This window comes from Lepidochelys kempii, chromosome 5 (genome assembly GCF_965140285.1).
Source record: "Lepidochelys kempii isolate rLepKem1 chromosome 5, rLepKem1.hap1, whole genome shotgun sequence".
In the NCBI taxonomy this organism is placed as follows: domain Eukaryota; kingdom Metazoa; phylum Chordata; order Testudines; family Cheloniidae; genus Lepidochelys; species Lepidochelys kempii.
The window spans coordinates 103,273,919-103,346,007 of NC_136384.1; the positions used below are offsets into that span (position 1 = coordinate 103,273,919).

The 72,089-nt window shown below is 42.3% G+C and overlaps 2 protein-coding genes and 1 pseudogene across 3 annotated transcripts in view; 1 reads left to right on the forward strand and 2 right to left on the reverse strand.

Annotated features, from left to right (window-relative positions):
* Window positions 1–419: 419 nt before the first annotated feature.
* SPATA6L (spermatogenesis associated 6 like) lies at window positions 420–34,846 on the reverse strand. Of its 2 annotated transcripts, none has more exons than XM_073345250.2 (13): window positions 34,619–34,846; window positions 33,298–33,435; window positions 30,916–30,964; window positions 30,700–30,741; window positions 26,453–26,577; window positions 20,214–20,291; window positions 18,805–19,080; window positions 16,948–17,059; window positions 14,181–14,224; window positions 10,425–10,618; window positions 4,038–4,131; window positions 1,458–1,574; window positions 420–448 (listed from the first exon to the last, which is right to left on the reverse strand). In XM_073345250.2, exons 1-12 carry the CDS (start codon window positions 34,808–34,810, stop codon window positions 1,476–1,478), a joined length of 1,443 nt encoding a protein of 480 aa, XP_073201351.1. In that variant the 5' UTR covers window positions 34,811–34,846; the 3' UTR covers window positions 420–448; window positions 1,458–1,475. The 2 variants fall into 2 exon arrangements, with proteins under 2 accessions (XP_073201351.1, XP_078708800.1); XM_078852674.1 differs by having other exon boundaries at window positions 18,805–19,077; window positions 34,619–34,835.
* Window positions 34,847–35,076: 230 nt separating this feature from the next.
* On the reverse strand, window positions 35,077–35,709 carry LOC140911953 (interferon beta-like; annotated as a pseudogene).
* A 28,480-nt stretch (window positions 35,710–64,189) lies between these two features.
* Window positions 64,190–72,089, forward strand: part of CDC37L1 (cell division cycle 37 like 1, HSP90 cochaperone) — a 14,598-nt gene continuing 6,698 nt past the window's right edge. The window contains exons 1-5 of the mRNA XM_073345252.1: window positions 64,190–64,390; window positions 65,977–66,258; window positions 66,968–67,061; window positions 70,352–70,467; window positions 70,791–70,913. Of these exons, the coding sequence (XP_073201353.1) occupies window positions 64,298–64,390; window positions 65,977–66,258; window positions 66,968–67,061; window positions 70,352–70,467; window positions 70,791–70,913 (708 nt within the window). The 5' untranslated portion in view covers window positions 64,190–64,297. The remainder of the gene's footprint in view (window positions 64,391–65,976; window positions 66,259–66,967; window positions 67,062–70,351; window positions 70,468–70,790; window positions 70,914–72,089) is intronic.

Consider the following 72,089-nt stretch of genomic DNA (forward strand, 5'->3'; position numbering starts at 1 on the left):
AAATTAAAGTGTGGTTATGGTCAGAAAAGGGGCTGTGTAAAATTGCCACCTTCTTATTCATCAAATCTGCTCCCTGTATGTATCTTGAGCCATGACACCATACACTAGAGACCTCAGTAATTTTTCCTAATTTTAATAATTGACCAGTTTTTTACTCCTGCTAATAATATAGAGGTAACACATCTAGGGGAGACTGAGCTGGATTCTGTTCTCTCTTATAACAGTGTCTGAGATTCGCAAAAGAGCCTAAAAGAATTAGGCACCCAAATCCCACTGAAATTCAGTGGAAGTTGGGCACCTTAACTTGCCTAGACCCATTTGAAAAACCTAACGAGAACTGTTAAACAAAGTTCCAGCTACAGAATCTTTGCTGCCAGTACTGATGGACTAACCAGAAAGAACCTATCATGACTTTCAGATCCCATTATGATGTTTGCAGCGCTGGCAGCTGGGAAAAGACAGAGAGAGAGAGAAATGTTTTTCATGTAAACTAATGAAATTTGATATGGTATCCTAGAGAGACGACAAACAAGGAAACCCAAAATGCCACTTTTAGAGTCACTGTTTTGGGTATAATGATTCTTAAAGTGACTGGGTAGTTTAAGAACACAAAAAATACAGCTTGCTTTGGCAATTACAAGTAAATTACAGTTGTATAGTCAGGAAATAGGGCTGTTTAGCATACTGTGACAAAGTTCCTCCTCTACCTTGGTGGGTCTTGCACTTATTGGCAGATTCGCTCACCGTGGAGCTTCACAGCAGCCCTCAGCTTGGCTGTTTTTCTGAACCCACAGTCCAGGTCGACTCCTCCTGTGAAGGAGTTGGGAGGATTTGTGGGGAACCCGGGCCCGCCCTCTACTCCAGGTTCCAGGCCAGGGCCCTGTGGAATGCAGCTGTCTAGAGGGCCTCCTGGAACAGCTGTGCGACAGCTACAACTCCCTGGGCTACTTCCCCATGGCCTCCTCCCAACACCTTCTTTATCCTCACCATAGGACCTTCCTCCTGGTGTCTGATAATGCTTGTACACCTCAGTCCTCCAACAGTCCACGTTCTCACTCTCAGCTCCTAGTGCCTCTTGCTCCCAGCTCCTCACACGTGCACCACAAACTGAAGTGAGCTCCTTTTTAAACCCAGGTGCCCTGATTAGCCTGCCTTAATTGATTCTAGCAGCTTCTTGATTGGCTGCAGGTGTTCTAATCAGCCTGTCTTAATTGTCTCCAGAAGGTTCCTGATTGTTCTGGAACCTTCCCTGTTACCTTATCCAGGGAAAAGGGACCTACTTAGCCTGGGGCTAATATATCTGCCTTCTGTTACTCTCCTGTAGCCATCTGGCCCAACCCTGTCACAATACTTTTACAACAGATTCTACTGCAGAAATACTAGAAATTTATAAATTTCCTGGATCCGAAATAATTCCAATAAATCTAAAGGTGAAGAGAAGCATTTAAGCAGCTTACCTTTCTGATGACAACTACTTAGTAATATCTTTGCTCCAATGAGTCATCCTGAGGGGAACTCCTCAAAGAGATGGACCTTCTTTCAAGGACATCATCAATTTCAGAATCAGTGGCTCCCTGAAAAAACCTGTCCGATTAATTTCATTGTTCATCTTCATAAGCACTGCTAATGTACCTAGCCAAAAGCAAACCTATCAGCTGTTTCCAGGGGAGTTAAAACTACTTATTACTATAAGTTCAGGGCAATAAATCTAGGAGATTGTCCTCTATACTTCCCAGCGTTATTGGCTGGAATCATGTCAGTGAGATAGTAGCAAGTAACACCAGCTTCAGTAAACTCACTGGAAATATGTCTCCATATGGAAGTTTTTGAAATTATGCAACAAGAACAGTTCCTGATTGATACAAGGTATAAACTGAAAATAATGGGAAGAGCAGAGACAAAATGACTACAAAAGTTTTATGAGCAGAAAAGAGCTGTAGGTACATGAGTACTTTGAATGTAGGGTTCCAAAGAGGCAGTGTGGCTCAGTGGACTGAAAGGGAAGCTCTATTGCGTTCTACTCCAAGCTCTGTCATTGATTTATTGTGTGGCAAGTCACTTAAACGTTCGGCTCAAAGTCATCTCTGGTGTAACTAAACTAAAGTATATGGAGTTATAGCAGGGATTAATGTGGCCCTGGGAAGTGGATTTGCTCACTAGAGAGTATAAATGTTGGCTCTGTTTGACTTCATGATAAACATTTTTCTAAGTGGAGTCAAGGTCAGTTACACCGGATGGCACTATAGCTATGTCTACACTACACACCGTTTTGCGCGGCATGTGGTGTACATGTAGCTATACTCCACAGTGAAAAGAACACCACGTCCACACTCTGATGTGTAGCTCCATGTGTCAGTGAAAGGCTCTGGCAGAGGCAAGGCAGTGGGGCAGCAGCAGGACGCTACTCTGCTAAAAACAGCAAGTGTAGAAGGAGAGGCACAGCTTGGACATGGAGAGAGCCATGTAGAGTATGTAACTCACATGCACACCCACATCCTTCAGGTGCACCTTTCCTCTACTCACCTAAGCCATGCCTCACTGTTTACATTGCTACTTATAACTATGCTGTAGTGTACATGGGATGTATGCTACAGGCCGCCAAAAGAAGCATGTAGGGCCGATGCACCCTTTGTGACATCAGGGTGTGACAGCAACTGTTTGAATTTTAAGATCCAGAGTTCTTAAATATCCCAGTGAAATGAAAAGCTTGATCCTGCAACCCTTATTCATGCAAGTTCTCCTGTTGACTTCTATCATCCTGTTATGAGTTTGGTATTTATTATTAATCCCATTTTACAGGTGGGTAAAGGGAGACTGAGACAACCAATTTCACCCCTTGTGTAACTTCAGTGGGGATATTGCTATCAGTAAGGATCATATAGTTGGCCTGGGGAGAGGGCATCATGGCTCAGATATACATCCTTTCTCTTTTAGCATCAATGAAATGTATTATGTGCATTTGTTACATTAGAAATAGGCCAAACAGTGTGGAATGCTTTGAGTACCTCTGAACGGGTAGGTATTTGCGCAAGGCAGCCACGGTAAAGCAGGGCTGTGAAGTGCCAATTTATTTATTTAAAATTGCCATGGGATACTAGGCTAGATCCAGGAATGTTGGATCCCCATATTAGCAAAGAGATACCTGTCAATAATGGCATCCAGCTGGCCACTGTGCAGGTTAGGCTCATACACGAACACAAGTACAGTGGCTCACACCTCAAGATAGTTCAGAGTGCTATTCATATGGACTCGCTGCAGAAGAGGTATCAAAAAAGCCTTTGTGCTTCAGCAATTGTACTGAAACCATTTCCTTTTGTTAATTCATCTCTCCATGCATTACGGAGTGTGGGTTCCAACATTATTACACCTCTTTTTATCCTAACTCATCCTTACATTCTCAATCCCTTCTCTGTTACAGCCATGGACACCACTGCTGCATTTGTGTAGTGTACAGAAGTGGTGCTGAAGACAGGGGTGAAAGTAACTTAAAGGACTTATCGGTACTCCGGAGTCCTGAGCAGGGCGCGTGGCCTCAACTGGAAGAGGCGGGCCGGGCCCTTTAAATCAAGATTTAAAGGCCCCAGGCTCCGGCTGCAGCTGGGAGCCCCGGGGCCTTTAAATCACTCCCAGAGCTACCAGCTGCAGAGGTGGCTGGGAGCCCCGGGGCTCTGGGGCACTTTAAAGAGCCTGGGGCTCCGGCCGCTGCGGGGAGCCCCAGGCCCTTTAAAGCACCAGCCTGGGGAAGCTGGTCCGGTCCGGCACGGCGTACTAGCTCTTGCCGGTACACCGGACCGAACCGGACAGTCTTACTTTCACCTCTGGGTGAATACCAATGAGACAATATTTAGTCCAGACCTAGCCAGACATCTTTGGGTGAATACTCTGGATGCTGAAAACCCGGCTGTAACATTTATAAGTCACCGGGGGCAGTGGGAGGTTGAGTGGACAGAGAAACCTATAACCTGGGAAGTGCAGATAATTAGGTGACACTGTCACATCGGCACCAGCAGCTCTCAAGTTGTAATATTAATACTCACAAAGGAAAGTCTCTGCTTTGCCTGGTTTGAGGTTAGGAGATTCTGCACTCTCTTGTGGATCTTTTCCCAACTGAAATGAGGATTGGAATATAACCTGCAAAAATGTATCAAAACAGTCACATCCCAAATTCTCCTCTGTCATAAAGACATTTTATTTTTTCCGCCAAGTACCTTATTCATAATTCATAAAGAGGGTGTTTGGCCCTCTTGAAACACAAAATATGTCATGTCATTGAGAATATGACCCACGATTTAAAGGATCCACTTAAGATGGGACTCAGCAATCTTTTGGCTGTGTTTTTCTTAAGTAGATGTGTTAATACTGTACAAATGAAGAAGAGAGGAGAAACTGACATATTCTAATAACGTATCTTAACGGATATTAGTGGCCAAGGCCACAGTTCAGTAAGGCATGTGAGTAGTTCTATTGACTTCAACTCACATATTTAAAGTTAGACACATATTTACATGCCCTGCTGATCAAAGCCCAATAGGTATTTTCTTCCTTCTTCTCATTCTTTCCCGTTTCTGATCTTTCACCCCATCTTTGCCCTTCTGTATCTTTATGAACATTTTCCTCTCTCATTTTCATTTTTGTCTCCCTCACACTTATTATTTTCAAACGTGCAATCGTTTTACCGGCAGCTGGTTTCTCACAGACCACCCACTTACCCCTTCAAGCTATTTTTCTTTTTTTCTGCCATTTCCTTCAGCTTTTTATTATCTCCATTCATCTCTCGCTCACTCACCCTCTCTCCCTGCTCACATTTGGTGATACTTACTGCTCATTCCCACTCCTTCCCTTTAATTATGTTCCATTTTCCTTTTGCTGGCATTTTCTCCTCTCTCCCCCACCCCAGGTTTCCCACCTCATTCTTTCTCTCACGCTCTCCCCATTTTTCCTAACCTTTCCCCCTGTCTCTTCAAATATCTTCCTTTTCCCCACCATTCTTTTTCTCTCCCCTTTGATGCTGTCTTCTGCTCTCTTGGACCATCCCTCCTCCCCTGCACTGCATACAGCAAAATAATCCAAAGAAGTCTTCCCCTCCCCTGCTGGCAGCATTCACTTCCCTGAACAAAGTGCCGTCAATCAACTATAACATCTTTAAAAGGCTGCATTATAGATGGTTCTGCCATGTAACTAAATGCATAAATTAACATTATCACTGAAGCCTCCAGGCAATTTCGACATTCAGTTTAAGTCATGCCTAGTACGGTCTGCAGTGCAGGATTTGTACTCTCTTGGGCAGGACCAGTGCATTGATAACAAGTAGGAAATGACTAAGCAAAGTAAAATTTGCAGGCAATGTCAAAAGGTTAGAACAGAAGGCCAAACCTCTGGGTTCTAGCCTGCTCTGCCACTCCGTTACTTTCAGGTGAAGATACTTAACCACTGTATGCCTCAGGTACCCACTTGGTAACATGGCCTAATGCTGTTTTCCTAACTCACAGAAGAGGTGTGAGGATTAATCAATGTGCTTTAACATTACTGAGAAGTAGCGCAGCTACACCTGCTTTGACTATTATAAGCAAAGGCCAGACTGCTCCTTTATTCCTTGGGATATAAAGTCCAGGATAAAGATGAATTTTTCTTTTGTCCAAAACCTCACGTTAAAGTAAATGAACATGAAAAGCACCACAATGATTCTTCTTATAGCCAATAAACATCAACCGCCAAGGAACAACACGTATCCGTCAGCAAAGTGCAGCTCTCAGCACCATACTTCCATTATGTGCAGCAATTCAGAGAGTAACTGTGCTTTGCAACTCCAGTAAAAGAAAACAGTATTTTACAGCGCTGATCCACAAAGTGCAGAGCCAACATAGTGTCTGCAGGGCTGCACATAATGATAATGAACAGAAAGAATCCAGTTCTTTAAGTGCAGTCCACATGATCGCCAATGTTACTCTGATACCATTGTCTCAGTTTAGCCCTGCAGTATATAGCACCACAAAACTATCTCCCCAAGCTGCCATTTCATAAGTTGCCAGAAAATCACAACTTTCCAACAACAACAAAAAACACCCTTAGATTTAATGAGTTAAACTTTTCAAAATCCTATTCTGAAAAAGCTGCCTAATTCGTTTGTTTGCTCACAGAGATAACCAATCTCAGGCACAAACCATGCATGTACCAATAACGTTCACGCTGCTGCGTATAATGGGACAAGTTTTCAAAACATGGCCTCTACACACACAATTTTTTTTTTTTGCACATTGGCATCTGCAAGTGATTTCCTAATGGAAGCTCTGTCTGCATGTGCAAAATGGGCATAAAATACACTTACATTGGGTTTGAACATATAAATGATATCACTTGACACATCCAAGAGATCATGCACACACAAAAATCACATGTGCAGGCAACTGTGTGCACAAAAAGAAGCCACTTTGAAAATTTGGCCCCACAAGTTCATCTTACCCTTGTGGCCATAATCAAGAGTTTCATGCGAGATTTGGAGATTTGGACTTTGCTGAGTTGGTGAAGAAGGCTTCTTCCACAAAACAATCCCGCTACTACACTGTGAAATAAGGGGCTGTCATTTTTCTAAGTTCCCACCCAACCAGGCTGCCCTGAAGGTATCAATGATTTTAGTCAGATATTTAGGCAGTTGTCTGCCCAGAAAGAGAGGGTAGGATAGGGGCTTGAGCAGAGAACTGGTCATGCCAGAAAACCATTAGAGCAGCACGAAGGAAGGAAAGCTCTTTATTAAAGAAATAGCATGTAAAAGGATGCTTTATTCATCAAAAACACCACAGCTATTTTCGTACCTGTTGGGTTGTATAACTAAAGGGATTGGATACTTAACTTTTTGAACTTTAGGCATCTGAATATGAAAGTTTAGCCCTAATCGTCCATTTATAGTATAGTTAAAATTGTTTGAGCACCTCATCACAATCCTTTGCAATACAATTTGTCCCATCTACACAGACAAACATATTAGAGGAACCCTCTTACAACCCTGTGTTTTTCTGTTGTTGATGATCTCCTGAAGATAAAGAGTCACCAGTGCTTTATTTTCACATGGCATGCAATAGAGGGGAATTTAGCCAACTTAAACCATCCTAAGTTTGAGGCTAGTCAGCACCTCTTTTTTCACACAGAAGCACCTATTTTCCCATCCGTTACACAGACCTATAAACAGAAAGTAAATGGAACATTATCTTTCTGGACTCTTCAGCCTATATACTACATAGAACCTAGCAGTTAGAGAATCAGTGAAAACTAGACAAGGAATACTCAGCAACGAACCATTCCTGACAAAGACCCTGATCCAGCAAAGCACTGAAGCATGTGCTTAACGAAAAGCGTATGAGTATTCCCAGTGACTTTATTGTAGCAAAACTGAGACTACACACATGCTGAAAGTTAGCTACATGCTTAAGTGCTTTGCTGGATTGATGCCTAATGGGAAAATGATTTAAAAGTTATTTTGATTGATATCCAAAATATTCTGTGTACGGAGGGCTGTGGGGGAGTGGGAGGAAGGTGGTATTATCAATTATTCGGAAAGACCCAACCAGAGACACAACTGTTCCTTAGATTTTAAGATCTTGGGGCAGGGACTGTCTTTTTGTTCTGTGTTTGTACAGCACCTAACACAACAAGGGTCTGGTTCAATACAAATAAACAAACAAGAAGATATGTTCTTGACAATTTGTCTCAGAAAAAAGACCATTTTTTCTGTCCTGTTAAGTTTCCCATGTGCTCTCTGAAGTGTAGAGCTTTTTCCTTTTCTTCTCCAAAATAATACCGAACTAGCTGCAGCCTCCTCCGATGCAACATGTGGCTGCCAACAAACTGTTCTAACCTCTGACCTGCATGTTCTGCAATGCAGGACCAGTGGACACCAAAGAAATCATTCTTCTTGTACTTTTGGCAACAAATTTCCCCTTTCAGCCAAGGCAATCAACAGCCCTTAACATATTTCAGGGTGATAGGCGGACTGAACTCAGCAATGATATCAGACAACTTCTGACTATCAGGTTAAAGTAAGACTCAGACTCTATTTATAGATCGATATATTAAAGAAAGAGCAAGTTAAAGAAGTATGGATTGGATGAATGGATTATAAAGTGGTGTGACAAAGTTCCTCCTCTGCGTTGGTGGGTCCTGCGCTTATTGGCGGATTTACTCGCCTCAGAGGTTCACAGCAGCCCTCAGTTTGGCCACTTTCGTGGCTCAAATCTGCTGTTCACTCAGTTAGCCTCATCACTGGCCAGCATGGGGAAAAGGAAGAAGAACAATCCCCGCAGTCTCCGCTGATCCACTTAGTGGATCAGGGAACAGGCCAGAGACCTTCCCCTCTGGTGGAACCCACAGACCAGGTCAACTCCTCCGGTATCAAGTAGGGAGTTGGGGGGAACCCGGGCCTGCCCTCTACTTCAGGTTCCAGCCCAGGGCCCTGTGGATTGTAGCTGTCTACAGTGGCTTGATTGGCTGCAGGTGTTCTAATTAGCCTGTCTGCCTTAATTGTTTCCAGAAAGTTCCTGATTGTTCTGGAACCTTCCCTGTTACCTTACCCAGGGAAAAGGGACCTACTTAACCTGGGGCTAATATATCTGCACTCTCTTGTAGCCATCTGGCCTGACCCTTTCACAGTGGATAGAAAGCTGGCTAGATTGTCGGGCTCAATGCATAGTGATCAGTGGCTCGATGTCTAGTTGCCAGCTGGTATCAAGCAGAGTGTCCCAGGGGTCGGTCCTGGAGCCGGTTTTGTTCAACATTTTTATTAATGATCTGGATGATGGGATGAATTGCACCCTCAGCAAGTTCGCACTAAGCTGGGGGGAGAGGTAGATACGCTGGAGGGTAGGGATAGTGTCCAGAGTGACCTAGACAAATTGGAGGATTGAGCAAAAAGAAATCTGATGAGGTTCAACAAGGACAAGTGCACAGTCCTGCACTTAGGATGGAAGAATCCCATGCACTGCTACAGGCTGGGAACCGACTGGCTAAGCGGCAGTTCTGCAGAAAAGAACCTGGGGGTTACAGTGGACGAGAAGCTGGATATGAGTCAACAGTGTGCCCTTGTTGTCAAGAGGCCCAACGGCATATTGGGCTGCAGTAATAGGAGCATTGCCAGCTGATCGAGGGAAGTGATTATTCCCCTCTATTTGGCACTGGTGAGGCCACACCTGGAGTATTGCGTCCAGATTTGGGCCCCCCACTACAGAATGGATGTGGACAAATTGGACAGAGTCCAGCAGAGGGCAACAATAATGATTAGGGGGCTGAGGCATATGACTTATGAGGAGAAGCTGCGGGAACTGAGGTCATTTAGTCTGCAGAAGAGAAGAGCGAGGAGGGATTTGATAGCAGCCTTCCACTACCTGAAGGGGGGTTCCAAAGAGGATGGAGCTCAGCTGTTCTCAGTGGTGGCAGATGACAGAACAAGAAGCAATGGTCTCAAGTTGCAGTGGGAGAGGTCTAGGCTGGATATTAGGAAACACTATTTCACAAGGAGGGTGGTGAAGCACTGGAATGGGTTACCTAGGGAGGTGGTGGAATCTCCATCCTGAGAGGTTTTTAAGGGCCAGCTTGACAAAGCCCTAACTGGGATGATTTAGTTGGTGCTGGTCCTGCTTTGAGCAGGGGATTGGACTAGATGACCTCCTGAAGTCTCTTCCAACCCTAATATTCTATGATTCTATGATTGAAAAGATTGGGACTGTTCAGTTTTAAAAGTCAAATACCTTGGGCCATGACAGAGGTATAAAGACTAGTGAATGGTGCAGAGAAGATAAATCCTAGCTACTCTTTCTCACAATATAAGAACAAGGTGGGCAGTCAGTGAAACTTAAAGGCAACAAATTTAAAGCTGATGAAAGTAAATACATTTGTTGTCTGTTTGTTTTTCACACAATGGATTAGTTGTGTGTGGAACTGATTGCTACTAGATATTACTGAGGTCAAAAGTGCATTTTTAAGGCTAATAAGAACATTAGGTATGATTTAAAAGATCTTTACAGTACATAAATCTCAGGTATCAGAACATAAGCCATAACCATTAATTGACTGGGGTTAGGAAGAAACTTTTTCTATTAATGTATTTTTCCCCAATTGTTCATAATGCGGTTCTTGTACCTTCCTCTCAAGTATCTGGTATTAGTCACTGTCAGAGACAGGATATACTAGACTCGAAGAACCACTGGTTTGTTGCTGTATTGCTGTTCCTAAGTTCCCATACTTGTTCTCGCAGGTCTATATCTTTCAATAATCACTCTGAGTACTGTCAAAATGATCCACAGAAACATATCTGAGAGTCACAAACTCAACACCCTTAGAAAGTAGCTTGAATGTGAATGTTTTTGGTCATTCAACATCTCTGCTCCTACTTACAGCACCATGTCACTCAATTACAGATTTTTAGAAAGGATCAATACCTTTGTTGCAGAGGAGAGTGACTCCGAACAGGACTAGGTGATCTGTAATGTGGGGAGGTGGCAAATGATGCTGTGCGGTGAAATGTCAAATCTCCTTGAGTAGGAGAACTGCCAGGGTAATTTACAAGTTCATCTGTTTCAAGAGATGATGAATCATGTTCAGATGTGGTCTGTTCATCCGGTTCCCTGATAACCTGTGGAACAAAGAAACATTTTTCTTTAGTTAGAAAGGACACAGGGAGGAGGAGAAAGGGGGAGAGAGAGAAGGAGAGGAAGGGAGCAAACAGTGACAGTCTGCAGTATTTTGTTGCATTGAAGAGGGGGTGGGGAATATCAGGCTGAAGTTGAAAACTCATAATGCCATATGTATAAAAGGACAGTTTTAAGTATGAGCAAACCCTAGATCTGGACAGGTAAATGGGAACACTTCAAAAATCTGGACCAAACAGAAGCTCTGATTAGTTGTGAGCCACATTTTCTAATAATAAGCAGAATCTATCACGCTGTTGGACAGCTAACCATTAGTCACTAACAAAAGCTAATAAAAGTCAATATTTCAGCCAGTCAGAAACAAGTTTATTTGTGAAAATGTAGCGTAGCGTAGGATCAGATAAGCAAGCTATTTCTACCATAAAGCTCTAAACCTTAATTGTGCTGTATTAGAATGAAGCTCCTTCCCACACAGTCAGTCATCTTAACTTTTGATGTTGCAAGAGATTAAGTAGAAAAACACCACAAAGTGGGGCAGTGAAAAAGGCCTATAAACAACCCGCACCTGCCAGTTGGGAATTTGCCAGTTGGGAGTTTTTTGTAATATCGACTTCAAGGTGCTTGTGATAGGACAACAAAGAGGTCTATCTATAGAGCTTATAATTAAATACAGGGCCAGAGCTTGTGCAACAATGTCACTCCAAGCAAACAACTCCATTCTCTCAGTCCCTGAAGCAGTCCGACTTTGGATACTGCTCTTCAGTTCTCTGGCTAGAACAAAACAGAAACCTTGTAGAATCCAAACCTGTTGCAATGTGGTGTGTCAAATTCTGTCCCAATTATACCCATCCAACACACCTCACTGGAGTAATGACATTGCTGGGTAATAAGGAGAACAGAATTTGGCACACTTTCTCTAGAAGAGCCACATGGGGCACAAGTACCTCATTCAATTGTTTGCCACAAAAATGTACCTGTAAGACACTTTCCCATTTACTGTTCAAACAAGTCAGTGATGAAGCAGTGTAACACAATTCAACGACAGACAGGGTGACTTCCAAATGAGCTCACTCATCAGATATTCTGCTATGGAGAAAGACTCAGGGGCACTGTAAAAGGGCAAAACTTTTACTTCACTCATAATACAGCACAAGCACAACAGATTTTGGTCCAAACTCACCCCATCCCTGGCGTTTGCATTTATTCTTAATTAATGCAAGGGCTGAGGCAAATCTTAGCCCGAGCTCCTTCCTGAGCAGCCTAAGCTTCAGGATCCTCCCTGTAATAGCTCTGGTCAACCCATGTGACTCTCTCTTGGCTCAGAGAACTCCTCCTTAGTCTTTTACATTCCTGAAGTCAAGCTAATGAGCTCCTCCTAGCCTAGCTACCAGGTCAAGTCAGCTCAATCGTTTTGCTCCCCTGCACATGGTCCTGTGTGTTGACACCTGGTCATGGATGCTGATGGATAAGCTAGTCTCTGATCACAGTCTTTTTTATTCTATGGGTAGATTGTAGTGCTAGGAACTAACACTGATAGTGCTATTTTGATTAAGCCAGGTAAATGTGGTGCAACTTTCCATAATGCACCTCAATCCTGATCCAAAATGACCATATCTATTTCAACCCCATACATCTCTTTTGAGCCAAGACTTCTGACTGTGCAAGACAGCCTGGTGTTTTTGTTTTATGGGCAGATGGGAAGCAGGGTGAGAACAACAAACTCATTTCCTCTTGTAATCTAAAGCAGGATTTAAAGCTATCTCTCCAGAGATGAAGGACACATACAGCTAATCCCCTGGACACCTCTCCCTTCTCCCCTTTAGTACAACAGGCAAATTCTCTAAGCTAGCCAGAACACAGCAAGTAAGAGTGCAGCACACTAGTACACCTAGCTGTGGCATGACTATCCAATAGCTAAAATAATTACATTTACATCAGTCACTTGGGACAATAGAAATAAAGTCACTATAACAGAACAGTGTCATAGGATCAGCATCTCCTTTTCTGGAAATAAATAATTTTCCCATGCCTCAACATTCATCTAATAGCAGCAGATCGTTAACCTTTCACCATGTTCTATTCCATTCATATTCTCTTTCAATCATTCTATAAGAACAGGAATGGCTCTGGGTTAGGGATTTTGCAGAATCTTAATCTTCAGCTGTATTATACTCTATCTATACAACATCATTTTGGATCAACGGAGAGCAAGGAGGTGAGGAAGGGTTCTCTGATCTAATATCTGTTATACATCATGAATTATGAGATTGATATTTAGGGAGAAAAACAACCAGCATTTATTAACAATCCACACTTTATTCATATCATAGATCACTTTTCAAGAGCCATTTTATTTAGAGAAGAGTAAAAAGTGAACATTGGAGGGCACTTTTTGACTCCTAGCCTAGAACTCGTAATAGGATATGGAACTTTCCACCTCTCGGTTAATCTGGCTAGCTTGGTGATGACTGACAGTTGTCAGTATCTGATGGCTGTTTGATGGTCTGTGTGACATGATTTGGTCTGATCTTTTGTGAACTAGTGTCAAAATCAGAAAAAAATATAATCACAATGGGCAAAGTAAAATACCTACTACAGTGGCCAATGATTGAATGGGAATGGGAATGGGCAACCTTTTTCCCTCCGATGTGATCTTAGATTTTGGCACATTGGTAGGATTTAAATATTTCAAAGTGAATTTAGTACTGGTGAAAGGTGGTAGATTGGGAGCACCGGAGATGGAGATGTGTATTGCAGAACAGTAATGCAAACCCTCCGATGCTATCCTACCGACGTGCCTGAACCCAGATGTGTAGAGACCATGTAGGAATGAGATAGTTCACATTTATTTCTTGGCCTTTCTGCTAAAGTTGCTGAGAACCATATCAACCAGAGTGGCAGCGGCTTTTTTTATGTGAATACCAGTCCAAACTGAGACTATTAACTAATTTCACAGAGACATACAGTAGCTTACCAAACAGCTATCAGATAGTAATGATTTCCTGTTAATACTGCTCTGAGATTGAATTGAATTGATGACTTCAGGACAAATGGCACCATATTCCATTATTAAAACTGTATGTTTGTCTAGGCTATGACTTCTATTATAATAGATTTCCATGTCGGTTTGTCACAGCCTTGATATCTAAAGTCATGGGTCTTTGTCACCCTGGCCAGATCTCTAGTGCGGTAGATTCTTCTAAGGAGTTTTACAAATTTGGCTCTGTAGATGTCCAGTGTAATGATGTCTGGGTAACTGTCCTGATTTTTAAATAGTTTCAACCTATTTTTACGGCAAAATAAAGATTTTTTTCTGAAAACAATGTGACCTGTAACTTTTTGACATTGTATTCTATACATTTGTGAGTTTTTTTTCTCGCAATAACCAGAGCAGGGCTTTTCTCATAATTTCCCATTACAGATAACCAGACCTAGCCATTACTGTCCCCTGAGCGATCAACTCCCCTCATTTAATTCTCTTTTTAAAATATGTAGATTAAACTACTAACAGAAGAGATGTAATTTTACAGTTATTTTTTAAATTACCTTAACTGAGGCATTTGATGCTTCACAGCTATCAAAAGATAAAGCTAAAAGAAAAAAGACATTTCAATGACTGATTATTAGCAGTTACTCTTACATTACTACTTTCACTGTTCATCCACATATTAGCACTGAACTCAGAACGTAATCACAAGATGACTAAAAATGTTCCTGGTAGAGCATAAGAATATACGAGCTGCCATACTGGGTCAGACCATCTTGCCCGGTACCCTGTCTCTGACAGTAGCCAGTACCAGAGCTTCAAGGGGAATACAGAGGGGCATGGATCAGCGTTCATGTCACACTCCCCGTCAGTACCCAGCCTGGGCCAGGGAAACAAATGATCCAACCAAGCAGACCAAATTTGGTGATGAATCCTGGTCACGTGCACTTGAGGCATGTTGCACATACATTAAGAAGAAGGGGGAGTGTACACAACAGAGCAATTATGGAGTGATCCACACCTGTCTTGCACACCTGACTTCTGGTAGTAAAAGGTTTAGGGTCACACCAAGCATGGTGTTCTATCCCTGACCATCTTGGTTTAAAGCCACAGATGGACCTATCCTCCATGAACTTATCCAGTTCTTTTCTGAATCCAGTTATACTTCTGGCCATCACAACATCCCAAAGCAACGAATCCCATAGTTTAGCTGGTTGCTGTGTGAAAAAGTACTTCCTTTTATTTGCATTATACCTGCTGCCTATTAATTTAATGGGGTGACCCCTGGTTCTTGTATTGTGGTAAAGGGTAAACAAAACACTTCTCTACTGACTTTTTCCACACGCCATAATTTTATAGACCTCTATCATATTCCCCCTTAGTCATCTCTTTTCTAGGCTGAAAAGCGCTAATCTTTTTAGACTCTCCTTATAGGGAAGCCATTCCATACCCTTGATCATCTTTGTGGCCCTACTCTAAACTTTTTCCAGTTCCACTATATCCTGTTTGAGATATGGCAACCAGAACTGGACACAGTATTCAAGGTGGCATTATGGTATTTTCTGGCTTATTTTCTATCCCTTCCTTAATAGTTCCTAACATACTGTCAGCCTTTTTGACTATTGCTGTGCACTGAGAGAAAGTTTTCAGAGAACCACCCATGGTGACTCCAAGTTCTCTTTCTTGGGCGGCAATAGCTAATTTAGAATCCATCACTGTATTTGTAAAGTTGGGATTATTTTTTCCAATATGCATTACTTTTCACTTATCAATGTTGAATTTCATCTGCGATTTTCTTCTCCAGTCACCCATTTTTGTGAGATCCCTCTGTAACTCACTGCCACTGACATTTTCTACAGCCTGATATAACAGTCGTAATTTGAAACCTCCCATTGGTCAAAGGAATTGCAATAGATGACCTAGTCTCTTTAGATCACCAACTGCAGAAGTAATACATAGTGTAGTGGTTCTCAGCCAGGGATCTGGGGACCCCTGGGAGGCTGCGAGCAGGTTTCAGGGGGTCTGCCAAAATAAAGCAGAGAGCAGGGCCACTGTTAGATTTGCTGGATCCCACAGCAGAAAGCTGAAGCCCGAGTCCCACCACCTGGGGCTGAGGCCAAAGCCCAAGCAACTTAGCTTCATGGACTCAGGCGTGGGGCCTGAGGCAATTGCCCTGCTTGCCACCCACTGACACCAGCTCTGGCTTTTTATCTACGGGATATGCAAAAACCAGTTGTTGTGGCACAGGTGGGTGGTGGAGTTTTTATAGCATGATGTGCGGGGGGGCTCAGAAAAAAAAAAGGTTGAGAACCCCTGACAGTAGATATGTTGAGGTTAATTCAAATGACCAAGAAACTGAAATATTATGGTCCAGCTTCGCTCCTTCTCAAACATCCGTTTGGCACAGAGAGGAGGAGCTGCCAAGATCAGGGAGGGGGATCTGAATGTCAAACTAAGTTCTCTCCATCTTGTGAATTATTACTAATGAGAAAGGCTCTAGCGGCACTTAAGTTTTGCCAGGTGAAATGCATTGGAGGATCATATCCTCAGTCCTACCTGTGATGGCTCTGCAGGGCTAACAGAAGCAAAGAGAACTATAAACATAGCATTGTTAATAAATGCAACAGATATGACTCTCACTACACTAAAGGAAATATCTGAGTAAGAAGGTAGCATGTTTACAAAGTCACTTTTCCAAGTAGAAGTTCACTGCTATCAGTGACTATTTGAAGAAGTTGCCTTTTGAGTATATGGCTTTATTTCTTTGCCCAATGTGCTGATTACTTGATGAATATTCAGCTTGTGACAAGGATCAGAACAAAGAATACGAAAAATTATAGATTTCATGGCCTCAGGGGCCTGATCCAAGGCATGTTGCAGGCAATCGGAGTATTTCTACTGATTTCAATGGCCTTTGGATAAGTCCCTTAGAGAAAAGACTTCCTGACAGTGGTAGCACATAATAATGGAGAAGAAGAGGTAATGTTGGTCTGCGGACAACAACTCTTTCCTTCAAAAGAGCATACTACTAAACAAGAGAGAAATCAGCTCCCACGCTAAACTGTCATGCAGTACTGAGGTGTACTGTAAAACAGCAGCCATGGTCTTCTACCCCAGCAATGGCTGTAATTCAGCTGTGAGCACATTTCTGCATTTCAGGCCAGATTCTGCTCCCCTTACTCACTCCAAGTAGTGCTTCACTCCGCAAACAGCCCCTTTGAAATGTGAGTGGCAGAATGCAGTCCATAGTTTGCAAACATCTTTACAATTAGGATAAATGGTGCTATTACTTCTATAATAAATTTATTAAAAACAAATTTTAAGTACCTTGTTTCAATTGAAATTCAAGCGAATTCCTTGCTGAGCTCACATTTTGTTTTGGATTTCGATAAGGTAACTGTGATGAAGTTTTTTCACCAAATGGGTTAGAACTGTCTACCTAAAATGAAAGATATATAGTATGTGAGGTAATATCTTCTATTGGACCAACTTCTGTTAGTGGAAGGGACAAGCTTTTGAGCTCCACAGAGCTCTTCTTCAGGTCTGGAGAAGGTTAGCAGAGGTCCAAGCTAAATACAAGGTGGGACTGATTGCTAGGTTCACACATGCTGTAGGAAACCACTTAAAATGAAGTAGGCCAATGGAGGGTTATTAGACAGCAGGGTGTGTCACAAACAGTTGTCATGGGCCATAAAACCAGTGTCTCTATTCATATATTCAGCATGTGACAACAATCAGAAACACTGCAAACAACTATCTAAAATGAAGGAATAATATGAAGTTGCTATTTTTATTCTGTGAAAACTAGGACTGGACATGAACATATTTGCAGCTTCTTACAGTCTATAAAGAAAAGAATTAAAAAAAATGTTCTTCCCTCCCTCCCTCCCTCCCTCCCTCTTTCTTTCTTTCTTTCTTTCCTTTCACAACTACAAAAATAAACAAAAGAGGAGAACAATATACACAGCACAGTGCAGACATTTCAGCAAAACCCCCTAGTCTAAAAAACACTGGGAATTCTGACATTACTGATGCTTTTAGAATAAGGAAATGACCAGAATGAAGACACCATCTTGTTATAGAAGAGGTAGTGGATGTGGCACTTGAACTTTTGAGTTTTCTTTTAAATTTGTGGTTAGGACAGTTTTGAAAAATGCTTTCATCTTCATGGGGACTCAAAAAATCTTTCATCTTCATGGAACAGGGAACTCAAACAATATGCCCTTCATGGATTGCAACAGGGTGTCTATAGGAATTTAAAACATTATAAACGACCATTTAAAATAAAGTAAAACTACAAATTGGGGAAAATGATACATAGATAATTTAGTGGATTGGCTGGGGTGTTTAGATAGATCTGTCTGTGTGTCTCTCTCTGCCAGGATCTAATTTAGGCTTCTCTACAATGCACATCATCTTAACATATAAAAATACTGAGATACAGCACTTTTGAATCCCCCCCTCGCCCTTTTCCATATATATACATATATATATATATATATATATATACACATATACACCTCACATGGGCACTGTAATGCTTAATTGGCTAGTGTTTGTAAAGTACTTTGAGATCTTCAGATGAAAGGCCCCATCAGTTCAAAGCCCAGGGAAATCAATGGAAGTCTTCCCACTGACTTGAATGTTCTCTAGATTCACCATTTAAGAAGTCCAACATAGAAAAAAATGGGGTTTGTTATAACTTGCTACACCATTGGCCCACCTAGTCCTATGTCCTGTCTCTGAGAATGGCCAGCACTGGATGCTTCAGAGGAAGGTGGAAGAAACCTTATGATGAACCATGAAGGAAAAATCTGCCCCAGGAGGACAGTTTCTTCCTAACCCCAGACAGCTAGTGGTTTGTTTATGGCCTAAAGAATGAGGGTTTAAGTCTCTTATAATTTTTATCCCATCTAAATGTAACTTTGGATGTAATTATTAATGATACAAATGTCTAATCTTTTCCTGAATCTGTTAACTAGCTGACCTCAATGCTATTTGGTGGCAGTGAGTTCCACAGATCAATTAAGCATTTCTTTTTACATTTAAAATTTGCTGCTGGTTAATTTCTTTGGGTCTCCTCTTGATCTAGTTTTCTGAGGAAGGATAACAGGAGCACCCAATTTTCTCTAATATCATCACACACACAAAAAAAAACCTCACTACAGTGATTTTAAGACTTACATGTCTAACAACAAATGGCGGCCTGGTTTCAGCATCCAGTTTGTATCCAACAGACCCCAGGCTTAACCTTGACTGCTGCAGTTGGTTTTCTTTGCAGAGCTGACATAGGTGCTTTGTAGCATTTGGAGATGGAGAGCGGGATCTTAATAATCTTGTAAGGCTCTTACAGATCTTATTATCCTTTTTCTTTGTTGTCTTACATCGTGCTGGGGAAATGCTCCTTCGCCTGGGTGATACAGATGCAGATCTTTGTGTCCTCATTCTGTTTCTGCCCTGCTAGATAAATTAATTGTCTCATAAAGTAATTATCCAAGCAGAAACATGGACAAGCTATTTGCAGATCTCTCTGTAAAAGACAACCAGCTGAGCAGGGTTTAAAGTCAACAAGAGGCTCCTACACATCTGAGAGCAGACTATGGCTCTATGTGGCTACAAATTAAAACTGGGGAATCTGTGACTGTGCTGAGAAGTGACAGAAAGTCAATAACAGAAAGAAGGGAGCAGGGACTCATGCCTATCTTTTTTATCCATTTTACCTTTGTTTGACAATTTCTCATCTAGGGCTTGATCCTGTGAAATGTTGATTGCCCTCTGTGTGGTGCTCAGTAATCCCAACTTCTACTGAATTCAACTGGAGTTAAGAGCATCTCTAAAGAAGCATTCAGCAGCTCAAAGGATTGAGACCCAAAATCAAAATCCCGAGGTCATGACTTCAATGAGACCTTGCTTGAGTAAGGACATGAGCATTTGGCTCCAAAGAAGCAGTAATTCTGAATGAGCCAAATTCTGCAACCTTTAATTGAAAAAACTCCCTTGACTTCAGTGAGAACTTTGTTCCAGAAAGGACTGCAAAATTTGGACCATAAAGAATAATTATCTGGTAATGTACTTAACCCTGCTGGTGCAGAGGAACAATGACACTGGAGATTGTGTCTTGGCTAGTTAGTTATAGCACAATCCAGAGAAAACTGAAGCTATGTTGGGGGGGATGGGGGCGAAGCAAGCAGAAGAAACAGCAACCAACAGCATGCAAAAATGAAACACTCACAGCCAGAAGCAAACCATTCTCAGTAAAGGCCCATGGGTCAGGGAAATCCTTCCCACCAGAGATCATGATCACCCCAAGTCTAGCCTCTTTTAGGAGACAATGCAAGCCCCATTTTTTGTGTTGCCCTTTTCCAGAATAATCAGCAACATCCTCCTGACAACAATCACCAAGTAATGAGACCCTTGTCATAGCAGGTGAACTGAGAGAAGAAGAAAGAGATTTTGCCTTTCAGTGCAGAATCGGTGTGATTCTTATTTCTGTCTGAGGTACTTAAATGCAACGGTGACGGGTGCACTGTGACAGATTAGATCAAACATTGATGTTTCTGTCCATGTTTGTGTGCTTTAATTAAAATACTTACATAAAACTGCTTTCTGTTTTGAAGTGGAAGCTCAGTAATGGTTGTTCTTGTGGAAAACTCAATTTTTGGTGCAATTCCCTTAAAAATAATAAAGAGGTGAAATCACTAAAAATGTCATGGTGCAGGTGTTACAGCTTTACAGAGATGAGCAACAGCACCTCTAATTCAGTAACATTTCCTCAAGCTTCTTAATCTTTATTTCAGAATCAGAAGTGACTAGAGGAAACACTAAAACCAAAAAGGGGTAATAGCAGACAGCAAAATGAGAATGAACTTGCAATGTAATATGGCAGAAAAAAGAAGCAAAGTGCTCTTAGATTGCATATTCAGGTAACACGATATTGAGCAGGGAGGCAACGGACCCTCTTTATGGACCTAATCTTTGCAAAGTGGGGAAAGATGATGGTTGAGGCCAACAATGTAGAAAAATATGTAAGACATTAACACAATCCCAGAGAGATATCCCATTCCTCAAAGAGCAAGAGCTGGGATGAAATGGGAGAATAATTCTTTTTATAGATTTGAGGAGGCAGGCAGCTCTTTCCTGTTTGTTTAACAGCTGTATTTACTAACACCAGTCTTCCTAAAGGGCCCTTCATACTCCAAACTACACCCTCCAAACAACTGTGAAAACGGAATCTATATTTCAGTTTTCCTTTCAAGGCAGGTGAAAGGGTGACAAATATTGCAGAAAGACAATTATAATCTGTAATTAACAAACACAACCTGTTAACTTGTAATCACTTTGGAATTTGCATTTAATGTAGTTCCGATTTCTTTAAAAGCAGTAACTATGAAGTCACGGTAACTGTACAAACATTAAGGACCAAATTATACCTGCTCCTCCATTTGTGCACTGAGATGGCGAGAGAGGGAGCAGGAAGCCATAAACTTTCTGAAGGTATTAGAAAGTGTAAGGGTAGTACCAGCTAGCAGTGCCTGCTAGGCTCAAAGCCCTAGAGAAAGTGCATCTGCACAGGAGAAAGGCAGGTCAGGGCCCTATCCTGTGGACAGGCAGCAATTGAAAGCAAGGGACCTGTGTGGGAAGCACTGGCTATACCTTTATGAGGACTTCTACGCACTACCACTTATGTCGGTATAACTAATGTCACTCAGGGGTGTGAATAAGCCACTCCCCTGAGCGACATAAGTTACACGGACCTAACCATTGGTGTGGACAGCGCTACCGTCGCAGATGGGGGCTGGAGTAATTAAGTTGACGGGAGAGCACTCTCTCATTGGCTTAGAGCATCTGCACCTCTGTAAGCACCGCTGTAAGCTCTGTAGTGTAGTCAGAGCCTAAATGTGTAGCAGCAAGTTCTGCTGCTCACCACACTTCTCCAAAAGTTCTCCCCCTCCCTCACATCACTCTCACCTCTAAGAGGCACAATTTAGCCCTAGAGGGAGACATTCAACTTCCAATCTAGTCGGTTTCAAAACTGAGTTATGTTATGTCTCCCCAAATCCATTCAGCCCGTCATGACTTTTAGCTTAACTACAACGACTTTAGCTGGATCAGAACAACAAAATTAACAACCAGATAATCAAGTTAGCACAGTGAGCGGCTTCCTTGATTACAAGATGCATTCAGGCACATTTTATTCTTGGGTTCAATCTCCGGTCAACGACACTTGCTACTAACGGCCAACTGAAAACTATTTTGAACTCCTTTAGGGTAGCAAATTTGAAGGGGCAAGAACTTCTGGGACTGTGTTGCCAACACTGCAGAAAAATCAAATGTATCTGCTTGAAGCTGCTATTGAATATTTGGTTGCCAGCAGCCTCACCAGGCTATAGAAATCAGCATTCATATTGTTTCAGTGCTTTTACTCCACATAGTGGCTTAGTGACTAAAGAAGAATCAACCCATTATGACAATGTACTAACTGACTATCTGCTAGGCCACTTTACCCAGGTGCTGAGTGAGGAGGGAAAGGAGAGTTGTTGTCAGTTGTTGTCTCTAAAATTACATTTAAATACTATGAAATTTGCAACAAATGACAGAGTGCAGGAACATTTAACAAAGCTTTTAATCACCAGGCCACCTGCTTTCAGGACATATTGACCTTGATGGAAATACCATTTTCATTGTTCAGTTGCATTACAGTGGGAGAACATGGGTCTTTGTATGAATTTAACTGAACTAAACAAGCCCAGGCACATATAGGCAACAAAGCACATGCCAAGACTTGATGTAGAAACATGTAAATGACTCAAGAGAAGAAGACCTTCCAGTCCCATCAGGCTATTCTGTTCTGGCTTGACAGGGAACATTTACAGATTCAGTCACAGTTATAAAAAGTAGCACTAAGGGAGCACTTCACTTGTCCTACTCTGTATAGCCTGATCCAAAGCTTCTGATGTCAAGGTGTTTCCATTTATTTCAGTGGGCTTTGGATCAGGCCCTACTGTCAGATCTAGATTTCTAGAAGTCCACTTGGACACTTCACTTAATATTATTGATTATTAGAATTTTCTTCTCAGTTTCTAAATGAATTGTTACATACGCTCAGTTCTGATTCATTGTCTCAGACTGTTGGAGGCAGTGGCATTTACATTTATGTTAAAGGAGGGACAAATAAAACACATGACACCAAGTGAGAGTCAGACACACTGAAAATAAGAGAATAAAAATGGGACACCTGGTCACAGCAGCATAAAACTGAACAAGCAGAATGCAGAGAAATGTCTTAGACAACCACAGCAACAACAGTATTTAATTTTAATTTACTTAAGAGAAAGAGATACAGTCCCACAACTGGATCAACCACTTTTTAATTGAAAAGCCAGAGCTGAATTCTTAGGTACCAGTGGACAAGTGACTAGAATTTTTGCCCAACAGGAGGACACTGAAGATGTAATTAATTTCAAGACAATAAACTGGAATCCTAAAAAACTAGTGTTTTACAGAGTCACTTTCCACAGTAAGAAAAGGGGGACTTGTGGCACCTTAGAGACTAACCAATTTATTTGAGCATGAGCTTTCGTGAGCTACAGCTCACTTCCACAGTAGAACAGTTTTTAAGGTTGCATGTTTGGACTTAAGTTTTGCACTTCCAGATTTGAGGGTTTAACTGTGCAACCTTAACGCTGCACTAGCCTAGCTTTACTGCATTTAATCTCTAAATATTACAAACGCTTTATGTCAACTGTAAAAGCATTGAAAAACAGGTATTTTTCTTTATTACACAGTCTGACAGTCTAGGAGTATAAAACTGTAATGTGGTGGCAAGGTTCTTCTGTTGATTCACCCCGTTGGCAGACGGTGGACCCCTCAGGGAGATGCTGCTTGATTCCTGCTAAGTCATTGTGGCAGATGTGGCTCATTAACCCTACACTATATCTGAAGGAGGTGACAGAGGCTTTGAGCATAGGGAGCCTGGGTTTAGGACAGAGAGATCTCTGTAGGGAAATCCTAGGAACAGCTACACTTAGGAAGATGCTTACTTTTACTTCTTGATATTTCAGTTGTCAGTAAATCCAAACCTCACAAAGGGGGTCAACTGGATTAAATGCAGAGTGGACATGATTCTGCTCTCACTTACAATGCTGTAAATCAGGAGTAAATGTGGTGAACTCAATGGATTTACAGCAATGTAACAACAGCATGAGATCAAAATCCCAGGCTCCAGAGATTCTGTTCCGAGAAAGTCCACCTGGCCACACAAATTCCTATGAAGATGGATCACATGAAATGCAGTAAAGGAAGGAAAGGGCACATTCAGGGCCCAATCCTGCATGCCTTACTCATATTAGTGGCTGCAGTTATTTTAATGTGGTTGCTCATATGAGTGAAGTGTTCACATGAGTCAGCCTGCAGGTTGATCCCTTAGGTAACATATAGTATCAATATAAAATTCAAATAATGTACAAAAATAGACTCAAATTATGAACTGAGACTTTCAGTCAGTCAGGATCATAATATGGGACTTAGCAATGTGACCGAAAATTTGGAGAGCCCAGCGCAGTACATTTGACTTTTGACTTTTGCTTTGCTAGGACACAAAGGGTTTACTCATCCAGTTTTGTAAGTCATCAAACCATCCTGTCAAAAATATAAATGGGAGTGAGAGAAGGCCACTGTGTTAGTAGTAAGTCATGAATATAACAGTGAAAATCTAGACTATTGCAGTAAATAATGTCACAATTATAGTAAGAATGCAATGTACTCTGCAGAAAATTATAAACAGCACAAGACTGGACCTGGAAAATCAAGATAGCTAAACTGAAAAATGTATACATTGTTAACAGAAACAATCAGACATGGCAGACACCAAATAAGAGTAGTTAGATAAACCTAGAATGTCACATGGACTAGAACACTGAAAAAATTAAGGATGACAACAAAAGAGATGAATGTGGTATCAAGAATATAGTAATGTATTATAATAATTAACAGAATTAGTCTTAATAAGACAACATTAATCAAAACCTAGCTATTAGCTTCTGTAATCTTAGCTAGTATTACTGGAGCTCCACTTTAGATAATTAAATCTAATGCTGCCTTCTATTTTTTGCCCACATTGAAATCTTAGCATGAAGAAATGCAATGGGCTCTTTTTACACATTCAATCCTTGCAGTCCAAATACTTCTTTATAAATGAAGTTCCAGCACTAGTCCTACAGGGCAGTTGAGAAGATCTGAAGGGCAGCCGTACAACATCAGTACCAGTAGACTTACTAACTGAGACAGTAATGATATAATGAAAAAGAGAATCTGCTGCAATAGTGGGTATTGTTAATATTCTAAGTGATGAGTTAGCTAAATTACCAGGATTTTAGAGTGGATCATAGTTTGACCCTTTCTCCCCTGTGAAAAATATCAGGATGTGCATAGGCAGGTTGGTTAGTAGAAAATAGGTGAGCAGAATTAGACTTGTTTTACTGAATTGCATGATTGAAGTAGATGTCACTTTTGACTCTCTCAACAGACAATCAGAATGACAGAAAGAACAGAACATCATGAAGTAAATGTGTATATGAATTTAAACTCTCAATCAAGGCAATGGTAATTTACTTTCTTTCATCTTAATTACAGGAAACATCAGGAAGCTGAGGTTAATAAAGCCATTCACAGGCTGGTTACCTGAAACACTGACTGCCTTAACATTGAGAAATTATTCTTCTCTCATTACTGTGGCAAGCTAATAAAATATTCAGATTTTCAACACCACATCAAAATACTCAACATGATCATCTCCAGATAATCTGCCCTTGACCTACCTAACACACACGTCGCTGATATTAATTACATTGTTTTATAATATTCCATTCTCATCAAAGAAAACTGGACTAAATGTACACCAGTAACTCAGGTGTTATATATTTATATGGTGCCATTAAACTCTCTCTGTATTAGGCAGAACTTGCCTGGTGAGTAGAAAAATTTTCCTGATATGTGCAAACCTAAGCCAGCAATTTATACAGAATTTAATGTTTTATTTAAAAATAATTACATACCTAGCCCTTATGATATTGAAAATAATTTTCTAAATGTGAACCAATGCAGTTTTGAGTCTGCAGGAAGACTGCTCCAGCAGAATATTGCAGCTCATAGCTTTCCCAAGCAGTAACGGAATGAAATGAACAAAACCTTGGTCAATTTTATTGCTTCTACTGCATAATCCAATCAGCCTCAGTGAAACTGCTGAGAATTCTGTCAGTTTTATTCTTCTGTTTCTGCTTCAGAAAGTTAAGAGCATCAGGAAAGACAGGCACTGGACATATTTACAAGGACAGAAGACCCCCAAAAAAAGATGATTTGGAGAAGAGTAAACTAAGGAAGAGAGAGAGAGAAAGAGAGTGTGTGTGTGTGTGTTAGCATGTGTGTGTACGTGCATGTACGTATGTGTGTGCGTGTGTATAAATGGCTAGGAAAGACAGTGCCCCCAAACACAGTCAATGAGCAGTGCCCTGGAAATTTACCCAACACCCTGCCCTTTCACAGCAGCTGAGGATGGGAGCTTTGCGGCTGAGACCCTTCACCCATCTTTTACATTGGCCTCTGGCTAGTAGATTTAATCTTCAGTCAATTGATGCCTTGTACTTTTTTCAGGACACTACAGAGCCAGACAAGGTACTTGAGCATGTCTCTCTGTTCAAGAGCCGTACAAATTCATGTCTCAGACTGAGATCCTCACAAAGTAGCATGCCCTGTTACACTAGCCAGCTGGGCCAGACCTCTCCCACTTTATTCTTTTCAGCTACCCATGGCAAACACTCATTTGGAGACAACTTACTGGGAAACTAGGAGACGTTTTCATTAGTAACTCTCTCTCCACACCAGGATACACAGGAGTCAGCTTGGGCTCTGGGAAGAGAAAATCTCGAGTATTCTCTTCATAAAAAGCGAGATAGTCTCCCACTGAAAGAGTGAAAAAAGGAAGAACTGGTTCCAAGATGGTTAATATTTTTTTAGAAGTCACACATTCTATAGCAAGCCCTTCGCAGAGTGTGCAAGCCCTACCTGGCTCACCAAGAGACCTGTCCCTCTTTCCACATCAGGAATGACTCAGTCAGAAGTACAGGAGGTCTTTGGGATAGGTGTGCTCCAGCAGGAGTGTCACAGGGAATCCACAAAGGGTGGTATCCCCTGTAGATCTGCTTTGAGATCTGTATGAAGAGGCGCACAAGCCCTTTGGGGCTCGATGTAAGAAGCTTTCAAGACAGCGGCACCTTGCTCCTCTTTGGTATATTGCCCAGCTCCAAATGGTAACTGGGGGACCCTCAGTTTGGGCCCTGAGCAGCCAGTGTAATGAAAACAACAGAAACACTGATAATCAGTGAACACTCTCTGTTCTGCTGTGTGCTCATTTTTAATTTGTGAGAAAGGCTCCAGTAAGGTCAAACTTTTAGTCTCAGGGACTGAGAAAATAACTGCTTTTAAATCAAATGACTTGTTAGTCTCATTTCCATTGCGCTGTCTACTCTGCTTCTGATTAATGTCTCTATCTTGAAAGTGAAATGAAGGAGGCAGAAGGGAGAGAGTCCATTTACACCTCCATCTGTAATGAAAGATTAGGCTTAGCACAGCAACACTGGAGCTTGATGCCATCTTTTACACACAGTTTGTCACCGGTACCCCAAACTATTTTGGGATCGGAATGACTGCATAACCTCAGAGACATACAATCCACATGTATTGTGGGGAATTTCCAAAGCAGTGCAACTTCAGAGAGCACACCAAATTCAAAATCTGTCCTTTGCTTTTCCTTTATTAGGGCCCAAGTTTAGGGGAGCAGAGCACCATCAATCTCACTGATGTGATTAGGAGAAGAAAGCATTCAAGAGTCTGCCTTTACACAGCATGGCCCTTCCAGAATATGCAGAGTCTATCCATATATCTGTCTATCCATACAGGGCCAAATCCTGATCCCACAGATGTACACTGGGAGTTTTCTCAATATCCTTGTAACACTAGGATTTAGCTCATTAGCATTTAGAGAGAGCTTTACTTTTCTGAAGCACTGTACAAACTACTAATTCACCTAATTAATTGTCTATTTAAATAAAATCAAACAAGACATGTTTGTAATGTGCTTATAAAAATCATATTTACATTCTTATGTTTGTTCAGTATAGCTGTCGTCATAAAGTGATTTGCAGTGTTGTTGTAGCCCTGTCGATCCCAGGATATGAGAAAGACAAGGTGGGAGAGGCAATATCTTTTATTGGACCAACTTCTGTTGGTGGAAAGGACAAGCTTTCGAGCTATACTGAACTCCTGTGGTCTGAAGCTGGTAACCAGAGCATCTGAGCTTAACACAAGGTGGGGCAGACTGTTAAGCATAAGTGGGCAATAGAAGGTTAGACTGTTAAGCATAAAGGGTTCACACATGCTGCGGTCTCTTTATGCTTAACAAACTAATCCTTTCTGGCCCACTTCATTTTAAGGGGCTCCTATAGCATGTGTGTACCCCTCCCGCTTAACAACCTGCCCCACTTTGTGTTTATCTTGGACACTTGGTTACCTGCTTCAGATCTAAAGAAGAGCGCTGTGTAGCTTGAAAGCTTGACCCTTTCACCAGAAGAAGTTGGTCCAATAAAAGATACTACTTCATCACAAAGCGATGACAGGAAAAAGAATAGGGGTTACTTACCGAAGTAACTTTTGTTCTTTGAATGTACTCCCTCCAGACAGCCACACTGCAGGAGTCACACACCCAGCCACCCAACCATGGAACCTTTTTGAGTACTGCTGAGTCCAGCATTCCCCTGACTTAGAGTATAAATATCCCCATCTTTCTAACCATCCTGTTGTTCTTCTCTATTTCTAGAAGCCCATGACATTGAGCTCTGAAGCAGAGGGGCAGAGAGCGGGTCAGTGTGGCATTATATAAGGTATATATTCAGAGACAAAGGTCACTTTGGTAAGCAACTCGTTTTTCTCCTTCATCACATTGCTTCCCCAGGATAGCAGACTAACAAGGAGATGGACTGTGACACACCATTTGCTAAACTTTGACTGAGGCACAGCCTTCCTGAAATCTAACTTTGCTGCAGTGTCAAGCAAATACCAGCTCATGAACCCCAAGTAAAAGCCCTGCAAATTTCTCATAAGAACATGTTCTGAATGCCTGCCACAAAAGCTGCTACTCTCCTGCTTGAATGGGTTCTGTGACATTCAGATACAAGGACCCTGGCCCACTCATAATGAGACTAAAGACAAAACCTTATCCACCTAGGGTATATGTCTATACTGCAGTTAGACACCTGTGACTGGCCCATGCCAGCTGACGTGGGATCACGAGGGCTCAGGCTCAGGGGCTGTTGGCCATTCAGACTCAGTCTGAGGCTCTCCCACCTTGCAATGGTCCTAGAGTCTGAGTTCCAGCCCGATCCCAAACATCTACACTACCATTAAGCAACCCCTTAGTCCGAGCCCTACAAGCCCAAGTCAAATGGCATGGACCAGCCTCACGTTTTTAATTGCAGTGGAGACATACCCTTAGACAACCTTTGAACTAAAACACCTTAAACTTCAGACTTTTCTCCAAAGACAATGTATGGCCTATTGGTTTTGATAAAAGGCTTTGGGACAGATTTTCAAAGACCTTAACTCATAAGTCGGCACATAAATGAAATAGTAAAATTTTCAAAGTGTTCAACGTTTTGAATGACCGCACTGGGAGCTACCGGGTACTGTGCAAGTTTTGAAAATCTGGCCTTTACTTCTGTCTAATGAGCAGCTGCCAGTTCTCACCCTGCAGAATGTGCAATCAGGCTTCTCAGGGAACTTGGTGAAGCTTTGGGAAAAACACAGAGAGATGTATCGCGTCATATGAAAATCATCAACTATTTTTGTTTAAAATTTAGGGTGAGGGATACGCTGCAGTTTATCCTTATGAAAGATACTGCATATTGTAGCAATGGTATATTAGAGCCTGCAGCTCTGATGGTGGCACAACTAAAAGTCAAAAAGAAAGAAAACTTCAGTAAAAGGTAATAAAGAAAGCAAGATTCTTAATCCTTCTCAGCTTGATCCTTTATAGCTGGGTCATTTTTAGGGGCTCTCTAGAGCTCCCTCTTGGGCCTTGCTTACACTAGAAAATAGAAACATGGCAGCAATCAGTTTCACTGCACTGGTGCTGACCCTGATACAAGACAAACTGGAGTCAGTTCTGGTTTCACTAACAAGCATTACATTTGGATTTTTAAAAGTTGAGCAAAGTCCCTTCAGCCATTTTTTGAGTGAAGGAAGAGTGAAAAATATACAAACTTCCCCATTGTAAAAAAAAAATCTAACTACATATTTTTGCAGGGCTACAACAAAAAACAGCTTAACTCTGAAACTTGAAATCATGGCAAATGGAGCTCTACATTATTATTCATGTTACATTTACATATCATCGATGAACAACAATGGTGACAGAGATGAGAAAATGTGGAAAAAGAAATTAAAGTAATTTGAGTATTCCTAACACAGCAACCGGTAACATAAAAATGCATAAAATATATTATATTAGTGGTAGAGCACTACCTATATTTTAGTAATGAAGACTGCCAGTGATTTTACCCTACATACAAATGTTCCATATTTGATTACCTTAAAGAGCAGGATTATTCTGCCACCCTGTGTCCACTTGATTTTTCTAACTTATAAAAAGCACAATAAAAAGTTGTTATTGTGCCAGTGCTAATATCTGCTAAATGGAAACTCTAAATTATTATTCACGTTACATTTAAATATCATTGGTGAACAATAACAGTGAAAGAGAAGAGAAAATTAGGGGAAAGAAATTAGAAAAATTTGAATATTTCTAACAAATCAACCAGTAGGTCACTAGTCAGAAAATGTATCTTATTTTCACTGATAGATGATCAAAGCATATGCAGAGTCGGGGCTGGGGTGGGACAGCAGATGTTTGAAGGCCCCTGGGAGAGAGGAAGAAAGTCGGGAGGCAAGGCTCAAAGTTAACACCCACTGGAATGCTCCTTGTAATGTCTAATTAACCGCTATTTTGTAAAATATTTACTAGCCCATTACCTGAAGATACTAGTTGAAGTAATCCAAACGTTGTTATATTGCCTAAAAGAAGACAAATAAATGATGTCAAGGTGGCTGAAAAATTATGATATATTCAAAATATTCCTGTAGCACAACAATAAAAAATAAGGATAGATAGATAGCTAGATAGATCTGATGCCACTACACTGTCTTCAGTTATACATGCATTCTGAATATTCTTTAAATTATACTTACTTTCAAGCATCTCTGTTACAGCAGCAGGGTCTACAGCACTTTCAAATACCTACAGGAAAGTAATACAGAGTATATTTGTTCTTTATAATACAAAGGGCATTTTTATAATCTAGCATTTATATGAACATTTTTTATATATTCAACAAATATTTCCCTAAGCCATGCTGTGCTGTCATTAAGCAAACAAACAAACAAACCTGTGAAAATACTATATATTTTACTGCGTGTTACATGTTTATTAATCTCAGCTGTAAAGTACTGTAACAATTTGTTTAAAAAGTTGTTAAAGTCTTGAAAATCTTACTTGTTTAAACCTGAAATTTCACACACTGTAGCCTCTGAGTCAGACTTAGAAGTAAGTCTAAAGAGTTTTTCAGAAAATCTCCCACTATTGCACTAACATTAGTATAGTTCTACTATACTAGGAGAAGCAATGGTGGAAGAGCTAGTGTAAAGGGGGCACAGGTTTTTTTGAGAATACAGGGTTCTTGATCAAACCAGGGGCCTCAACCCACAAAGCATCATCAGTGCCCTGGCTGCCATCACTTTGAAGCACAGGACAAGCCCTATATAGACAAGAGAGGAGTTCAAGAATCTAAGGTGACAATCCTATTTGTTATTATGTAATTTTTAAAGACTATACATAAAATCAGAATATTTTATGAACATGAAATAAATATAAATACATTTGACTTGGCTTAATTTCATCCCATTACTCCTAGCCACAATTTGCTGGTCCACCCTAAAAGAGATTCCTCTGCCTTAGGGTGAAATCGTGACCTCTTTGAAGTCAATTTGAGTTTTGCCATTGACTTTAATAGGGCCAGGATTTAACCCTTAGTATTTTACTTCTTTCAAGCAGCTGTGGTCAGCTATATCTCCACTGACTCATCTTTTAACCCAGCCCTTAATAATTTTTGTTGCTTTTCACAGAACCATAGAAATGTAGGGCTGGAAGGGACCTCAGGAGGTCATTTAGCCCATCCCTCCGTGCTGATAGGATTAAGGATTTTTTCTGTTTTCCACCCGATTTGTCAACATCTTTCTACCTCTGATAATATTGAAGCTTGCAGGACAGTACTTCAGTGACAGCCTTTTTGGAGAAAGGAAACTCAAAGAGCGCATCTTCGCTAGGAAAAAAGGTATGGTCTTGAATGTCATGTAAGCTAACACACAGTAATAAAAATGAGGTCGTATCTTAGCAAAAACAAGACAATTTGTATTTTTCATACATGTTAGCAGTCAAAGTAAAGACTATGTGGGAGCCTAGGATTTATCTTGACCTAACACTTGTTAAAACTATAACTCCCTTGTCTTCACAGGATTTTATGTCATGTTCATTATTGCGAATTAGCTAACACAAGGTAAGAACACACCTTTTTTCCTAGTGAAGACAAGGCTCAATTCACTGTCAAGTAATCTTCAACTGTCACTCCAGGCCTAGGAAGTGAAAGGCATTTAATCGTATTCCTTAGAAAGTGGAATCTTATGAGAGATGTGGAAAGATTTATTTGTGAAAACAGAGCCACACAGAAAGCTGTTTGCAAAAAGCAGAGATTCTCCTAATAGAGCAGAGCAAGAGCCATTAGGGAAAGAATAATGGTAACAGATGTGCTCTGTACTCTTAAAAAATGTCTACTTATGTATTAAAACTATGTTACCTGTAGTGATTTCAACAAAGTTTTCTTGCCACAGCCAAACTGTGCTGAAACCATTTTTAAAAACCATCATCATGCATACGTCACCATTCATCAATATCATAGCCAATCAGCAGAGAGAGTATTTTTAAAAATCTTTTATGAACATTTTAGAGTTAGCCAAACCATTTACTCCCAAGGAAATTCAGGATGAATTCTTGTGTTCTTGGTTATTTCAGATTTTAATATGGCATGTAAAATGTTGGTTAAAGCATTCATCTGTCATTATCTTTAATTCTATGCCTGCCAGTATCATGAAAATCAGATGATAGTCATCCCACAGCAGAGATGTTATTTTGTTTCCACAGAAATGGGATCGCAACCAAATAAATCCCGAGCAAGAGAACTAACACACTAATGTCCTTCCTAGGATTATATAGGATTGTTTCCCTGGAGCACACTCCAGTCTAACCAGTGATCCACAACCGCCAGTGCTATTGCCATGAATAAAAATTCAGATAGCAAAGTGTTAAATTTTAGAACCTGTTCCCAGTCAAAGATGAAACAGATCTGATTCTTTGCTACCTTGCATGGGAAGCAAGTGTAAAATTATAGTAAATCAAAATCTTCTACTAACTGTACACTGATGGTAGCATTTTACACCCACTTTGCACAGTGTAAATTACTATCCATGGTGAAAGGCAGTAGAGGATCAAGCCCAAAGCATGTAATAAGTGAGAATCACCTTTTCAAACCACATCTTCTCATGAAACAAGAGAGGGAAAATTGGAGGAAGGCATTCTGTCTCCTTGTATTGGCCCATGATGCAGACACTAAGGTAAATGTCATGTTTCTCTGGCAGGACCACACCAGGGCAAGTGACCTTATGAAAGAGAGAAAACAATCATGGTGATCAGAATTCTTTTAGGGCAGCCTTCCCCACTCTGTCCCACCAATGCGCCTGTTGCACAATCTGCAGGGACTACCATTATGGTCAAGTAGGTAGTACAATGTCTGTGCCCTGGGCTTCTCTGTTGACAAGGGTGCAGTTAGGGTCCAGTTCTATCTTCAGTTACACCAGTGGAAGTTACAGCTGTATAACTAAGGGCAGAATTGAGTTTTTGGAGTGGGATTTTCAAAAGTGGCTAAAAGCGTACGTCTACATTGCAGAAAAACACCCACTGCTGGCCTATGTGAGCTGGCCCAGAATGTTTTCTTTAGTTTTGTTCCTTTTATTTAAAAAAGTGTTAATATGTTGTGCATTTGCTGGTTTTATACTTCATATATTTGGGACTTTCTTTTTTCAATAACTGTATCCTTGGTGATGAAATATCATGGATTTTAACATTTTACTGAACAGAAACTAAAATATTTTAATCGGATGCCAGAAGAGGGAATTCAAAGGCTAAGAGATAAGAGAAACATTTAAAAATAACTATTTCGCCTCTGATGAAAAGCACTACACAAAAGGTGGTTATTATCTGCTCTTGCCAGACTCTGAACTGACACAATAATCCTGAAAAAGACTATTACACAATGAATATTGCACACAGTGTTGTAGAACTGAGTCCTGACATTGCCCTAACCTTTACCATTAAGCCCCTTTCCCCCTTCGGTGTAATTCCCATTGTTCCCACGGGATAGGCAGTGTACAGCCTATATGAAAACAGGGCGTGCCCTAGGGCTGAAGGGCTAGGGCCAGGTAAGAGCCATTAGGGCCTTATTTCGTGGTGCTTCACAGAGTACTGATTGTTTCTTTACAAGTTACCGCACAGAATCCTTTAAACACGCAGCTTCCTGTCAGTGCCCCCGCGAAGGGAGGCGACAGCGCTGACCCCGCTGGGATAACACGGAGCAGCAGCCCACGCGCGGCCCGTGGGGACAGCAGGGGCAGCGTGTGGCCCGGGCAGCGGAGTGGTGCTGCACGTCGGGGCCCTGCGCGGCCGCGCGTACCCAGCTGGGAAGGTTGTGCGGTGGGGCGCGCGGGGAGGGGGGGGGGGGAGCGGCTCTCCCGCCCCTCCCTCGCTCGCTGCCCTTGCTAGTTCGGGCCCCTGCACCCGCCTCACCGCGTGGATCTGCAGCTCCACCACCACCTTCAGCGGCATGCCGGGGCGCGCTGGGGGGCTGCGGGGGGTTCTCGCCGCCTCCGCTCTCAGGCCGGCCGCGGCCCCGGCCCTGGCCCTCTCCGCCCGGATCAGCGCGCTGCTGTCCGGCAGGGGAAGCGTCGCGTTGCCATGGAGACTCAAACGTTCCGGCATTCGCCTTCGGAACGCGGAGGCAGCCCGCGCGCGCCCCCTGGAGTCCCCCTAGCGCACTTCCGCCTCCGTCCCTCCCTCCCCCCACCATGAGCTGTTTCGCAGCATGCAGGAGGCTGGAGGGGAAGGGGGAGGAGCGAGGATGTGACACATTAGGGGGAGGGGCCGGAATGGGGCATGAAGATTGGGGAGGGGAGGGTGGGGGCAGGGCTGTGGCCTTGAGGTAAGGGGTGAAGAGGGGGTGGGACCTAGGTTACAGCTGGTGCTGGTCAAGACCCGCCCCGGGCACAATGGAAAGTCCGCGCCTGTGCATGCAGGAATAGAGCCCTCTGCATGTGGCTCTTACCTGTGCCATGTGGAAGTGTGTCTGGCGTGAGATGAGGTGCTGTGGAATCAGATGCTTTTGCACACCGGCTGTATTGCTTTTCTTTCAGGAAATCATCTGTTGTCTGGAAGTATTGCTTCAGCTTCAGGCTGGTGAGCAGGAGGTTCTCATTTCGTGGATAGGTTATCTCCTTTCCCTTCTCAGCACTCTAACACGTCCCCAGTTTCTCAATCTGCTGGTGAAGACCATTTTGGAAGTCCTTTATGGAAGTCCCATTCCAGGAAGTTTGGGTGAGATTGTTGTTAAAGATATGGAAGAGCTCTTAGAGGATCTGCTGGATGGCTACCTTGGCATTCTCTTGCTGGGATAGTCGGATCTTGAGGATACCTCTGGGCTTGAAAGCTGTCATTTCATTTAGACATTGGAAGGGAAAGTTTCTACCCATTTTCTACAGACGCTGTAAACTCTTGCTGGTCATTCTGGCTTGTAGAACATAAATCCCGTTACAGTCCAGACATGAGATTTCACTGGAGAGGAGCAGCATGAGGCAACACTGCAGCAACCACCTGCTGATCATGATGATGTCTTAGATTCCCTGTGTTTGTGTAGAACTTGAGCAACTGGTGCCTGTTCAAGGTCTTTCGTAGACTTTTGTGTTTTTGACCCCTGTCTCTGAATTTAAGTATTCTGTAGGAAAAGATTTTTCTTTTGTCACTTTCTACTTTTCAAGGTTTTTCCTGCTTGAGGTTTTCACTTTCAGTTTCCTTCTTTTTATTTAGTGGAAGCGAACAAGTCATTAGAAGAACAAAACCACAGTCATTAACTTTTTTAATGTTAAAGAATCCCTACATTTCTTTCCTTAGGCCCCCCCTGCCCTTTTAGATTAAAAAAAATTTAAAGGGTAAGAAGAGTATGATGATTAACAGTGTCATCCAGTTACAGGTTAGAGTAGGGACCTCTCTGTCTACTCCCAAGTTCCTGTAGTTAGCACTGCTAGGCAGGTCTGAATGTCTGTTACACCAGTAAGACTATCCATGTTTTTAAGTGATAACAATGAATTTTGGCAGATGGGCGGGGGTGGGGGGGGGACTACTGCAGAGCTTCTTTTTGCTCTACTCTGCAGATAACAGCAGTGAAGTGATGTGTAAAGCTGCTGTTCCTTCACTTTGCCAGCTGGTGGAAAACTTTCCCTCTCTGGTGTCGCACTCAAAATCAGAAAACCCTGCTATACTCTGGCTGCCTCATTCCCTCCTTCCAACCTAACATTATAAGGACCTCTTAAAATTTGATCAGCATGGAAAAAATTCCTATGAGAGATTGGGGCCAGACAAGTCTCTATTAATCTCACACAATTTCCTGGCCATTTGAAATATGACAGAGGAAAAACCATGTGTGTAGGGAATACCAGAGGATGGACAGAGGTCACTCAGAAACTGGGATGTTTACTTAAAAAACTGATATCAGCTGTGAAACACCCGAGGAACAGATACAGTTGAAGGGTGTGAACATGCTAACTTCTCGGGCACTTCTGAGTAGTTCCCAGTGATGTAGTGTAATGACATGGAAGGGAGTTGTGCAGAAAGATTGTTTTTGTGGTTGATAATAAATATGTTAGAGCGACTGACATAAAGGAATGTCACTTTCAAATGTGTTTGCCTTTTCACCATTCAAGCTTTATTCTTTTCTCAATGTGCATTTCACTGAGCTTGGACATTGAAATTCAAGTGGTCTGATGAATGAAATATGCATCCTGTAGCAAGTTTCACTTTCTCTTTTTCATACCATAGCACTAGGCTGTCATGTTGGAGTTTCCATCAGTGAAGGGGAATGGTTTTCAACCCAAAAATTGAAAAGGAATTTTTTCATATTAATTTTTAAAAAGGAAAAGAAGAAAACATAAACATATGTCTGTTCACGTCACTTCTTTTACATCTCCCTGCCCCATCACCTCAAGCACTTTCTTTAATCATAATCTAGAGTTCTGCCTAAACTATTTGGAAGTGTCACTTTAAAGAATGCAGTATCACTTTAAAGGGACCCAATCATACCAGAGGCTCTGCACCCCAATCTCACATTCACTCGAGTGGGAGTCCTAGCAAGTTGAAGCTTCAGGAGATAATATTTATATGAAAGAGAAATTTTAAAATCTGAATCTTAACAAGAAAAGCTAAAATAAGAAAGCAGTGGAAGTAAAGGCACATAGTCTTGCAGCACATTTGCATCAGCCATTCGCCTGTTTTCTGGGAAAGGTTAGATGCAGACTCAGCTGGGTGAAATATTTGCTTGAATTCGATGAAATACTGCGTATTTAAATTTCAGTGAACATAGGAGGAAATTTTGTTGGAATTTTTTCCTCTGTGTCAGCCAGCTTAACTTGAATGTGAAATAAGAGATTAGTTTCGCCCCTTTTCCTATTTGCAAATAATCTGCAAATTCAGAAGGTGCTAATGTGTTTATTTTAAATGATTTGACAAATGGTTTATACTCATTCCACTCTGATTGCTCGGGACCTCCTCACCACATCTTTTCCCTATGAGTATTTGCTATGCATAATTTGCTACTTGTTCTGTATGATGGTTCACCTGAGTCAATGCTATTGTGTCTGTTCCCGGGCTGGTTGCCTTCAAGTTCAAAACTGCTTTCAAGATATCTGCATGAACTTTTCTGGAGAAAATTCTCTTTAAAATATGTATTTATATGAGTGTTTGTTATACTTTCTCATTACAGAGATGTTCTTTTCTAACAAAAACTCACATGTGTATATATATTTCAGAAAATGCTTACAAAGGGCCAAACATTTTTCATAAATGTTGAATAAGTCTCAAATGTTTAGGCTGTGACTAAAATATGTTGTTGGCAGCGTTACTCTTGACTTATAGCTCTTTGAAACTACTATCCATTTACACCAAACTTGGTAGAGAGGTGGATCCTCACTAGATCTGATTCAACTGGCAGGTTTATTACTAGAATTTTAAATGTTGGATTGAGGTTCCATTTCAGCATGTAGCTGTGGATATCCTTTTCCTAAGAAGACAACCAGAGGAAAACTGTACATACTGACTTGCTTGGCTGCAAGGCCAGGGCCTGTGCCGCCTCTGGCCGCAAGTTTGCTAAAGATGTGTTCAGCTATTGAGGATCTAATCCTCCCAGAAGAAATGTATCATTTTCATGGTGTGACGTTCTGTACCTCGTAGGAACACCCTACACCCCCATGTTCATCCTTATGATTGTGTGATATCTAATGCAAAGTTTGTCATGTCGGGTGTCTTCGGAAGGCTCATGCTGCACTGAGCATTGTGGTCATAGTGATGTTATAGTAATTGTTGTTACAGCAATATTAGAGTAATGTTAGAGGTTATAATTTCATGTTGTGAAGGCTAAAAATATGTCGTTTTGGCTTAAAATAAGCCCAAGCGAAAACTCTCCAAGAGCAGAGAGGCAGTTCACACCTCATCAGGGCATGTATGGGACAAACCCAGCCAAGCCTCACAGGAACAAAGGACGCTGGCCTAGGCAGCAACAAAAGAATCTGTCAGACTCTCGAGTCATCCATCCCCCCTTCCTTTGGACAGTTTGGGACTGCGATGAGGTAATGCTCACCTGATTCTGAAGGGGGGGAGGCAAAGCCAAGAGGGAAGAAAGAACATGATAAAAGGGAGAGACGTTTGCCATGCTCTCTCTCTTCCAGCTACATCTACAGACACCACACCAAGAGACTGAAGCACTGATCAAAGGGGAGAGCCTGCCTGAAGAGCAATCCTCCCAGAAGAAATGTAACATTTTCATGGACTCTCATTGTGATTGTGATATGTTTTCACCCAATATTATACACAACTCCACTGGTGAAATGCTGTTTAACTAATATGGAAGTATAATTAGTCCAGATAAAAAGGGCCAAAATTATGATAACCTTTGCTTGTGGGGTACTTCACGGGAAGGCAGGGAGAGCTTGTATTTAACAAGCTATTTGCATTTAAATATAGTGGAACACAGTCACCAGGGCCTGCAGTTATGGTCTGCTGTTCCAGTTCTCGAGATGCAGGATGACCTCTGCTTCTGCAGTTACACCCTCATCCTTATGTAACAATAGCAGCTCCACACAGCATTGTTATTTCTAGTGGCAAATGAGGTGAAAGCAACCCCTTCTCCATAGTCTCTGTAGAGGAAGCAGCCATAATATGTCTGCATATACTAACTGAGACTTGGCCTACACTAAAAATATAGGTCAACATAGCTATGGCAGTGAGGTGTGAAAGAGCTATATCCCTGAGCACTGTAGCTATGCCAACTTAACCCCCAGTGTAACTGCAGCTAGGTCAATAGAAGAATGCTTCTGTCCATCTAGCTACCGTTGCTCAGAGATGGAGTTCCTACAGCAATGGAAAGAAAGAAAAAAAAAACCCTTCTGTTGCGGTAGTCTGTCTACACTACAGACTTACAGTTACAACACCATAACTATGCTGTTGTAGTGCCCATAGTGTAGACGTGGCCTGAGTGCAAGGAAGGTACTGTTGGTATCCATCAGCCCCACGAAAAGGTCATGTGTGGCCGGTGAGTGAAGAGCATGACCATAGGCACACCCCTTATATGCACATGCAGTGGTGGTGGTGGGGGGTGGCTATAACCCTCCAGGCAAGTGTGTGTCGGCCTGCACCAAAGAGAGCATGTATTATTGTTGTTCTGTAGATGTAGCAATTGCCACTTGAGGGGCACTGTGAGAGTATGCTCCCAAGACTAGGAATGCCTTTAGCCTCCACCACTCAGGCAGTGCAACTCCCCCTCCCACTCTTAGAGCCATAACCGAGTACCACATGTATATATTTGTTATAACATTGCATTGGCCAAGAAGCATCACTTTATATTGTACATGCTACACTGCATATGTACATTATACATAAGATCGTATTTCTTTTTGTAAAGATGTAAGCACCTTATGTAAAATTGAGCAAAATGCTTAAAACAGTTCAGGCACATTATGTGAGGAAAATATACACACTGCAAATGTGTTACAGTTACTGAAATATTTCCCAGGCCTATCTCCTTCAGACCTGCGTCTCAGGATATAAGACACTCTAGACCGGCTAGAAGCTGTACAAAGGGAGACTGTCTCTACAATGGAAATAGGTGAAGTGGTCTAAGACATACTTGCTTTTCTTGGGCAAGACCTCCTAAGATCAGATGTCATGTCCTTCGATTTTGCTCAGTTTTGCTGTGTAACAGAATGAAAGCCAGGACCTCCTAGAGTAGAAAACCTCCAAACATTTTAGAAACTAATCAACCACTATATTAAGTCACAAGTGCTGCCCTATCCTCTGTTTATATACAAAACCAGAATACAAGCAGAATAGCTGTACTGTACTGAGAGCAGGGTATGTGCTGGGAAGTCTCTATGCCCCTTGGACTCTGTTGTGCCTTTCTTTGCAGCAGAATGGAGGGCTGTGGGTGTAGCCACTAGATAGGTCTGTTCTGCAGTAGGTGACCACCAATGTATGAGGTGTATAGGAACCCCATTTGTCTCTACCAGTAGAGCACCAGTGCAGCTATTCCATGCCAACCCAGCAGGCTAAGGGGCAAAATATTTCACCGAAAGCCAGATTTTTGAGCTTTGATGAGAGGTGGCACCATTTGGCCGCACGTGTTCTGTGTTTCTTGCCTCATTTTCTTGCTAAGGATATTTGCATACCATAATCTTCCCTTTTCTGTGACCTCATAAATTCCATAGCAAGTTGTTTCTAATGTCATAAGCAGTGGTGATATGTGGTAGATAAGCAGCAGTCAATGAACTTAAGATGTACATGTATAGTATGTCCTCAAGCTTAAGGGGAAAAAAAAAGCCCTAGTATTGATTTGTTCTTAATCCTTATTTACAACCTTCTACCAAATTTTTTGAATTTATTTGAACACATTGGATTAGAATGAACAATCCTGGATCCTTGGATAATTAGGGTAGTTTAATGACTAATAGCAATGGAAACCAGGTGCTCCACCTAATAAAAAGCAATAACTCGGGAGTTCTCAGGACTAGGCAGATACAAGGCCAGAATAAGGTGTAGTGATCCTTTCCCCAAGTATGGGGTATCTATCTAGTGCTCAAGATAATGTTAAAAGGTGCAGTCCAGGTACCCCACGCTACTACATTGCCCAAGGAAATGTGGTTCACCGACAAGGGGGCAAAGCTATGCACCAGCTAGTGCATTCCAAATTGCTAATACATACACCTCTACCCCGATATAACACGACCCAATATAACACGGGTTCGCATACAACACAGTAAAGCAGCGCTCTGGGGGGTGGGGCTGCTTTAATAATGGAAATGCTTGAGGCCAAAGCAAGTTCGATATAATGTGGTTTCACCTATAACACAGTAAGATTTTTTGGCTCCTGAGGACAGCATTATATCGGGGTAGAGGTGTAATTGTCATCTTCTGCACAGAAGCACAATGTATGTGCATGGCCCCGAACAAAATGATGCTTGTTTGACAAATGGCAAAATTGTCAATTCCATATCCATGCCATCTTATTTTATCCCTTTGTCTGACCATTTTTCCCTGCCTAACTCTAAAGCAAAGATCAAGCAGAATGCACGCTAGCTGTTCTGAAGCACAAGATAAATCAGTTTGATGTCAAAATTGCAAAACCGATATGGAGTGAGGCTAACCCAGATATGATCCCATACTTTATTGCATTCGATAATGTACCACACAGAATTGAAAATAGTGGTATATTACACTATAATACAAACAAGTAGCATTATGGTTTTTCTATATTCCCAAACTTGGATGACCTGCTGAGGGGGAAGATTGCTTTAATGAAAACACTAGAGATTAGCATATAAAGTATAGACACTTTACTTTGACAGAATGGGCAAGAAAAATATTGGCCCAGCCAAAGCATAGAAGCAACTTGCTGTAACCTCTCTTCAAGCAGGCCCTTTTAACTCTTCTCTTTAACTCTTCACTAACTGTCTTCAGAGGCTTTATGTAAATTCCCCATCAGTAATGACTAACCTGGGAAAAGCATAGGATAGAAAAAGCAGATGGAGATAATCCAAATAGACTGTTGTTGCTAAGTCTGTTGGCATCTACAGGAAACCAAGAAAGTCAAGAGTCGGCGCCAGCCCTGGTCTTGCTTTCATGAAAAAAAAAATCCCATTTTTAGACCCGCTCATGAGATTTTGGCTACTTTATAACTGGACCTGGAAGAAGCACACCTGATTTTTGGATCTGTTTTCGATTCTTAACTGTGGAGCAAATTCATATCCCACCTGTCAAAAAACACTGAAAGCGAGATACATATTTTTCCTGTGGTGGTTTCTTTTCACAATTTTTAGAGTCTTTTTTCTTCATGTTCATCCTTGTATATTTATACAAGGCACCCAGTTTACTGTTCTGCCATTTTTGTGTTGGGTAGGATGTTTTTTCTCCATTCTGCTAGACACTATTATATTTATTGTCCTGCCACCATCGTAAAAACTTTTTCAGAAAGCTAGAGGTTTTATAAAATGCCAAATGCTGTTGGGCTGTCCAGTCCCTAAATACCTTTAGAAAATAACAGATCTTCCAACAAGGTCTAAATAATTATCTTCTATATTTCCCTTACTCCTATTGTTCATCTAACAATTATGGCACCACAACAAAATTCATGGTGTATTTCCCACATCATTTCTCCTCCTTTTCCTCTCTCAAGGTCTGTGTCAAGCTTGCCTGTACTTTTCCTTTTATGGACAGCTTCATCTCCCTGTTAGACCAAAACTGTGCTAGATAACCAGAAAGGGCCATCAAATAAACCCCTTTAATCTTAATTTCCCTTGAGGGGCTTTCCAACCTTGGGGAGCTTTTTGGCTAAAAGACAAGCTCATCTTGGCCTCTATTCGTCTGAACTTCTGACAAGGCGTCAACCCTTCAGCACAACTCCTTTCAAAAAAGAACAGTTTCATATCTAGTGTGATTGTTTTCAATTACTTGACTGTGTATTCATGCTGGTGATGGTCAAAAGCACAGATAATTGCAGCATGTATGCAACTGACATTTGCAAAATAATAAAATGTTAAACTATCTTCTATGTTGAAATTTTATGACTTTCAAAAACATATACTAAATATACAAGTCAGAATGCATCAATTCTCCCCATGTATAAATCTGCGTGGTATAAATCTGCTCCTTGAACATTTGTCAGATAATGTATGAGAAAATGTAAGTGCACTGATATGACACATAGGATCACAGCACAGACTGACGTACAAGCAGAAGGATATAAATAGATAAGACAGAGGTGCTACAGTTGTTACCTAAACACAAAATCTTACACAAGGTGAAGAACCTCCACAGGCTATGGCAAAGGCAATTCCAAGTCACAGGAACAATGTTTTTCATGCTCATACTCACAAAGTAAAACATACTCTTCAGTCTAGATTTGTTTGTTTCAGGTCAAGGAAAAACATCAAAGATAGGGCTTAAGCCTAAGAGGCACTAACCGCTTCCTGCAAGGTACTGAGCACCCTGAACTCCCACTGAACTAGTGGGTGCTCAGCGCTTCTCAGACTTGGGCCCAAAGACTGAACAAACTGAAATTTTCCATGATAGAGAAAACGCAGTGACTGTAACATGCTGCATCTTAAGGACAAGATGGCAGTTGGATTAGGCAGGAAGAAGATCTACTTTTAAAAGTGTAGTATTTAGAAAACAGCCTTTAATTTACATTGCTACATGTAGAAAGAATAGTTAGACATAATAGCCAAGATTCTGCCACCCCTACTTACACTAATATCTCACGCTGCTAACACTGATTTTATTATTTAGTCTGCAGAAGAATGAGGGGGGATTTGAGAGCTGCTGTCAACTGAAAGGGGGTTCCAAAGAGGATGGATCTAGACTGTTCTCAGTGGTAGCAGATGATAGAACAAGGAGTAATGGTCTCAAGTTGCAGTGTGGGAGGTTTAGGTTGGATGTTAGGAAAAACTTTTTCACTAGGAGGGTGGTGGAGCACTGGGATGGGTTACCTAGGGAGGTGGTGGAATCTCCTTCCTTAGAGATTTTTAAGGTCAGGCTTGACAAAGCCCTGGCTGGGATGATTTAGTTGGGGACTGGTCCTGCTTTGAGCGGGGGGTTGGACTAGATTACCTCCTGAGGTCCCTTCCAACTCTGATATTCTATGATTCTATGAGTTATCTGAACAAAACCACCACAGCCCCAGAGGGACTGGTGATAAGGGCTGCTACCCCAAAAGGACAATGTGATGCCATGCCTGGCCATAAGGAAGTACATAGTGCTGAGTAAACCCTGTTACAATGCTTTTTCTTACATTACTTTAACTGCAGCATGTCTGAAACAACTATATTTTTGTATAATGACAGGTTTCAGAGTAGCAGCCGTGTTACGCTACCAGCACTCCCAGCTATCTTCGAGACACCACTGACTTCCTGAGGAAACTACAATCCATCAGTGATCTTCCTGAAAACACCATCCTGGCTACTATGGATGTAGAAGCCCTCTACACCAACATTCCACACAAAGATGGACTACAAGCCGTCAGGAACAGTATCCCCAGTAATGTCACGGCAAACTTGGTGGCTGAACTTTGTGACTTTGTCCTCACCCATAACTATTTCACATTTGGGGACAATGTATACCTTCAAATCAGCAGCACTGCTATGGGTACCCGCATGGCCCCACAGTATGCCAACATTTTTATGGCTGACTTAGAACAATGCTTCCTTAGCTCTCGTCCCCTAATGCCCCTACTCTACTTGTGCTACATTGATGACATCTTCATCATCTGGACCCATGGAAAAGAAGCCCTTGAGGAATTCCACCATGATTTCAACAATTTCCATCCCACCATCAACCTCAGCCTGGACCAGTCCACACAAGAGATCCACTTCCTGGACACCATGGTGCTAATAAGCGATGGTCACATAAACACCAACCTAAACCAGAAACCTACTGACCGCTATTCCTACCTACATGCCTCCAGCTTTCATCCAGACCACACCACATGATCCATTGTCTACAGCCAAGCTCTACGATACAACCGCATTTGCTCCAACCCCTCAGATAGAGACAAACACCTACAAGATCTCTATCAAGCATTCTTACAACTACAGTACCCACCTGCTGAAGTGAAGAAACAGATTGACAGAGCCAGAAGAGTACCCAGAAGTCACCTACTACAGGACAGGCCCAACAAAGAAAATAACAGAACGCCACTAGCCGTCACCTTCAGCCCCCAACTAAAACCTCTCCAGTGCATCATCAAGGATCTACAACCTATCCTGAAGGATGATCCATCGCTCTCACAGACCTTGGGAGACAGGCCAGTCCTTGCTTACAGACAGCCCCCCAACCTGAAGCAAATACTCACCAGCAACCACACACCACACAACATAACCACTAACACAGGAACCTATCTTTGCAACAAAGCCCTTTGCCAACTGTGTCCACATATCTATTCAGGGGACACCATCATAGGGCCTAATCACATCAGCCACACTGTCAGAGGCTCGTTCACCTGCACATCTACCAATGTGATATATGCCATCATGTGCCAGCAATACCCCTCTGCCATGTACATTGGTCAAACTGGACAGTCTCTACGTAAAAGAATAAATGGACACAAATCAGATGTCAAGAATTATAACATTCATAAACCAGTCGGAGAACACTTCAGTCTCTTTTCTCACTCGATTACAGACCTAAAAGATGCAATTCTTCAAAAAAAAACTTCAAAAACAGACTCCAACAAGAGACTGCTTTAGGCTTGAATAGAGACTGGGAGTGGATGGGTCATTACACAAAGTAAAACTATTTCCCCATGTTTATTCCCCTCCCCCCTCCTGTTCCTCAGACGTTCTTGTCAACTGCTGGAAATGGTCCACCTCGATTATAACTACAAAAGGTCCGTCGTCCCCCCCGCCCACTCTCCTGCTGGTAATAGCTCACCTTACAGTGTGTATGGTAACACCCATTGTTTCATATTCTCTGTGTATATAAATCTCCGCACTGTATTTTCCACTGAATGCATCCAATGAAGTGAGCTGTAGCTCATGAAAGCTTATGCTCAAATAAATTTGTTAGTCTCTCAGGTGCCACAAGTAATCCTTATATTTTTGTAGTGTTCCTTGTCCACTCTCTCTTTTCCTACATCTCATGGCAAGCACTGTATCTCAGCCCTAGTCTACATTCAGCTCCTACTTCCTTCAAAGGCAGTCTCACTGAGGATAGCACCTTTGCTCTGGAATCCTTTGGCAAACAGTAAATAACTGACTGTCCTTGACCATTTTTATATTGCGTGAGTACATGTGCTGCCAGGCCCCTATCTGCAGAAGGGATTCTTTCAGCAGCAAATTAACATGAAGTGATTTACTTTGTCCATATTGGATACAAGGTTAAGGGGGTGGAGGGAATCACTCCAAGTTGCATCTACCCTAGCCATGAGTAAAACAACCATCACCATAGTACTTTATATAGGTGGCTAACACCATTATTTTAAAAAAAAAAAAAAAAAAAAGGAATTGTTCATTGCTATATAGAAAATGAGCCCCTGGGGTGTATTGTGTATTTATGGAATGGGACACATTTTGAAGTTTGCCCCATTGTCCTCTATTGGGAGCAGGCCTTCAAGGATGTTCCACATTTTATTTTATAAAATACATGGGCTCTTCCTGATTTCCAGCAGAGGGATGCTCCACAGGCGAGGGCTCTCAAGGTAAGGGGCACCTTCTGGGTGGGACATGGGGGCCTGAGGCAGGCGAGACACTGCTCCAAGAGCTAGAATTCAGGAGGAATAGATAGAGTTGGAAGGTGTGAATATCATGTCCTGGTGATCACTCCAAGTAGCTGATAATAGTGAAAAATTGGGAATAATTCATAAAACAGGCTGAACAATTAGTATAGTGTAACATGCTCCAGAGGTACCCACATGGATGACTATGATTTACAATGTGGTCAGAAGGAGGTTATGCAGAGAAGTTACATTATGTATTTTTTACCAAGTGTCTCCCTGCGATGAAAGAATTAAAATAATTTTTTAAAAATCCAATTCAGTGTTCACCATTTTTACTGCTTCCTTTTCTTTTAACATTTGCCTTCCCCTCGGCTTGGGCAGGGAAATTCTTCTGGTTTGTTTAATTCTCTTCACTTCCTGTGGTCATGTTTCATTTTCTGGCTCTCAAGCCCAAGCACAGACTTGTGCTGGAGTTTCCATCATGGCAGGATATAGAGGGGTTGGGCCGGGGTTCGACCCTCTCCGGGGTGGCAGGGAACCACACTGCTTCGATACTTCCTTCCAGTTGTTGACAGGGATTTAGCCTGGCTGTAGGAGTCTCTCACCACGGCAGCAAGAGAGGCAAACACAGACAGTTATTCGCGCCCGGATCATGGTCGGTAGGCAATAGTGAGTCAAGGGCTCAGGTCCTCAGGCAAGAGCTGAGCAACAGTTTATACAATTAGCAGGCCAAGGCCCTGGGTCAGGATGGGGCAGCAGAAGTCAATGGCTCAGGCACGGGCTGAGCAAAGGCAGGTAAGCAACAAGCCCAGGCTCTCGACTCAGAGCGGCCTGGGAGAGGGGGAGACTGCCAACCACAAGTTCAGTGGCAGGAGGGATGCAGGCCTATCCGCTCCACTGCGTCCCAGCCCGGGGCCCTAGCAGCAGCAGAAGACCCGCTGCTGTGTCAGTGGGGACCCTGTCCACAACACACTGACATAGGATCTGGCAGTGCTGCAGCCAGTCTAGGGTCGGCTGCCCCTGGGCTACTTCCAGACTCCCCATCTAGAGGTACCTGGGTCTGGATGGTGTCCTCTGGGAGGGTCAAGCACCATGGGGTCCTCTGAGTAAATGGCGAGGGGCGCGCTGGGCAGCTGCACTGGGCAGCTCCACTGGGCTCCGGTTGGCATCAGGCTGTGACGTTATTGGCTTGAACTGGGACCGTATATAACATTGTTGCAACCAAGGTCCTGCAGTGGCACCAAATCTTGTATAAAGGGGGTCAAATAAAGTGTCTAAGACGAGGTTATGCTTTGCTGGTTAGGGTTATGCTATCCGTTTGCATGTATCATTTTTATATTTAAAGATATAAGTCTTGGCTCTATACTGTCTGTATTCCAAATTTATGCTATGCTTCTGGGTGACACCCAGACAAGTTGGTGTCAGCTTTGCTTGATGGTCCGTTAAGGACCATCCACTATACAACTGACCCATTGAGAGAAGGCAGACCCGCCTTGGGACTCAGCAAGGTATGCAGGGACCTGCCTATGGACAGAACTCTGAGGTTTTTCCAGGCCATGTGATGGACAGCTTGTCCTTGGGACAAAGAAAGCAGAGACCACATGGCAAGAGAATATAAAAAGCTACTGCAGCTCCTCCATCTGGTCTTCAATCCTGCTTTGTACCTCTGGAGGAACTTTGCTACACTGAAGCATTGAACAAAGGACTGATGACCCATCCCAGCTGTGGATGTACTCCAGACACTTGATTTGAACCTGCAGTTTATTCTATCACTGCTACAAGCCTGAACCAAGAACTTTGCCATTACTGTATGTAATTGATTCCATTTAACCAATTCTAGCTCTCATCTATATCTTTTTCCTTTTATGAATAAACCTTTAGATTTTAGATTCTAAAGGATTGGCAACAGCGTGATTTGTGGGTAAGATCTGATTTGTATATTGACCTGGGTCTGGGGCTTGGTCCTTTGGGATCGAGAGAACCTTTTTTCTTTTACTGGGGTATTTTTTTTCATAACCATTTGTCCCCATAACGAGTGGCACTGGTGGGGATACTGGGAAACTGGAGTGTCTAAGGGAATTGCTTGTGTGACTTGTGGTTAGCCAGTGGGGTGAGACCAAAGTCTTCTCTATGTGGCTGATTTGATTTGCCTTCGTGTACACAGAAACCCCAGCCGTGGGCTGAAACTGCCCTGCTTTAAGCAATTTGTCCTGAATTGGCACTCTCAGTTGGGTCCCGCCAGAACCAGCCTCCTTACACGGGTGTTGGCAGGTCAGGCCAGTCCTTGGGTCTGCCGGAGGTCACCAGGGTCTCCCAACTGGGACCTAGGCCAGCAGCATCTGCTTCTCGAGTGAGCTCTGTGGTCGGGCTTTTATACTTCCTGTCCTGTGCTTTGACCTCTAGGGGCGGGCAGAGGGCTCGCTGGCTCTGCCCACTCTGGTGTCGGGAGAGGCTCGTCCCTTTCTGGGGCGGCGGGGAAACACACTGCCTTGCTACACAAGGAAATGTGTTTTAATTCAAGAAGAAAACTATTTTCACTGAAATTAAAAAAGAAACTGTGAAAACATGTTTGTGCGTATTAATTTGGTTCGAGTCTCCCAAGTCTTCCTGCACGTTTATAAGAAATTTGAGATTTTTGCTTCAAACTTTTGAAAGACACTCTGCAAAGCAGAGAAAGCAGACTTACCAGAGCCCCCAAATTGCCATGGGCTATGCTCCCCATTCTCCAATGACTTTCCAGGGGCGTTGGGCATCTGTATCCCACACCAGGGTGAAATCCCAGGGGAAGATGTTGTGGGGTACTGAAAGCAAATGAACAAAACAAACCAAGTATGAATGAGACCATGCTTTTGTTCGCTCTTGAAGCTTCACAGCCCCAGCACCCATTGTTCCAGCCTGGGGCAGCCCTGGCAGGGTGGCTGTAATGGAACCACGCTGATAGGGACCGAAAGGCAGGTCTGACAAAGCCCTAGAAGTGATGCAGACACTCAGGCACTCTGTGTGGAAAGATTTTGTGTTCTGTGCAGAAGCCATTGGGTCATCTATTTCTATGATGAAAGCGGGGCAAACTATTTCCTCCTGCCTCCTAGGGGGATGATAAGGGTGAGCTTGAGTGGGGATGTATTAGTGGTGTTTTCCTCCCTTTGATCTACCTGTGGTTGGATTTTCCACAGGAAGACCTAAAATCATAGATGATGGATAACATCAAATGGCTCTTAAGTAGATTAAAAGATTCTTCCACATAGCACAGCTAAAAAACAGTGTGATGGAATAATTGCCAGGAGCTTCTCCTCTGCACTATAGGGGTAATGAAGAATTTAAACTTTGAAGAAGCGTTTGTATGGCTCCCACGTGCAATATGACTGTTGTGTTCCACCAGAGAGGGGGATATATTTTGGAGGTTATGAAAAATCTGTTTATAATCTTTGACTTGTTCATGCAGCATATTTTTGCGCTCATTATTTCCATGTAATTGTGCGTTGTACATGCCTCTAAACCAGCAGGTCCCAAACTGAGGTTCATGAATAGGTGGTGGTACCTGGAGTACTGGGAGGTGATCTTCAGAGAACTGACAGTTCCCACATTCTTTTGAAGACAGCCCAAATTATATGAATGCGTTCCTACTACTCCCCTTCTCTGTAAGCATTTGCTGTATCTGCCACAAAGGTGTTACCTGATCTTGAATAGGAGGGGAAATGGTCCATAAAACAATTTTGGTAAGATTAGGCCCACCTCATGAACTGTTTGAGAACCCTGGAGATAAAAATAAGCAAAGGCTTCTGCAGTGATGCCAGCTGTTGACTGTGAAGAATGAACAGAGGCTCCTACTAGCACTCCAAGTTAAGGTGATAAAAGGGATTTCCAATGGTGTCACAATCTCAGAAGTTCCCCTGTGGAAGGCAGATCAGCACTGCATGATGCTAACGCTGTTGCAAGCATCGCAAAGCATTTTGGGGAGGGTCAAAGGTGTGAATAGGGAGTGACAGATTCTTTTGCAGGCTGCAAGAGGCCAAAGGAGGAAGGAAAAAGAGGGCAGAGAATGGGTTAACTCAACACTGCAGCTAGCAAGCTCAGTCCAATGATAAGACACTGGCTCCAGTCCAATGTCATGGCCCTAGATGAGAAGTTTATCTCTCACCCAGCCACAGCCAGCCATGAGAAAACCAGGGCTGCGAAGATGGAAAACACAGGTGAGATGGTGAGAAGGGGAGCAGAGCTTCATGTCCCTGGAGCCGTTGTGTTTTGGGAAAGCGGAGAAGACCACAGAAAGCCGTTTTGGACTGGCACAAAGAGCACCAGGAACAGAGGTTGTGGAGTGGAACACCCCCAAAGGAGCCCAGGACTTAAAACCCTCCTGAGAGCTAGAGCAATTCGGAGATTGGCAGCGAACCCTGGACAACCTGTGTGCATAGGACAGAATTCCTGTCCACCCGTCCCCCTCTTCTTCTTACGTTACACCCAGGCCTGGCCAGCCTCAGGTAGTGTGGGTGTGAATATGAAAGTGGGTTAGCGCTTGGGGCACTAACGCTTTCTTCCTTTATCTGAGTGACATGGGGAGCACCCATTGCTCTCCACTGTTATTTTATTATTTTATCAATGAAGCTTTAAAATTCAGACACTTGGTGTGTTTCGTCAATCTCCTCCTCAAACGATCCTGCAGCTTCAACCTGATCACCTGAAGCCTCAGGCAGATTGGTAACAGAAATCCGTCACAATGGGGCATGCATTACTGTTTTTTTTTCCTAAAGGAAGATTGCCAATCAGTGTGAAAATTCACACAGTTTGTTTTTATGCTCTTTGAACCCAAACTTGGCAGAGAGTAATTTTTAGTCACTATTTACAGTACAACTGAAATGTTGATGCACTGTGCTCATAAACTGGTGGTTGTTGGTAGAACATGCAGTCCATAAGCACACAAGTTTGATTTTTCAGGGAGCTGGGGAAGACAAAGGGAGGCAGCACCAGGTGCTTACAAACCTGACTGTCAGGAGCGGGTACACACAGGGTTGATTCATGGCCTTTGTGAGACAAATGCACTCAAGCCTGATTGATGGAGGGGGAGAATTTGGCCAAACCAGGATTATTTGTTGGGGTTTAAGGAGTCTGGGCACATGGAAACCCAACTGATAAGGAGGAAGTTTGCTCACATATCTCATTAGCCTTTACCAACTAGCTACTCTACCAAACACCCACCACTACAAGTGCTGGGGAAGAAATAATCTGGTAACAGACAGAAATGCAAAAGCTGCAGAGTTGAGGTTGTTGTGTGTGGTCTGTTGGAGCATTAAAATTAATTACCATACCTATTTTTCTTATAGAGTCACTGGTGAATCAGGGATTATAGTCGCAGTGTGCTTCAGCAGATTCCCAGTGTTAACAACTTATGTGAATGGGAGGCTCCTATACTTAAAGTTAGACAAATGTTTACAAGTCCTTTGCTGAACTGGAGTCATACAGCAGAACAAGAGATTTTTATTGGATCTTTTTTTTAAAAAAAAATTATTAATACCTATCAATACTGGTTTAGGTTCCTATTTTGTATAAATAAATACATATTTAGAAATATTATAAAATATCTCTGAAAAAGATAAACAACAGCAATAAATATTATAAATACATAGAATTTGGAACATAAAAATACTTTTACACATACAGTAAATTGATCTGAAAATATTTTCACAGTGCAGGAAGAGACTATATAGTCGCACTAGCTTAAAATTCCAGTACACCCAGTTATAAATGACCTATGAATTGGGATATACTTGTGTCTTTTTTTATCCTTGCAGAGAAACAGGCCTCCAGAAGCTCCATTTTCTTATGAGTCCATGTTATGATCTTTGAATGGGACTGTCATTCCAGGCAGCTAGGAAGGGAATTTGGCACGAGATGTAAAAAATCTGTTGGAGGATTGCCTGGGTGGCCACTTTGACAGTCTCTTTCTAGGTCTCTCTGAGCTTAAGAACCAATTTGAGAAGCATAAAGTCTCTCTCTTCATTCTGACCTTACAGAAAAATTATCCTTCCATTTTGTTTGGAAGTTGTCCTGGCTCACATTTGTAACGCTGAAGCAAAGCCAGTTACAGTTCAGAGGTATGATTTCATTTTTAAGAGCAGCCCAAAACAAATTCTGAGCAATCACATAATATCAATGATAATTAAAAAATCATAAAGCTTTTCTCCTATTCCCAGACTTCATTTTGTTTTGGCATCTTTGGAGCAATATCTTCTGTTTTTCATATTCTCATGTGAGTGAATCAATCCAGCAATATCTAGTAGTAAGTAAACTGTGCAATTAGATTTTTGTAGTAGAGTTAGTCACTTGCTTAATGCAAAATGAATTGATAAGAGTCTCAAAAGGTAGTGCTTGTAGAATCAACTTAGAGACAACGGACTCCAGTGGAAGTGCAGTGTCTCTCAGCGGTTTTCATAACATCATTACTTGAAGCATCACGTGCTGGAATGAAAAAAGGGAATGGCTGAAACACACAGAGTTTCAAATTTCAAATATAGTCCATGTTTTTCTAACCTCAGTTTTCTGGTGTCCTGACTGGAATGTTGTCTTACTAGGCAGTTGCTGAAGAGTGGCTTCTCACTGTTCTTTTTGCCAACTAAGACACTTACTGGGCAAAGTTATATTCAGTATGGTTAGTTATCACTCATGATATTTGGTCTTTAGTTAGCAGTTATGATGTATTTCTATGTTTTTCATATAGAATATTGTGTGTGTGTGTGTGTGGAATGAAAGCACTAAATTATATGCTACTCTAAAACAGTTTTATTAATGTGAATTTGAAATAACAGAAATTACTGTGGGAGAAGGATTGGGGCCTATGTAATGCGAGTTATAAAATTATCCCCCATCTCTCTTCAGCTGTTTTATTGAACCAATATGATTTAGTTTCCCTAGGAAAAATGCCAATATGGTACCTTCGTTTTTAAGCCGATTTGTCAGTACGTCAAGAATGAGAAAACATCTGGATATTTCCGCACGGATCATCTCCCGGCACACCGGCTGTATTGGTTTTCTTTCAGGAAATTGTCTATTGTCTGGAAGTATCTCTTCAGTTTGAGGCTGGTGAGCAGGAGGTTCTCATTTCCTGGGTAGGTTATCTCCTTTTCCGTCTCAGCACTCAAACACGTCTCCAGCTTCTCAATCTGCTGGTGAAGTCCATGTTGGAATTCCTTTATTGAACTCCCATTTTTGCTACAACTATATGAAGGTTTCTGTAAAGCAGAGAAAGCAGATTTACTAGAGCCCCCAGATTGCCATGGGCTACGCTCCCCATTCTCCCATTACTTTCCATAGGTGTTGGGGATGTGTATTCCACATTAGGGTGAAGTCCCAAGGAAAGATGTACAAAAGAGAGCAAAATAAGTAATATGAATACTAGAAGGAGCGGCTAAGGTAACAAAGTAAACACAAGACAATGGGGAAAAGCCAAATCATCTATTTCAGTAAATCTGAATGTTAACAGCAATTCAGGAGCGCTGGAACAACTGTTGTTGTGTGGCTGCTGAAAGCCATTGAACAAAAATGTAACCCCATATATGATGAAAACCATGCATTCACTTGCTAGTATTACTTTAAGCTGTGCACCGCTAGTTCTAACTTCCCTGCAGCAAGTATGCAAACAACCAGTTTATTAATTGAGGAAAATTAGATAAAAAGGCCTCAGAGCCCTGCTGCAGAGGATCCATGCAGGCATAGGTACTGACTCCAGGGCTGGAACACCCACGGGGGAAAAGTGGTGGGTGCTGAGCATCCACCGGCAGACCCCCATCAGCACTTTCCCCTCCCTCCCCACACCTCCTTCCTGCCACAATCAGCTGTTTTGCAGCATGCAGGAGGCTGGGGAGAAGGGGGAGGAGCAAGGAGGGGCTGGAACAGGGCATGAAGACGTGGGGAAGAGGTGGAGCGGGGGTGGGAAGAGGTGGGGTGGGCACAGGGCAGGGGTGTGGCCTTGAGAGAAGAGGCAGAGTGGGGCCTGGGGCACAGCTGGTGCTGGTCGAGCACTCCCGGCACAATGGAAAGTTGGCACCTGTGCCTGGAGCCCAGGGAAGTGAGGCATCGCAAGGATGTAGCTAAGGCTCCCTGCGAACCACGAGAAGGGGCGGCTTTGGGGGAATGCTTCCCAAGCAATGCTTGAGGGAGGAATGCAGAAGTTTTTAATCTTTTTAAAAGTCTAAACTTTTGTCCACATTGTCATAAATATAAAGGGAAGGGGAAACACCTTTAAATCCCTCCTGGCCAGAGGAAAAACCCTTTCACCTGTAAAGGGTTAAGAAGCTAGGATAACCTCGCTGGCACCTGACCTGCCTCGCTGGCACCTGACCAAAATGACCAAAGAGGAGACAAGATACTTTCAAAGCTCCGGGTCGGGGAGAAACAAAGGGCTCTCGCTGTCTGTGTGATGCTTTTGCCGGGAACAGAAAAGGAACGGAGTCTTAGAACTTTAGTAAGTAATCTAGCTAGATATGCATTAGATTCTGTTTTGTTTAAATGGCTGAGAAAATAAGCTGTGCTGAATGGAATGTATATTCCTGTTTTTGTGTCTTTTTGTAACTTAAGGTTTTGCCTAGAGGGATTCTCTATGTTTTGAATCTGATTACCCTGTAAGGTATTTACCATCCTGATTTTAGAGGTGATTCTTTTACTTTTTTTCTTCAATTAAAATTCTTCTTTTAAGAACCTGATTGGTTTTTCATTGTTCTTAAGATCCAAGGGTTTGGGTCTGTGTTCACCTATGCAAATTGGTGAGGATTTTTATCAAGCCTTCCCTAGGAAAGGGAGCGTAGGGTTTGGGGAGGATTTTGGGGAGAAAGACGTTTCCAAGCGGACTCTTCCACAGTTATATATCTGTTAGACACTTGGTGGTGGCAGCAATAAAGTACGAGGGCAAAAGGTAAAATAGTTTGTACCCTGGGGAAGTTTAACCTAAGCTGGTAAAAATAAGCTTAGGGGGTTTTCATGCAGGACCCCACGTCTGTACCCTGGAGTTCAGAGTGGGGAAGGAACCCTGACACACATATATTACAAAAGTAGTTTGGTCTAAAAAGAAGTTACCAAACTGGTCAAGGGACCGTTGGTGAACCAAGCTGCAATTGCTAATGGTCTGGGCAGAGCTGGTTGGTCACTGTGACGGTGCCCCCATAAGGCTTTATGGAAATATGCTTATGAATGTATGTATATGACATAACTGGAATATTTTTATGCTACTATATGCCATGAAACATCTCTGTAGAGGTTATGATTTACTGAATCTATTAATCCTATTTGTATGCATGTATCATTTTTCTGTTTGAAGTTATGAATATTGGCTGTATATTTGTCTGATTCTAAGTAGGTTTTAGGGAAGCAGTTGGTTAGCTTCCTGAGAAAAGACTATTCTCAGTAAGTGCCCAGTCAAGAAGCCCTTGAGCCAACAATGAACTTGGAGACGCAAATCCACATCTAAGCTTTCTCAGGAATGTGGTTTGGGTGATAAGGAACTCAGTCATGCTTGGACATGTGACTTGCCCAGGTGACTCCAAAACACCATTTTGTAGCTGGACTTTGCACAGGAGAGAGGAGGGGGTCTCCACCCACAAGAGAAAGTCTATTTAAACCCCTGGGAGATCCCTCCATTTTGTCTTCAAATGGCTAAAGAGAGAGCCTCTCCACCCCCAAAGATATCTGAAAGAAACTGGAACAAAGGACTGTAACTAGAGGGGGTGTGAGTGATTGCTGGACCCAGACTAGAAGGAGATTAGTCTGTAAAAGAAAGCTTACTGGAACTGGGGAGGTGTTTATTTGTATTCAGTTTTATTACCATACTAGGCATAGACTTGCGTGTTTTGTTTTATTTTATTTTGCTTGGTAATTCACTTTGTTCTGTCTGTTACTACTTGGAACCACTTAAATCCTACTTTCTGTATTTAATAAAATCACTTCTTACTTATTAATTAACCCAGAGTATGTATTAATACTTGGGGGCAAACAGCTGTGCATATCTCTCTACCAGTGTTATAGAGGACAAACAATTTATGAGTTTACCCTGTACAAGCTTTATACAGGGTAAAATGGATCTATTTAGAGTTTGGACCTCACTGGGAGTTGGGCATCTGAGTGTCAAGGACAGGAACACTTCTTAAGTTGCTTTCAATTAAGCCTACAGCTGTTAGGGGACATGGTTCAGACCTGGGTCTGGGTTTGCAGCAGGTTAGTGGGTCTGGCTCAAACCAGGCAGGGCACTGAAGTCCTAATCTGACAGGGCAGAAAAGCAGGAATAGAAGTAGTCTTGGCACATCAGTTGGTAGTCCCAAGGGGGTTTCTGTGATCTAACCCATCACAGTCACATGTGGATGATTTTTCTCCTAAACCCCAATCTTGCAAGCATGTACAGATGTGCATAGTTTTGCTCACATGGGTAGACACCAATGGTACTATGCGTACAAGTTACACATGCGCTTGTATAACCCACACACCTTCAGGGTGTGGTGCTCTGTCCCATCTAGTGGCACCGAGACCACTTAGAGAAAGATTGAGTCCGCTCTACAGCCCTAGCTAAGAGACGCCAGGCGTTTAGTTCATGTGGTAGAGACTCATGCAGTTAGCTCCAGAGGTCCCAAGTTCAATCCTGCCCATCGGTGTTACATTTGCAGGACTGGGGACTTTGTTTCCAACTTCTAAATCTCATTAAAATACAATACTTGACTAATATTACTTTCCAATTTAGGCCTGGTCTACCCTGGGGGAGGAGGGATCGATCTAAGTTATGCAACTTCAGCTATGTGAATAACGTAGCTGAAGTTGTTGTATTTAGATCTACTTACCGCGGTGTCTTCACTGTGGTAAGTCGATGCCTGACGCTCTCCCGTTGACTCCGTCTGTACCTCTAATCATGGTGGAGTACCGGAGTTGATGGGACAGTGCTCAGAAGTCGATTTATTGCACGATATATCGACCCCCCGCTGGATCGATCGCTGCCCGTCGATCCAGTGGGTAATGTAGACAAGCCTTTAGTAAGCAATTGCTGTGTTTGCCACAAAGATGTTACATAACTGTGAAGGGGGAGGGGTGGAGGTGGGAATAGGATCCAAGAGACAATCATTCTATTAAGATCTGATCCAGCCCATGAAAAACATTGGAGAGTCCCTGGTCTAAAAACTTGCGATTTGTTTTATATAGTAGTGAGAACTAGTGCATAAAACTACTTAATGGGTAGGTGAAAACTTTTTAATGATCTGATTGCCACTCCACCAGCCTTTAGAGGAAAAAGTCACACGACGAGGCCGTGGAGGGGGAAAGGAAGATTTTTCAAGATTACCTTTGTCATGTTTCCTAGAGATTGCCCCATCCGGGGACTAGGTTTTGTCCCACTTTGGAATGAGCAGAAGGTTCACAGTCCATTGATCCCCAAGATTTGCACAAATCTCAAGGACCCAACGGAAGTAAGAGCCATCCATACAGAGATCCTGTGCCTCTTTCCTGGTTCCACAATTCCCTCCTATCTGGTTTGCTGGAAGCAAAGCTCCTTCTAAAGTGCACTGCCAAGATTCCTCCATCTTCAGCTACCCATGGAGCCTATCCCAAAAGTTGCACACCTCAGAGAGGCGCTGCAGAAAAGTTAATAGTAGCAGGCTGTCTTATGTTCTGAGTAGATTTTCTATTGGTTTTCAAGGGAAGATGATCCACATAAACTCCAAGACCTCACTATTCTACCCCAACCCTCAGCATTCATTCCCAATCTCACAGAGGGCCCTCTGCAGGGTCTTAAGATAGGAGAAAGGGTGCAGCAGAGATGACAGGGGGAGACCAATGTGCATGAGGTTCCTATGGGCGAGTCTTCCTCTTATTTATTAGAAGAGAAATACTGAACCTCTGTAAGTGCAATGAAAGCAGTGGCATAGCTACAACAGTGCAAGTGGTACAGTCTCACCAGGACCCAATCAGCGCAGAGGGTGCTTGGATCTAGACACATTTATGTATCCCCATTCATGTCACCACCAACCTGGCAGAAGTTGATCTGTGCTACAGCAGAAAGGGGCTGCAGGGGGAGAGGACGACATGCTGGCCCTCCAGGGCAGGGAGGCAGCTGCAATGGGGGAGCCCTCCAGCCAGAGAGACCCTGGGCCCCATGTGTGAGCAGCTAGAAAGGATGTGCAGAAAAGTTGTGGAGGGATCACAGAACCAGGGGATGCGCAGGTGGGGGTGGAGGTAGACAGGTGACATGGTGCCCCCTCTCCCCCAAAGATGGAACATAAGGTAAAAGCATTGGCTGGTTTGCATGGGCTAGGAGAGTGTGGGGGGAGGGACTGGGGAAGGAAAATCGAGGGGGCTATATCGCAGCAGGTGTTGGAGGGGTTGGAACATAACTGGATGGAGCTGGGGGTCTGAATCAAAGCTGCTGAGGGTGGGGAAAGGAGGCTGGAGTGAAACTTGGGGGTGTAGTTCAGAGATGGGGAAAATGGAAGGGTTTAGAGAGAAGCTGGAGGGGACGAGGGGATCAAGCTGGAGGAGAGCTTGTGGAGGCCTAAACTGGTGTGGTTGTGGATCAGGGAAGAAGGGGTGCAGGATGGAAGCCAAAAGGGCCTGGAGGGGTGATTGGACTGGAGCTGGAGGAGCTGAGGGCTGAACTGAAGAAGACTGCAGTGGGGTTTAAGGGAAGCTGGATCAGCACTTCAGGGAAGCTAGGCAGAAGCTGCAGTGGGCAGGGGCTGGACTGGGGCTCTGGAAGGGTGGATTTTGGAATTGGGAAGGGGGGCCCTATTTTATTCTTGCACCAGCATCCACCAAGGCCTTGCTATGCGCTGAATTAAAGTCTCCCAGAATATCATAAACTCAGTACAATGTCCTGGGGAGAAGGTACACTGAGTTCTTAGGGTCCATCAGAACAGAACCCAGGTACTGTAGGCAGAGCTTATAGCAATACCTATAGTTAAGGTTGCTCAGCACTTTCCATGATAAGACTCTGTTTTCAGTTCCATATAACTTTGCCAAATTGTAACTATTCAAACTGAAATTTCCCATGCCAGATGTTTGCATCAAGCTAAATTTTGTTCTTGTTGAACATTTCAGTAAAAACAGCTGATACGTTTCTCAGAATATGGTTAGGCGAAAATTACAGCAGTCAAGTGATTAAAAAAATTAATCATGATTAACCGTGTGATTAATCGCACTGTTAAACAATAAGAGAATACCATTTATTTAAATTTTTTTTGATGTTTTCTATATTTTCAAATATATTGATTTCAATTACAACACAGAATACAAAGTGTACAGTGCTCACTTTATATTTATTTTTGATTACAAGCATTTGTTGTAAAAAAACAGAAATAGTATTTTTCAGTTCACCTAATACACGTACTGTAGTGCAATTTCTTTATCATGAAAGTTGAACTTACAAATGTAGAATTATGTACAAAAAAAACTGCATTCAAAAATAAAACAATGTAAAATTTTAGAGCCTGCAAGTCCACTCACTCCTACTTCTTGTTAAGCCAATCGCTCAGACAAACAAGTTAGTTTACATTTGCAGGAGATAATACTGCCCAGTTCTTGTTTACAATGTCACCTGCCAGTGAGAACAGCCTTAGAGAAAATATATTTTTCCCATGTTAAAACCTTTTTCAACTGTTTCATTGAGAAGCCCTAGCATGTTTGGTACAGGGACTTGAAATTTGGCAAAGGGATTGCTCCTGTCTCAAGGATATACCTTTTACCACTCACATTAAAATCTGCCAAAATTCAGCCAAGTTACAAGCTTTCTCAGTTTACATATGCTCAGTACAGTCTTGGTAGAATTTTTCAGCTAAATTCTCTGAAGATATCATCTGTACTGAGCATGCTTCAGCCTAGGGCTAGGGCTACAGGATATTAGGAGAACTTTCCTGGCAATTGCTCTTTTTCTCAGCTGGAGGCTGCTGTGGAGCCAGACACAGGAACTGAGAGCAGGAAAACAGTCTCTTCTGCGCTCTCAAATCTCCCTCTACTGGTAACGCTTAGGATAAGGAGAACTCAGCCTGATTGAAATGCAGAAAGGGATGGAGAAGGAGAAGCAGAGACAATTTGTGCAGGGGAGAAATAGGGGCACAGTGGAAACAAGAGACAGATTGTGGGGACAGAGCCAAAGAAAAGTGAGTGTGATAGGGTCAGAGAGTGGAAGCAGACATAGGCTGCACAGTGGGGTAGCTGTGGAGGGGGCAGGGACAGTGGAGACTGAAAGCCTACCAGAGAGGATAGAGCTAGAGACAAGATTTCGGGAGATAAGGAAAAGGGGGCAGCAGAGATAAGATGCAGTGGGGACAGGGGCAGAAGCTGTGGGAGTGCACAGTGGGGAACAGATACAGACTATAGGGTCATATTTCAGAGTAGCAGCCGTGTTAGTCTGTATCCGCAAAAAGAACAGGAGTACTTGTGGCACCTTAGAGACTAACCAATTTATTTGAGCATAAGCTTTCGTGGGCTACCGCCTGGATGCATAGAATGGAACATATAGTTACATATACATAAGTTATGGAAGTTACCATACAAACTGTGAGAGGCTAATTAGTTAAGATGAGCTATTATCAGCAGGAGAAAAAAACTTTTGTAGTGATAATCAAGATGGCCTGTTTAGACAGTTGACAAGAAGGTGTGAGGATACTTAACTTAAGGAATTAATTGGTTAGTCTCTAAGGTGCCACAAGTACTCCTTTTCTTTTTAAGGAAATAGACTCCAAGGAGGAACTGCTGAGCTTGAATTAATATGCAAACTAGATACCATTAACTTGGGTTTGAATAGAGACTGGGTGTGACTGGGTCATTACACATATTGAATCTATTTCCTTAAGTTAAGTATCCTCACACCTTCTTGTCAACTGTCTAAACAGGCCATCTTGATTATCACTACAAAAGTTTTTTTCTCCTGCTGATAATAGCTCATCTTAACTAATTAGCCTCTCACAGTTTGTATGGTAACTTCCATAACTTATGTATATGTAACTATATGTTCCATTCTATGCATCCGGGCTGTAGCCCACAAAAGCTTATGCGCTAACAAATTTGTTAGTCTCTAAGGTGCCACAAGTACTCCTGTTCTTTTTGTAGGGTCATAGGAGCAGAAATAGGCAGTAGGGGTGGATAGAAGCAGAGAAGGAAAAAGAAACAGGCTGCAGAGGTACATGCGAGGGGTTTGGAGCAGGATACACAAAGAAAGTAGGGTGTATAATCACTAGAGAACCGTCCCATCCAGAACCTGAAATAGAACCCAGGATTCCTTAGTCTCAGTATTCCTCTCTTGTCTAGCAAATAGCTGTGAAATCCACGAGCAAAATGCGTGTTTCATCCCCCTCTAGTGACTGGTCTATAAAGGATAAAAGTCTGCTACTGTTATCAGAACTACTCTGTTAGTGACAGAAATCTGTGCTGTGGGTCTAATCAATGTTTACAATCTTGCTGACGATGAATGTAGGGGGTTAATATGGTTCCGCATAACAGACTTTCTGTTTTTCAGTTGTTTTTTAATAACATAGGCAACATACATGGAATCAGAGAACCACTGAGTTGTGTCTATACCACCCAAGACAGATGGCTATCCAGCCTCCTTCTGAAAACCTCCAGTGAAAGAGCTTCCACAACCTCCCTATGCACTGTGTTCCACTCTCCTACTGTTCTTACAGTTAGGAAGTTTTTTCTGAGATTTAATCTAAATCAGCTATGCTATAGTTTGAACCCATTGCCTCTTGTCCTGCCCTCTGTGGCAAAAGAGAGCAACTTTTCTCCATCTTTTCTGTGGCAGCCTTTCAAGTATTTGAGGACTGTTATCATGTCCCCTCTTAATCTCCTATTTTTGCAAACTAAACATAGCCAGTTCCCTCAGCCTGTGCTCACAAGGCTTGCATTCCATCCTTGTTATCATCTTTGTCGCTCACCTCTGGATCCTTTCCAGTTTCTCCACATCTATTCTATACATTCGTGACCAGAATTGGACACAGTACTCCAGCTGAAGTAAAGCAGCGCTTTCATGCGGGCTGCATATGGGCCGGTACTGGCTTCTTACCCGTACGCTGTACCGGCCCATATCGGCTCACTTTCACCCCTGGCTGAAGCCTAACCTAAACCAGCGCCGAGTAGAGCTGTACTATCACCTTCTGTGATATACAAATAAACTATGTTAAAATAAAATTAAGAGGGCAAAGTCAAGCCTTCAAAAGTTAAGAAATGATAGAATTCAGGCTGCCTGTGCAACTTTAGTTTGGACCCCTTTGTGTATGCATTAAGATGCAGTCTTTAATTGCAAGATCACATTATTTTTTTCCACAGAATCCCTCCCTCATTCAGTGCACAGGGTGGATAAGTAAGAGAGGGGAATGAGGTGTTGTCCAAAGTGCTGAGCACAAAGTGATTTTATCTCAAAAAATTACTGAAAAATGAGTCTAGAAAAACAAGAAACTGTAGACCAGAAATTAATGATTCTGGCCTACAATTCAGGGATGTGACTGCCACTATTTTAGAGCGACAAGGTGGGCAAGGTTATATCTGTTATTGAACCAACTTCTGTGGTGAAAGAGACAAGCTCTTCAGGTCTTCTGGGTATAAGCTTGAAAGCTTCTCTCTCTGACCAACAGAAGTTGGTCCAATAAAAGATATTACCTGACCCCCCCTTGTCTCTCCAATATCCTGGGACCAACATGACTCCAACAACTCCGCAAACATTATCTTAATTTTGACATTTCCTAACTTTCGACTTTGCAGCCCTAATTCTATTTTAATGCAGGATTCTTTTGGCACATCCATCTGTCAGATTAAAATGCTTAAATCGATATGTTGTGTTATGACAGAGGTGTTAATAAAAACAGAGTAATTAATTACGGCTTACGAAAACCTTGCAAACAGTTACCTGTTTGTATGCACTGGATACACTAGTGGAGATATCTGCAAAATGGCCCAGGTGTAATCTGTGGTCCGTGAAGCACATTCTAAGGCCGCCTGCGGGAGCTGTGGCGTACGCACACCCCTGCTGGCTGGGCAGACAGACTTGGGGGAAGGAGATCGGATTATTTATAACAAGCGGAGTCATATTTATCTGCCGGGAGGGGGTTGTTGGGCAATTTCCTCTCTTTTCTTTTCTTTTTTTTTTTTTGGGTAACGGCTCCAGAGCCGCGACACACGCGTGGCTTCCTCCGCCTGGCCCCGCTTCGCTTTAGTCCCTTTCCGAACGAGGCTTTTATTCCCCCTTCAACACAAACCTGGCCCCGCCCCCGCGCTCCTCCAGCACGAGCCGGCCGGGCGCCGCTTCCCTCGCGTAGCTCTCGGGGGCGGCGGCGCGCGCCATGACATCACACAACCGCCCCGCCCTCCCCTCTGTTTCCGGAAGTGACGCTCGGCCGAGTTTCCGGCTGGAGCTGGTAACGGTCACGGGCCTGCGCGGGGGGAGGAGCCGGGCCGGAGGGGCCGAGCCGCTGCCGCGCGTCTCTGCGGCGGGGATGGCGCTGTGGCCGCCGCGCTCCCGGGGTCTCCGCGCGGGGGAGGGGCAGGACCCGGACTCGCCCTGCGCGCCCCGCCCGCCGGACCCGCAGGTACGTTGTCCCCCCCACTCCCGGGATCGGGCCCTGCGCTGGGCTCGCCGGCCCGGTCCTAGCAGCACGAAGCCAAACCGCTCCCCGGCTCGGCCTCGCCCGCCCTCGGGCCGCGGTGGCAAAGCCCCGTGGGCCTGCTGCGGGTCCGGCCCTGCCAGGGCAGCCGCTCCCTGCTGGGCGTGGAGCCGTGGACCCCGCTCGGCTCGTCCAGCCCCAGCTCCGCCCGCATGGGGTGAGTAGAGCCCGGGGGCGCCCCCTAGCTCCGCCCCGGAGCGCTTGGTAACCCGCCCCTCGTTAGACCCTGCCCGGCGACCCTCTCCGGCTGTTTGCCCCGTTTCCCCCTCGCCCCCGTTGGCGGCGAGTGTGAAGGGAAGCCGCGGATGGGAGCCGAGTGTGAAGTCTCTGCAGCGAAGTGATGCTGGCACCCATGGTTTGAGCTGACACGAGGCCCAGTGGTTCCTGCGGAGATAGGTGACTGTAGCGTGCGCCTACCCTCATTCCAGTCTGTGCCCCGCAGTCACTCAGCTAGCTAGCGCTGGGTTTGTCGGGGTCGCCAGGCCAGCACTTGACCATCACTCTGCCTTTTCCCATTCTCCCTCGCACTGCTGGGCGTGTCTGGCAAAATGAAGTATGTACAGTGGAGTTGTATGTAAACTTATTCAATCACCCTTCTGTAGAAAAAGTCAATGTATAGGTATATGGGGCTTCTTTCTGAGAGGTAAGTATATGGGTTTGGAACAACCAGGGACTGGAAATCCTAGAGAGGCAGCATAGTTAACTCCTTGGAATACTATATATTTCATTCCTTTCAAGACATTCTCTTCATCTGTGATTCTCAGGTAAGTTTGAGCTAGCAGCAACTTGTCCCCTTCCATTGAAAGGAGATCTACCATGATTGACAGCCCAAAGTAAGCATGAGAATCTGCAGATCACTATTTAGGAATTCATACACTTCCTTTTTTCTGGGTGGCTATATGAAGTGGGGTTTATAACTATTAAAAATCTCTCCTATGTTTATGTGAGAACTAAGTAAAACAGATTATTTTTCTACATATCTGTCCTTTGCACAAGGCGTTTTAAGCAAAGGATATTAATCTGTTTGGAATTTGATACTCATAAAGTCCAGTTATGGTCAGAGACTGTAAAGATGGCACTTTCTTATTACAGATATATATGTGTTTAGAGTTAATTCTGGTGTTTCAGCTATTGTTAGCACTGCAGAACCAGCACAGCTAAGAGAGAGCCAGCTGGATCCTATTTTTGCTGACGCTTCATCATAATTGTTTTCTACAGTTTGGTTGGAGAAGCTTTGTTACTGGTGATATATGATCCCTGAGTCTGCAAGTCTGGGAGTCATTAAAATGTATTTTATGTGTAAACTGAGCTAATTTAATGTGGAAATCATTGAAGTAAACATCTAATTGTATAATATCAATTTTAGTCACTGTTCAGAATTTAACCTCCCTTCTCACAACTTTGCCATCTCAGAATTCTGTTCTACAACTAACCTTACCTGTTTGCATGTGCTATCTAAATTCTCTTCACTTCTCCAAATAAAAAAATCTGATTTTTTTCCCCCCATACAGATATATGGTCATGGGATTGAATTGGCTTGCCAAAAACAAAAGGAGTTTGTGAAGAGCTCTGTGGAATGCAAATGGAATTTAGCAGAAGCCCAGCAGAAACTTGGTAGTTTAGCACTGCATAACTCTGAGTCTCTGGATCAGGAACATGCCAAAGCACAGACTGATGCTTTAGAATTGAGACAGAGAGAGGAAGAATGGAGACAGAAAGAAGAGGCACTAATACAGAGGGAAACACAAAATCTGTGGAACGCAGATTCTGTTAGCAAGGATGTATTTAATAAGGTACGAACCATATCAACATGCATAAAACCAGGTAAAAACGAGTGATAGAACTGTTAGGTAAATCAAGTTATTTATATGGCACTTGTCACTGTAATATTATGTCTTTTGTATCCAGAACAGTCCATATGACAAGATTAAGAGCTGAATGAGTATCCTTTCATTTATTTTATTAAAATCCACCAAAAAGTAGGTCCTGCACTGATATCGGAACATAAGAAATGTTTTTGTACTGCTAGCAGGGATCTCAAATTGCGTTGGTCCAAAACAGCAATTGTTTCCAAATGATAAAGTTAGGATCAAATCCTACCTTCTTCATAGTAATACTTTGATATTAAACTTACAAATACTAAGGACAAAAAAAGTTAGGCATTTCTCAAGTTTTAAAGACTCAGTGCCTTGTTACCTGCTGTGTTAGAAATACTTTGGTAGATGACAGTGCTATTCCATGCAATAATCCAGAACCAGACGTTAGAAGGAGTTTGTGTTTGTTTAAACCCTGATGTTAATTGTCAAAAAGCCCAATTTCCCAGACACCACCTCATGCATGTTAAATTAAGTATATGCATCAGTGTGTTTGCAGGTTTTGGGCCTACAACTAGAAGCGTTACTTTTTAAATGGAAATTCAATCAAATGGTGTTCCCATAATGATATAGTTTAAAATAGCATGGAAAAGGATTCTGTGATTATGCTGTCTCCCTCCCCCCACAGAGTTTTATTAATCAAAAGAAAAGAAAAGAAATAGAAGATGAAGACAAATCCAAATCATTCATGCAGAAACATGAACAAAAAATTAGACATTTTGGTAAGTACCTCTCTTTTTCCAGCTTTTTATAGTTAGGTTCTATTGTTTTATAAAATGGACACTTATAAATGAAGCATCTGGATAGCAGAGTCCAGCTTCAGGTTTCCGGTTGATCAGGGTTTGGGATTTTCTTTGATAGTCATAACAAAATAGTCCTTTCTAAGTAAGAGGCTACATGCTGCAGAAGTTTATCTAAACAGCACTATTGACTGTAGGATTCAATAAACACTTTTTTAGCGCTCAGCATAACTGAAGTCCTTGCGAAAGAGAGGGTTCTGTCTACTTTATCTGACACTTCATGAAAGGTGATATTAGAACAGTGGTATTGTAAATTCAGAAGTGTTTTTCTTTTACAGTGAAGCATTTTTTTTCCCTCAGTGCTTATCAAAAGTATATCCTTCCATGGAAATAGCAGCTAAGTAGCAACATTTCTGATATTTTAGTTCAGATATTAGAATCTCTTGTAGACTTCAGCTGTGTTTGCTGGTTTAACACGAAGCACCTACAGGTCCAAGGAAGTTTCAGGTTTGGGGGAAAAAACTGTTAAATACTGTTGAGAGCGCTAAGCTTAGTTGTAAACAAACAAAAGATGGAAGAAGCACCACTGCTTGGATGGAAGATGAAGATTTCTCTTCCACACTAAAGTTGCTTGGTTGCAGCTGGGGCATCAGGGGTTCTGTTATATTGCTCCTAACCTCTTTTAGAAACCTTTCTCTGACTAGCTCTACTGCCTACCTAGGCTGCTGCTTGCAGCTTTCACCAAGAAAGAACATAGTGGGCAATTCTTGTTTGCTGCTTGGGGAAAGAGATAAGCAGCATTAGAAATGATGGCCTTATTTGCAGAATCAGAAAGAAAGCGCTGCATCAGCTTAAATTTTGCAGAAATTGATTAGTACTTCTCACACCTCCTTACCGCCAGATGCTCTCCATGTACATGTGCTTCAGAGCGAACACTATTTACTCTGCATTGAGTGGATTTTTCAAGCCCTGTGTGTAAAGATGTTAAGTATTTAATACACATCTTTGCTGTCTAAGCCACAAGAGGAATAGCTTTAATACATATGATGGATTTACTACTGAAAATAACTTTAGTCAAATAATCATCTATTAATAGTAACCTAGGTGTAGAATAGGTTATCCAAGTATATCAGACTATCCACTAGGTGTCACTTTAACTCTATAATTGAAATGTGATCAAAACCATTGCACTCAAATGTCCTGTGTCATGTAGTGTTCTGAAAATTTGATGAATATCTTGAATGTGTCCCATTGTTCTGAGTCACTGATTGGCTCCTGTATTGGTAGGGGCATAGCTGTATTGGGGTTGTTGATTACCTGATGGAAGTCATCCCATCCAACCAGGGATTGGGTTGAGTTGGCACTTGATATGCCATACTGCCTTTTGTCTGTGGTGGTATCATTTTTAAAAAACAAAAATGGTTTCTAGTCCTCTTAGCTTAAAAAAAAAACTTGTAAATGTGAAGTGATGCATGAGGCTGTCTCAGTATATGCTGACAGAAGTGATTGACCTGCCTCCATGAAATAACTTTATTGTCCAAGGATAACCACACAAGAAACAATGCTAACTGTTCCCCCATTAATCATTTTAGCAGAAATATCTACTTACTAGCTTTCTGGGTGGAATGCAAAGTACCAAATCTGTGTTTAGACTGACGTCTGATAGGACTCAAATACTTAATTGTTTTGTAGTGTCATAATTTCTTAATATGATGAGGTGTGTGTGTATATGTGTGTGTGTGTGTATATATATATAAAAATAAATAAAAATATATAATTTTTTTTTACCTGTGGACTTAAGAATTCTCTAAACATTTTTTTTAGTATTCTGACTTCTCTTGTGGTTTTGGTTTTAAAGGTTTTTAATATAGCTTTTCCACTTTGTTTAGGACAGTCGCAAGCAATACAACTTGATGATTTCTCCTCCTGGTTCATACCATTTTACACTTTGGTCTGTTTGTATTTGGTCTCTGCATTTTAACATCCTACCTATAAATCAGAGGTAGATTAATTACTTTGTCTAATAGTACTTTTTTCTACTTCTGAATTCAAATCTGGATTAGTGTCTTATAGTTGTGAAATTACCTACTGTATGGTGTTATAGAATTGATCCCCTACCGTGTTGCTCAGTCACCTTGGACAGCAAGTCACAAAACATAATATTCCTTTATTGATGCTCTTGTTTTCTAAAGAAAAGTTCTAAATAAATGAGAAATTCTAAATGTTAAACTCACTTTTATTTATGTGTAGGAGACATCTAACATGCAAATAGAGAGAACTGGAAAATATTTCTGGATATATCAGGAATTCTTAAACTTTTTTTTATAGTATGAAATTTTTAATAGCCAGCACCATGTGGTTAGCCAGCTAGCTCTCTGCAGCCCACCAAGAAATGTTCCACAGGTGTCCAAGGGCTAAGGGCTGTAGTTTGACAACTGATGCACTAGATAACATGGGAATAGCCTGGTTTTCTAGTGTTGCAGAAGTTCAGTTAATGAGCCTCTTCTTGTCTCATACATCTTTAGATCATGTTGAGCTTAGTTGAACTATGTGCATTATATAGGAAAATTGTAGAGGAAATTTATTTTGTTTCTGTCTCCTGTCTAATTCTTCTGCTATATTGGTAGTTCAGAAGCTGAAGTACTCTAGCCACTGAAGAGATACAGAAGAGGCAGTGCAAGCTTCTCTAGCCATCTAGCCTCAATCCTGTTATAGAGACTACATTTACAAGTGAAAGTGTCAGTCAGTCTGTAATGGACTCTTAATCATGGCCTTTCTGCTGAAACTAGCAAAAAAAGGTGCCAATCGTTATTTTGGTCACATGTCAATAAGACTTAATCTTGTGTGTCACTTTTCTGATGACAGGTTGATCATTCATTGAGTGGTAATGAGTTTTAGTCATTATGCTATGTCTACCCTGGCACTTCTGGCTGTAAAACTTTTGTTGGTTGGGGTGTAACCCCCCCCATCCCAAAAAAAAGTTTCACCAACAAAAGCACCTGTGGGGACAGTGCTATGCCACCAACATAGTTACCGCTGCTTGTTAGGGATGGTTTAATTATGTTGGTGGGAGAGTGGCTACAAGGGAGATGTTACAGCAATGCAGCTACAGTGGTAGAGCTGTGCCGCTGTAAGGTCTCCAGTGTAAACGTAGCCTAAAACTCTACATCCTATGGGGTCCAGTAGTAATTACCTGGTCTCCATTGCCATTCAAATACCATAAGCAATGTATTTTTATGATAACACTTGGTTTTCTAATTCCTTTTCACCAGGCATGCTAAGCAGATGGGATGATAGCCAGAGATTTTTGTCTGACCATCCATACCTTGTATGTGAAGAAACAGCTAAATATCTCATCTTGTGGTGTTTTCACCTAGAAGCTGAACAGGTATTAGGCAAATCTTAAATTGCTCTGAATCTGGGAGAAGGTATAGATTTTTCCCACTTAATGCTTAATATCCACATAGATCACATTAAATGATTCATCTATTTTCCCCCGCTCATGTTTCCAGTTACTTACTGGAGGGAACCTCCATAATACCTTGCATTATGTCTGTTCTTCTGTCTCTCTTCTCTCTCCCCCGCATCCCCACTTTGTTTGATCTTGTAAGATATGAGAACTGGTCATCATGAAAGTAAAACACATTTGAAATATTAAGTTACATGCTTACGGTCTCTGTAAAAATGTAACTTTGTAACTTTTGTTTCCAGAAAAGAGCTCTGATGGAACAAGTAGCACACCAAGCAGTTGTTATGCAGTTTATTATAGAAATGGCCAAAAGTTGTAATGTGGATCCCAGAGGCTGTTTTCGTCTATTTTTCCAAAGAGCAAAAGTAAGTTGTTACTTCATTTTAATGCTAGAGAAGCTCTTGCAGCATCTGAGAGGGATCAGTGTTCAAGAGCAGCTGAAATTTCTTCCTGACAGCTGCAAGCTAAATATGTGCTAAGGGAATGGGCCCCAGGCTCTAGGGGAAAGGTTGAGTTGTTGGCAGCCCTTTGTGCAATAAATGGTCGGTGTAACCATGAGATTGGAAGCTCTGTGGATTTTCTTGTGCTGCTAGGCGTGTACAAAAGGAGAACAGAACATAAAATCAATGTGTACTTCATATATAATCATACAATAAATGTACATTCTTTCATGCACAGAGTAATATAGAATGGTGGAAACTGTCTCCCATTTGCTCTAGAACCTTACTCTCTGAAAGAGTAGGGTTCCTGCAGAATCAATATTTTGTGCTCTAAAAACTAACTATAGATGAAGATATAGACACTGGACAGGAGTTGTCTCCATTGCACTGCTTAAACAGGGAGGTAGGTTCAGGACTAGATTAGCTTTTCAAGCAGCTGGGTTCATGGTGTGCCATAGAGACTGCATGCTCCTTCTTTAGGAAAGGGAGCATTTTTATGCCTCTGTAATGACTCAGTATAGCCATCCAGGAGCAACAGTGTCAGGCTCCAGAGAGCTATGACTAGAAGGCATGTTAAAATCTTGAGATGGGGTCAAAGAGAGGGCATTCCACAGGACCTATCCATTGCAGTCCCCATTTGCCCCTATCACCACCCTCCCAAATAAAAAATGCTGTTGCAGAAGAATTACATGAGCAGTGTGGTCAGCAGCTTTCTTCGGAAACTCTGGTGCTAGTTGAATAAACTAGCATCAGGTCTGGCAACTACTCCATCACAGTATCTCAAAATTAATTTGTAATACATTTAATTAAAACTTAGTACAGAACTGCTTAATCATAGTTACAGGTATTTTTGCTGAACAGTGTGTGCAGTTCATTTAATATCTATGAAGCACTTTGGAGCTGTGAAGTATTCTGAAATACTAATGAAAGATAGAGTTCTTGAAATATGAAGTGATGTTGGGGAACACATCCTAATATTGTAAGAATTCAAGAACTCCATCTTTCATCCTAAATTTGAAATCAGTGAAGTTTAACTGCAAAATCCACTTTTGTCTGAGTAAGTTTTTTAAATTGTACATGCTAGCGAAAAAGCCCATCTAA

What these genes read in the sequence shown, in the direction of transcription:
- SPATA6L (XM_073345250.2), bottom strand. Translation starts at nt 34,810, where the DNA reads ATGCCGGAACGTTTGAGTCTCCATGGCAACGCGACGCTTCCCCTGCCG. An exon ending in TGGAGCTGCAGATCCACGCG is followed by an intron (nt 33,436 to 34,618) that starts GTGAGGCGGGTG and finishes CTCTTTCATAAG; the next exon opens with GTCACTTGCCCTGGTGTGGT. An exon ending in CAAAGCAGAGACTTTCCTTT is followed by an intron (nt 1,575 to 4,037) that starts GTGAGTATTAAT and finishes AGGTTTTTTCAG; the next exon opens with GGAGCCACTGATTCTGAAAT.